Genomic DNA, 72089 nt, shown 5'->3' with positions numbered 1-72089 from the left:
CCTGTGATGAGAGCTCCCCCTCCAGGCTCAAAATACATCCACCACAAGAGCAGCCCATGTGGAACTTTGAAGGCCATCTTCATCAGGGAAAAGCCAGAGACATTGCTTCCTTTAGAAAATAACTGCAAATATTAAATTATCATGTGTGCTAACAACTACTTTATTTTAAGAAGCTGTATTTTCTGCCAAACTAGCCTGTGCGCTGGTTCTAGTGAAGGACTAAGGGCATGTACATTATCACATTTTTACGCCTAAACCATGTGTTTTCATTTCAGCGCCTGCTCTTCAGCAGCTGTCAATTGGCATAGCTCCACTGAAGTCAGCCAAACTTCACTGATTTATACCTGCTCTAGGTACACACACAAAAAGGATTATTTTTGGTTAAAATATGGAACCAAAGTGAATTTTCATTTGACTCTTGCTCTTCAATGATCGCCTTGAAACAGAGTTTTCCCCCCATGCTCCTGAGATTAAATCAGCCAATTTTCTGACCAAAATCTGTTTCTGCTACTACTGCCCTTCAGCGGGACTTGTGCTTCTGCATGAATCCCTTAGATGCTTCAGAAAATCTCCCAGTCCTGAAAACACTTGTCCCCTTGACCTCAGTGGGACTAGACACAAGCAGAATTATTCACTTGCACCTTGGGCCTGATTTTGCTCTCCATCCAGTTTTACCTGCATTGTATCTCCCTTGGCTTCCATGCTATGCTCCTGAACTAAATTGATGTGAGAGGAGAATCAGGATACAGTATTTCAAGTCAGGCATTATGGCTGCAGACACTTCCACCTTTCATCCTGTCCTTAAACTGCTTTGCCTGAGAAGTGGCTTTTATTGCCTGCTTGTTTAAGGTAATTACTACATGTATTTCCTCCCTGCTGGCTCTGGTGAAGCAGAAAATGTTTTGCCGTTTACTCTCTATACATAATAAAGAAAAAAATCTGGAATATAAACACCATTTTTCTATACATTCAAAGGCAGGTTGTAGGATGACAGGTAGAAGAATAAACCCAAGTTGACAATCAAGCTAGTAACTATGAAGTTGATGGGGAAGAGAACTCCGATGGTGTCACTCAGAGCTGAAGTGGGCGTTCAGAGCTCTTTGTTCCCTTGTTGATAAACAACAGTCCTTTATTGAGATACAGTTGTTTCCTTAAAGAAGACACTAAAAAAACCAAAAACCTGTGACTTGCTTTAATTTGAGAGTTTTGTGAATTTTAAGAGAGATTTAATGCTAATTAAATCTGTGCTGACCATGCAAATATGTCAAAAATTTTGGCCCTATGTTTCAAAGGGAAATGAAGGCGATCTGATTAACAAATTAATTAGCATGTTAACATAGGCCTTGGTACCTCAGGAAAAAATATGCATTTGTTTTCATTCCTTATATCATTGAAACTATCCAAAGTGATTTTAATGATAAAGGATAGAATATGGTGAAGAATTTATACATATACATGTTACCTGGAAACCTTAGACTAATCATTTATTTTCAAATATTGTAAAGGAAAACAGTCATCTCAACCAGATGGAAATTCTGCATTTAGAAACTACCTAGCAGTCTAAAGTGTTCTGAGTTGAAACATTTTGCCTTTCTAACTGTTTCCCTCCTCCTAATAAAGCACTGCATCCAATTTGTATGTTATTCTGATGAAATGGTTTTAGCAAGAGAAAATAAGTAGTTTGAAAAAGAAAGGAAAGTTCTCTAGAAGAAATGAAGTGCTATCATTGAAATCTTTATTTATGTGAAAAGAAAGGCCTAAAACATTACCTCAGAATTCAAGATTACAACATCAGTAGGATATAAAGTAAATCCATTCTAGTGGCGAAACATCAGAAACCATAATCCTTTTTCAAAGACCTTTTGTTATTTTAATGTCTGACAAATTATGCTTTTTTTAAAAGAAGAAAGACACTTAGATTTAAGAGGTTTCTTTTACTTCAGTAAAAGTAGTTTCACTGTTTAAAAGTTTTATTTTTCTGTAACCAATAGTATTTACTATGCAGGCTAAGTATTAACACAAGAGTAAGGTTATTTTAGCCTCAATAGGGTTTAGTACAACGTTACCACCAAAGACTTTTGCATCAAGTTGTTATGGCAACTCTGTTTCTAAAAAGTACTTAAGTTTAGCAGAGGGTTGTTTTGTTTTGTTTTGTTGATGTTAATTTGGTAACTTTTCCTGCAGTTTTTAAGTTTCTGAGGATTATAAAAAAATGCTACATTTTCATTGTGTTACCATTTAAATTAAAAGGAACTAAGCACATCTTCAAAGCTTGTTTTTATCAGAAGAAAGTACAGAGTCAGTCATGTAAAAGGCACCAGACTTGTAATGCAAATCACATGAATAGATCACTACACCTGTGTAGGAACCCATTGATGTCAATGGAGCGAGGCACATGCACGGTGGTCTGTCCACACTATTCTGGGTGTAGGACTGGGGACTAAAACATCACAGAGAAAAGGAAATGCAATACTTTAAATTTCCCTCCGGGAGTCCACCACTGTAAAAGAGATACTGGATGGCCAAAGGGATGGGGGCAAGGGTCAAGGAGTCATCCATTTCTAGGGTCCCACTTTAACTCGTGTTTAGGTTGACAAGAGACTGTGGTTGAGATCTTCACCACTGTTCTGGCCCTGTTATACCACGTAAAAGGGCTGGAGAAGCGTAAAGGGGCTCTAAGAGCCCAGTGAACCAACTGCGGGGGATGGGGGACACGATTCTTTTAGTACAGGCATGATAGAAGATAGCTATATGGCTGCCTCTTGAGGACTGCTTCACAAGCTCTGGTGTGGGGGCTGTGTTGGGGGTAGGGCTAGGGACAGGAGGGGGATGTCAAGGCAGGACCACAATACACAGTCCTGCAGAAACTCCAGGCAGTGCTGCAGCCCTAACTTAGACAAGACAAGAAGGCGAGGGATAGCTCAGTGGTTTGAGCTTTGGCCTGCTAAACCCAGGGTTGTGAGTTCAATCCTTGAAGGGGCCATTTAGGGATCTGGGGCAAAAATTGGGGATTGGTCCTGCTTTGAGCAGGGGGTTGGACCAGATGACCTCTTGAGGTCCCTTCCAACCCTGATATTCTGTGATTCTAAGCCCTCAGAACAGCTCAAGAGCAGGAAGTGCAAAGATGGCTTAAAGCTACTATATAGCTCCTTGGGCTGGGCTGTGCCTCTTACAGGCCCAGAACAGACCTCCACGCATAGCATGATTGCCATCCAGACATTCGATGCTGCCAATGAAAGGCATTTGTTGCCTTAGGCCAGTGTGTTAAGGACGGATAGCCACTTCACAAAAAGTCACTGGCATGTTTGAGAACAGTTATGGACAGTCTCAAAATAGTCCAGGAATAGACTGTGCATGGAAACTGAAAGGCCATTTAAATCCCAGAGAGGGCCCTATGCAGCTTACTAATGAGACAGGTCACTGAAGTGGAGCTAGGAACCTGCCTGTGCTGTACTTAAGCAGCCGCTTGCACTCTAGTGGCTTCAGCTAATGTGGAGGATTACAAAATCTCTCTCCTCTTCTGACCTCTCCCCCCTAGTTCAGTCTTGCAACCCCCTAAGCTATTAGTTTATGTCTACAAGGCACGAAGACAAGGACCTTGTCCTAAAGATCTTACAATCTAAGTAGGCAAATGTAATACACAAAAGGGAGGAGACGAGACAGAAAGTATGCTGAATGAGTGATGTTAGGTGTTTAGACGTTATGCTATCTGGTTAATTAATTCCTGAATGAGGGGAGACTTGCGCATTGTAGGCCTTTGGAAGAAGTCCAAAGAAATGACTTGAAGGTCACGGAGGATTACTTCTTCTCATGGATGCCATCCCAAATGTATAACTGAAAGTTTATCTTTCTTTCCTCCTCTTTCACTGTTGGAAACACAACTCTCCTCCAGTGCTTGCAGCTTTGGTATCACTTTTTACATTGTTGTCAGTCTCTCCCATGCTGTCCATCATGTACAGAAGCAAAACCTCATAAAAATCTGCAAAGCCAGCACATTGTCCTCCTTCCAATCTCTGTGACCCGTGCTTATCATGCTGATCATCTTCATGTTACTGTTACTTTGTGCTCCCCGCATCTGTTTGTTGAATCCACCTTTTGACTTATCTTAAACTTAGGCTGTAAGCTTTTAGGGACAAGGACCAAGATGCTCTTTTTGTTTTATGTTTATTCAGTGCCTAGCACAACAGGGCAATATAAATCCTAATAATGAGCTTTGGCCCCTCCTTCACTACACCCCACTCCATTGGCACTAACTGCTGTCATTTCTTCCTACATAATAAACATTTATTCTTTCCTCTCCATTTCTACTGGTAAAACCCTTATCCACACCTTAGTCATCTTTCACCTTGACTACCATGATCTCCTCGGCTCTGGTCTTCCTGCCTCTGTGCCCACAGCACCTCCTCCTGGAATCCTTTCATTGGCTTCCTTCTCTTTTCCCCACATCCAATTTAAAATCCGCCTCCTCATGGTCACAGCCCTACATAAACATGCTCCCATCTACATCTTATGTTGGCTCCTTTTATTCCCACTTTTTCACCCCGCAAATCTCTCCTGTTGCCACCCTTATCTCCTTCCCTCCATCTGCTTTGGATCTTCTACCATGCAACTCCCTACACTGGAAGTAGCATCTCACTGTTTACCACACACTCACTAATCCATAAACCTCCCTTTTCAAGAGTCCTTTCTCCTGGCTTTCCTCTCCAGGAATCTTTCCATACCCACCCTCCCCTGAATGATTGTCCTGCTTCTCATCTCCAATTATCATTTCTGTCTTAGATTGTAAAGTCTTCAGAGCCGAGAACACAGGTTAATCTACGTCCCTGTAAAGCTTCGTGTAAATTTTCAACACTCTGAGTGTGCAAGAGGGGAGGGCAATAGGCAGAAGAAAACAGCCTGCTCTAGGTAGAGGGAACAATGTGATAGAAGGGACAAGGCTGATATGGAGGCAATTAAAAGATTTGGGAAGAGCAGCAGGAGGAGAAGAAATGGGAAATAGCAGCAGAGTGTAAAGGATTTGAACCCTTGCATTTAATGTGGTAAGAGAAGGGACAACAACAGAACAAATGGAAAATTGAATGAAACCTTTCTCAGTGAAAAAATGGCCTTTTTTTCCAAATTTGGACATTTTAATTTTTTTAAAACGTTTCACTTTTTTTAAGTGAAACTTGAAAATAAAAAATGTAGAATTTTTTCCTCTTTTTTCAGTTTCTTTTTTTCCTCGCCAGCCATTTCTCTGCCTTCTTCCCCACCCTCACAAACACACACTTTTTCACTACCAAAATGAAAAAAAAAAAAGGCAGGGGAAAGGGAGGAGAGGGAAAGAGCAGGGGACACCGAACGTTTCAAATAAGAAAAATTAGAAAGTAAACAATGGCAACAACAATTTCTGTGAAAAATGCTGAATATACCAAAAATAATCAGTCTTTTACAACCCCGGTGGAATGAAAACAAACTGACTTTTTTGGCAATTTTTTTCTTTCCAATTTCTGAAAAAAAATCTCAGTTTTAGTAACTTTCTTAAATGGTGCACAGGACAGAACAACCTTCTGGATTCAGTTCCTGAATATGCCATCAACTTCCCCTGTGACCTTGGCCATCATTAATTTTGCTAACCCTCAGTCTTATTTATTTACATCACTCACTCTTTGAAGTGATGACTCTCTCTCATCATGTACAGTGCCTAGTGTAATGGAACCCAGATCTTCGCTGGAGACTCTCAGTGCTACCATAATACAAATTAATAACGATAATCACCAATTTGCTACTTCCAATGCACTGTCTGCAAGAATTGTGCACACCTGTATATTCTAGAAAGTTAAATTCTCTCAAGGGAAATAAATGGATTGGGATTCTCAGACTTCATTGCACCGCGACCTCCTTCTGACAACAAAAATTACCACATGACCCCAAGAGTAGGGACTAAAGCCTGAGCCCTCCCAAGCCCCACCACTGCTGGCAGGGGGCGGGGGGTGGAGGGGAGAAAGCCCTGAGCCCCACTGCCTGAGGTGGTGGGGCTCAGGCTTCGACCCTGGGCCTCAGCAAGTCTAACACCAGCCCTGACGACCCCATTAAAATGCGACCCACTTTGGGGTGCCAACCCATAGTTTGAGAACCACTGGGTTAGAGTAGACCCTTCCTTTTTCACATTCGTGCTCTTTATATTGTATAAGTGCTTTTCAGGAATCACATGTCTGTAACTCTTGTTATCTTTTTCTGCGAAAAAGTGAAAACTTCAACAAATAAAAACAAGGATTCTCTATGGCCTGTCTCTTCCCTCCCATCAGGTATTGCCACTCAGGGAATTGCAGCAAAATGTATCTACTGTAGTTATTTTCACAGCAATTTGTACACATGCCCGCTTCTGGCCATATGCTTAATCTACGAGGAATTATCTATGTTCTGTGCTGTCTGTGAATGTTTGTCTGTTTATGTATTTATGCTTTATTATGGCATATTATAAATCTAGCTAGCTTCACTTTTAGTTAGGATCCAAATCCTCTGTTTTTTTGTAGGCCTTTGTGGAAAAATCCTATAGAAATTAATGGAATGAAACCGATAAGACTCTATAGGAATTACTCTAAAAACCTACAGCATTTTACTGAGAATGATATTCTTCCTATAGAGTTTTTAAAAAATATCCTATAGGATTTTATGACTGAGAGATAATCCTAGGCACTATAACAACACAGGTACCAGACAATAATAATTATAATTCTCTATTAAATTCCATAGGAAGGTCCAAAATTTCTGTCTGCTTAGTTATTTACCTGACTCCCACCACAGTCATAGTTGAGTGTCTCACAAACATTAAAGAATTTATACATTACTCACCACCCTTGTGAGTTAGCAAATTATTATTCACATTTACAATGAAGAAAGGCAGAGAATGATTAAGTGACTTGCCCATAGTCATAGAAGAAATTTGTGGCAGAGCTGAGAATTGAAACCCAGTTGCCCAACTCTCACACCAGAGCCTCAGCCACAAGGCTATAGTTTTTCTGTTGTTGTTGTAGACGTTTCCACATGAATAAAGTCAGATTTTATCATGTACCTCTGCACATACCCCTGTTACAATGATACACACTGCAGGACAGCTAGGCTTTAAATATTTTGGCAGCAGTGAATCCATGCCATGAAAACATTTTAAAATGCATTCTACGTACCAGGCTTGTTTTTCAGAGCAAAGTTACATTTCTCTTGGGGCTGAAGATTGTTTCCTTTGGATTCAACTTAAACATTCCCATGTGGTCAAATGAAGTGGGAGGATCCAGTGAGAGAAGTGCTCTTTTCTCATTTAATTTACTGCCTAATACTCAGCAGCCCAAGATTTATAAGACGCTACAGAACTGTCTACATGTTTTCCCTTGTGGCAGATAGCAGATAAGTGTTAATAGACTTGCTTATAAAGTTTATTTAAAGGGAGAACATTACTGTATTATTTTTCATGGAGGTGTGAACATTGCTTAAGGAGCTTAAGTGTCTGTGTATAAGTATTATCAGATAGGTTCTCAAGGATCCTAATATACATTAATAGGAAACCCAGAAACCAGCTTTCACTGGGATATGTAGATAGGTCCATTTTGTAAACAATGCCCTTTCTGATATAGCTGAGTTCTGGGATTGCTGAATGTATAATTATTTCCAAGTATAAGAATATTAACATGTAATACACACCCTCCCCAGCCTCTTTCCTCCTCTCGTGTAAAATCAACAACAAAGTCACTGTGGTGGAAACCTATCTCCTCTGCAGTTGTATCTGGCTCCTTTATTTCTCTTCAGCCACCCTATATAGAACCATGCCCATGCTGTACAGATGTGAAGATGCTGGAGGGGCTTTCAAAGTAGTCTCATTTTTCACCTGTCAAAATGTTCCCAGACAAATTCAAATCCTGAAATGGTCCAAACTGAAACTGAGGCCCTGATTCTGCTCCCTTTGAAGTCAACGGCAAGGATCTCTGAGCGAAACAGAGATCCGATTGGGCCCTTCAATTGCGCTACATTTCAGTACAAGGCTTTGATCCTACAAGCTCTGAAAACCCCTTTGGCACCCACTCCCTTCAGTGGGAGTTGAAGGTACACAGCACATCACTATGCTGCTCAGCCACTTGAAGGACTGACCCTGAACTGCGCACGTACTGTTAGGTTGGAAATATATTTAAAGGGATACACATTACATTATGCCCAGATACTATAGGGCTTGGGGGAGAAAGGTTATTAAAAAGCCCAATGTCAAGAGAAGTGTTTTAACAAAATAAAGAAATCAGTGTCAACATATTTTTTTCTTTTTTGGTTTAGATTTAAGCATTCATCTAGTGCTTTTCAAACTGGGGTACATGTATCCCTAGGGGTATGCAAACTCTCATCAGGGGGCCCAAGAAAAACCCTGGAATGACAGACAATATCCCTTACAGACCTTCCCCTCCGCCTCCATTTTCATAGGTATATTATGACCCTATCTCAGGTGGGGGTATGCGGTAGACCAGTAGTTCTCAACCAGGGGTACGCATATCCCTGGGGCTATGGAGAGGTCTTCCAGTGGCTACAGCAACTCATCTAGATATTTGCCTAGCTTTACAACAGGCTACAGAAAAAGCACTATTAAAGTCAGTACAAACTAAAATGTCATGCAGACAATGACTTGTTTATACTGCTCTATATGCTATACACTGAAATGTAAGTGCAATATTTATATTCCAACTGATTTATTTTATAATTATATGGTAAAAATAAGAACGCAAGCACATTTTCAGTAATAGTATCCTGTGACACTTTTGTATTTTTATGTCTGATTTTGCAAGCCAGTAGTTTTTAAGTGAGGTGAAACTTGGGAGTACACAAGACAAATCAGACACCTGAAAGGGGTACAGTAGTCCAGAAAGGTTGAGAGCCACTGCGGTTGACTACATCAGTGGTTCTCAAAGCCGGTCCGCCACTTGTTCAGGGAAAGCCCCTGGCGGGCCAGACCAGTGTGTTTACCTGTTGCGTCCGCAGGTTCGGCCGTTGTGGCTCCCACCGGCCACGGTTCGCCGCTCAAGGCCAATGGGGGCTGCGGGAAGGGTGGCCAGCACGTCCCTTGGCCAGCGCCGCTTCCCACAGCCCCCATTGGCCTGGAGCAGTGAACCGTGGCAGGTGGGAACCGCGATCGGCCGAACCTGCAGACGCGGCAGGTAAACAAACTGGTCCGGCCTGCCAGGGGCTTTCCCTGAACAAGCAGTGGACCAGCTTTGAGAACCACTGGACTACATTAGTTGGAAAAGGATACGCAGCCTAAAAAGTTTGAAAACCACTGCTCTAGAGTGTTTACAGCCTAAAACACAGCAGTACTGGGATGGCTAATAGGATCCAGCCAAGGAAGAAAAATGAAATAGACTGTTATAGTTTCACCAGCCAAACTGAAGGGCAGTCAATGGTGAGAAAAATATTAGATGTTAAAAATTATTTCATTTTTAAAAATCTTAGGTGTTGTTAATAACCCAGGTTAAAAAAAACTAATTTCTTTAAAATAGATTTAATCTGAGAGCTCCCCATTAATTAAGGAGCAATTAAGATTTTACTGTGCCTCCACATACAAAGCATTAATAACACAGGAAAGCAGCAAAAGAAATCTGTGTGTGTTTCATGGCAGGGTGCAATAAATGATTTTCTGTTTAAATTCATAGAAAGTAGCTATACAAATATATAATATTGAGCAGAAGTATTATATTCCTTCTCCTTCCCCGCAACAGCATTACATTACTTAGGTAAAAAGTACATGTGAATGTAGGATTTCCTAGCTACCGTGTTGAATATTCACTTCTAAACAAAGACAAACTTGGGAAATTACTCATATCTTAAAATGATAATTAACAGCAATTAAAAGGCCAGTGAATAAGCTTTGATGAATTCCAGTTTGTAGAATATGACAAATTAATTCAGATAGCATGTACGGCTATAACAGAATTACAGTATCCAAACCATACTCAAGTTGGTGGGGCAGAGGTGGTCATGCCATATTTCCTGTTCTCACAGCTGCTGGTCAGAAATAAATGCTGGGGGATGGGGAAAAGTATTGAGAAAACATTTTAATGCGTGCTAGCACTTTTGGGGGCATAGCAATAATTTTAGGGGTGCGGTAGGCCAAAATTTTCATTTCTAATTTCAGTACTGTGATCAAGGCAATTTTTTAAGCAGAGTTTGGGCTTCATATATGTCCGCCCACCCTCATTAAAATCTACTGAACAATTGTGCCACACATCTACGTCAATTTTTTACTATTTTACAATTTTATGACACTTTGTTCCTCTAAAAGAAAAACTTTCAGCTAAGGCTAGGACAGATCAACCTGAATTGTTCCCCTACAAAGGGGTTATAACTTCATAGGTCTGGCCTAAAGCCCTCTCCCCCTTTATCCATCCTTGAAAATATTCCTTTCTAGGCATTATCTTTCTCTCAAGCCCTATCTGCTTGGTCCTGGCAATTCTAAGTGAAGATCCACAGTGTGGATAAGAGAACATTGCCCTGTAGATTTGTTCTGCGGCAGACACTGGAGAACTGGGTGGAATCAGCAATGGAAAATACAGCTTCAGTAATAAAGGATTTGTCCAAATTCCCACAAGTCTACGGCAGAGCTGCAAATAGAACCCAAATATCCTGATGTTTAGCCATGTGCTTTAACAACTAGCAGAACCAGCCTTAATATTTTGCGGCATGTCCCTTGGTATAACATGATCCAAAGACTGGAAATGAGGTATAATTTTTTTAACGGAGAGAGTAATTAACCATTGGAACAATTTATCAATGGTCATAGTAGATTCTCCATCACTGATCGTTTTCAAATCAAGATGGGTGTTTTTTTCTGAAAGATATGCTACATGAATTTCTTCGGGGGAAGTTCTGTGTCGTACAGGAAGTCAGACTAGATGATCACATTGGTCCCTTCTGGCCTTGGAATCTATGAAACATACCATGTGAAGCAGTATTTTTGCAGAAAACCTTTATTCTTAGTTCCTCTAATTTGAAAGGTGGGAAGGATGTAAGCAAGGCAAAAGGATATTTTAGAAAATGGTGCAATTTGTGTATTTCACAGGCCCTGATATTGCTTCTCTGAAGTATTTTTATGAGGCTTAGGAATTATGGGCATTTCTGGTAAGGAAGATTTAGTATTATCCAGAGAGCAGAATTCTAGCAGGGTGGACAAAATCATCCCAAGCCTTCCTTCAGCTTGGGTGAGGAATATTACCAAGGGGCTTCTAGTACCTCCCACCAGATCTACAATTCTAGTTCTTCTCACTTCACCATAATGGGAAAAGGTTCAGCAGGAGAGCTGCTTAGTGTTCTTTCTGTTTTACTTCCTTCTTAAACAGATGAACACCTAGAGTATTGCTTACTCTTAGCTTTAGACACATCTTTGCCTCAGATGCTTTATTCTCTTACATTAAACTATTTAAATGTATATCTTTATGTGCATAAAATAATTTCATTTTCATGCTTATCATGCAGCGTAACTACATAGTGTCAGTAATCTTTTTTAGACAAAGTTGTCTCCCAGGCTCAGAAGGAATAGCTAGAAAAAGCTGTACTTAAAGGATTACACTTTACAACCTTCATCTACTATATAATTATTTGCAGTTTGCATTATGCAGCATACCTAAAATAGTTCTGTTATAGTATGGCATGTTGTAGGTAGTAAAAATATTTGCAGGCATTTATTTCTATCTATTACAGCTGTGGTTTACGAATACTATGTAGTTAATATCTAAAAGCCTCATATCCAAAGTCCACAGAAGTCAGGAGGGACCTTTACATTGAGGTCCATGGGCTTTGGTCCAGGTCCTAGATTTGTCAGTTCCTATTATTGTAAAAACACAAAAAAAGTATAAAACGTCAGGTAAAACCAGCCTTTTCTAATGTCAATCTGTATTCCTAGTATCTTCAGCGAATATCTTCATATCTGGCAGCTTAGTTGCCTCAATGCCAGTGTAAAACTGAAAACCAGAACACAATGTATCTTGGAAATGTGCCTGAAAGGACTAGTGTTTAATAATCTTCCATCTTTTAACCTTACTCCAGTCCTCTTCAGTGATCTCTCCTAAATGACTACATCTCAGAAAAAAGTTCTTTTATTCTCACCCAAATGAGAGAAGCCAATGTTTTTATTCATGTTCCAAATTCAAAATAAAAAAAAAAGTTGGAGATTCGAGACTTATTGTACATTTGTTACCACTGTTAAATCTCTTCCTAAAAAAAGAAAGAATTCAGAGTGTTTAGTGCCCCTCTGTCTTTGCCTTCCCTCATAACAAAGATTGACTCTGTCCTTTTGCCTTTCAGATTCTGCACCGATTTGTCCTTACCATAGACTGTCTCTTAAATTCATGGTATAATCCATCACAAACTGCATCTGCCCTTTTAGCCTTATGCCCTCCTTTGATGTTTACAACATACTAGACTGAGATGAGTAGCAACCCAGCATTTGTGGTGGAAAAAACAGAATTAAGACTACTTACCCGCTAAAAGAATAGAGATGTAGCAAACAGCAGTCAGTTACAAAATGGCCACTTTAGGGCTGTAGCAGTTTGGTTCTGCAAGATTTAAAGGGCCAGCCTCAGAAAGGCATTGTGGGAAAATGTCCCTATAAGAAGGCATCCAAAGGGGGAGATGGATTAGAAAGAACTAGGGTCAGATTTTAAAGCTATTTAGGTAGCTAAATATGCAGAGAGGCACCTGGTAGTGTTTTCAGAAGTACCTAGGTGTCTAACTCCTATTGAAATCAATGGGAGTTAGACACCTAGGATGGGATTCATGGCTGCTGCAATACCTAGTGGAATTCACAACCCTGAGTTAGGTGTCTAGGCTCCCTATGCAATGCATGGGCATGGTTGGAGAACTGAGAACCGGATTCACAAAAGCCAGCTTGCTGAGCAGGGAACTATCTAAGGTAGCCAATCAGAAATGCAGAGAAGAGCTTTGTGGCTTAAGCCCTGCCCTCTAAAAGGAATTATGTGCGTAAGTCTGGGCCAGACAGACATGTTGCTGTCCACTCAGGATTCACAGCCATGAACCCTCTCCTGGAGTTAGTTGCCTAAGTCAGGTCAACCCTTTCTCCAGAAAATCTGAGGTGGCAGCATTCCACCTCATAAAATTTAGCCCAGTGGTTAGAGCATTCACCCAGGCTGTGAGAGACCCAGGTTCAAATCCCCCTTCTACGTGATGTGGAGCAGGGACTGGAGTCTCCCACCTGACAGGGGAATGCCTTAACCCGTTGGCCTAGGAGATATTCTAGGGTGAGGGGTTATCTCAATCTCTCCTATTGAGGCTCTTCCATTGTGTATAACTAATTAAATATTAATTAGCACAGGGGGACCAGAAGCTGAGTCTCCTTTGTCAGGGCCCGAATCCCTGGACTACAGAGTCATTTTCACACTCTCTGCCTCAGTGAATACATAAGTAGTTATACAGGGGAACAGCTTCAACATGAGAGACCTGCCCCAAAATACTCAGAGCCCAGTGGTTAGGGCATTCTCCTGAGAGGCGGGAGACCCAAGTTCCGAACCCTATAGTAGGCAGAGTGGGTAATTAAACTCAAGCCTCCCACATCCTGGGTGAATATTCAAACCACTGGGTTGAAGCCTATACGGAAGTACCATCACCACCATTTGCGTGGGGTTAGGCCTGCTCAGAGCACACCTGCCAGCAAGGTAGGCAGGGGAACACCTAGCTTGTGAATCTTGCTGGAGTTTAGACATGATTTAGGTGCTGAACTGCTGGGCAGCTGTGTGCATGCCCAGTCACTAAAATTTATGGGTGTTTAATGGAGAAAACATAGACACCTGCAGGGTCAGGCAGCAGCTGAGCAATGGTTTTGTGAATGTCAATGGTGCCTAAATGTTGAACTCAGGTGTCTAAAGTGGTAGTTTGGTGTCTAAGTCCCATTTGTGAATCTCATCTCTAAGGGCTTTTGAAAATCCCAATAGGCACTTATCTGCATCTTTAGGTGCCTAGTTACCATTAAAAATCCCACTCTAAGTGCCTTTTCTGTGGTCATACAGGGAATCTGTGACAGAGCTGGGTATGGAATCCTTATCTTCTGAGTCCCAATCCATACCTTAACCACGAGACCTTTCTTTCTCTTAGTATACATAAGAGGTATTTCTTTTTTCTGATTGTTCTTTTTCCTTTTGTGAAGGTGGATTTTATTGTTAACAAGGCTGAATTTCTAGATGAAGAAAATTCTGCTCTTCACAAGTCTTCCTTGATCTTACTGTCACAAACTGTGTATGTAATATGTTCCTTGAGTGCCACTTCTGTGTTCTCCTGCTCTTCGATCAGAGGTAAATGAACCAAATACAGCATGATGCCTGTTATCTAAAAAGATTCAGGTAGAACAAGTATTGTAGCACAATCATGGTACTTGGAAAATTGTATTCCCCAAAAAGGACTTTTTCCTAACCTTCTTGGATCATACACAGAGGAAGTCCATGGTCTAGCGGGAGAAAAATCTCTCAGTAACAGAATGTTTGAACATTCAAACAGGATTAATTACTTTGTTTTATTTTTCTTTAATTGTAAGTGCTTGTATTGATTTTGAAAATGAAGGACTAAAGACTCTGATCTCAGCCAGGCACAGTCCAGGCAAGGGGTGTATAAGTTTCCCCTATCTTTAGGAATTTCAGAGTGTACTACAAAGTGGGCCAAATCCTTTCCCTATGATAAACATGTGCAATTCCACTGAAGTTAACAGACCGCTCATTTCAATGGAGTCACACCAACTTAACCCAGGGGATATTTATGCAGTTAGTCTATTATTAGATGGGTGTTATCATCATAAAGAAGTCTATATGATTTAAGTGTCATGCAGTCACCTATAATCCACATTTTCCTAGCATAAATCAAAGTGGAATTAAATCTTTAAATGATGGGTTACACTGTGGAAATGGAATAGTGCATTTACATTTGCAATGCAAGTATTTTAGATGCTGATGGGAGTTTTCACATGTGATGTACCAGGTAATAGAATGGCTTCTTGTGGGAAGCTCTTTGTCCGATTTAGCACATTGAAGGTCTTCTGAGAGGCCAGCATAGCCTATGGCATATTGCACTAGGAAATCATCATCAATATGGTTAACAATCTTCTGATTATTCAGCAGCTCAATCCAACAGAGGCCACAATGGTAATTATTTAACTTTTTATTTACAGCAATAATTTGTTGGATAAAAATATTCACCCTGGGACAGAGATGAAGCCTGGAAAAGTGGCAACCTTAAAGGTTATGAAAACTGAGGCTTATAATAAAAATTGTTTTTACCTAGTAAAGGTTGCTACCAGGTGCTCAGTATATGAAAACAACAATAGCTAGAACAAAGAAATAGCAGTCAGAAAGTTCTATTCTTGGCTCTGCTAGACACGTCATATGTCACCTTTGGAAAGTCGTTTAACTATTTTGTGTTTTAATGGGGAAGACACTTATCGAATTACTCTAATTCTTGAAGCTTTGAGAAGCTTACGTCCTGAATATGAGATCTTCAGATGAAAGATGCTATAGGAGTGCATTATACTAAAAGGCAACAGGAATGAATTCACGCAGTCCTAGGAACAGACACTTTGGTCATGCTTTTTTGTGTTTGTACTGGCAGAGGGTGTACTATCTACACTAGGGGAGATCAGGCAAGGAGAGTACAGATTTATACTGTAACATTATTTTCCACATTCCATACTAATAGGAGATATTTTCAAGACATTTAGGATTCCAAGAACATTTCCCTACTGGATTATATCAATAAATGAACCAATTAATTTGTATAATCTGAACTTTTTACCTCTCTCTCCAAACCAAACAAAGGTGTATGTGTCCTCCAAGCAGCCCCAAGAGTTGTCCCTTAAATGTCTATCCCTGCTACTTCTCCCAGTCTGCACAACACCCCCTGCCCAAACAGCAACGAAGATGTTATGCCAGGGTCTGGCTCCCACTCTAGGTACCACTGTGGTGATAATGAAAGGGATATGCCAGCTATGATATATTTAAACAAATCAAGGCAGAATATGCCCTGGGAAGTCCATATTTTGCTGTTGCAACATTAGTCATGTTGAATTTACATGGTTCAAGTGCTGAAACATAGACAATGTCTATCTGACATTGGAGGGTATTGTTTAGCACCTCCCTGTATCTAAACAAAGTGTGCAATTAACTTTAAAGATGTGTAAATAATTTTTTGAATTAAAATAAAACTGTTCCAATATATTTACAGAGATTCTGGGACAGATCCTCAGCTGGGGAAAATTCTCATGGCTCCCTTGCCATCAAAGGAGCTATAACAATTTCCACCAGCTAAGCCTCTGCCTCCTTCTGCCTCTGCCTCTCTCCTTCTGGCTTTTTCTGCTCCGGATTCCTTTTCTGAGATTTTTTCCAACTTTTAATATTCTGTTTTCCTCCCACCACGGAAATCAGATCTGCAGCATGGATGCTTTACAATATTCTATTTTAGCTGTGAGTTCAAAACTCCTTACCAAATATCTATACTGGATATACTGGCAGTACGTAAGCCAATATTCCTGGAACGTTTTATGAACTAAGGCCCAGATCCTCAAAGGAATTTAGGCTTCTAACTTTCATTGATTTGCGTGAGTGAAGAATCAGAGGTTTTCAAGAAAATTAGAGAGGCTATAAAGAACTAACACAAGTCTGAATTGTGGTGGTGGAGAAGAGACCTTCATCACTTCACTCATCATATTAAGGATAGTCGAGTTTTGGATTCAGAAGCCAGAAATTTCAGATTTATTAAAACCCCAGGCAATTTCATATATTTCTTGCCTTCTCCACTACTGCTAATTCCCAAGTTATGCTTGCAAACCAAAGTTGTCTTTGTTACATTTAGCCATCTCAGCCCAAACATCTAAGTCATTTAGAGTATGTCTATATTGCACAGTAAACCTGGGCTCTGACTCAGGTTTAAATGCAGCCCTCCACCCCCCTCTACACAAACGCACCGCCCGTCCCCTTTTCTGCTAGCCTGGAACAGAAGTTCTCACCTCCACAGGGGCCTTCATAAGAATAAATAAATAAATTGTTGAGATTTATATTTGATTTTAATTTATTTTGGTATCTTAACCAAAAGAACATAAGAATGGCCTTATTGCATCAGACGAAAGGTCCATCTAGCCCAGTATCCTGTCTTCTGAGAGTGGCCAGTGCCAGGTGCCCCAGAAGGAATGAACAGAACAGGTAATCAAGTGATCTTATCCCCTGTCGCTCATTCCCAAATGTCCTACCATAATGTCTTGCCTTGAAAGATGACTTGCTGAAGCTTCTGAACTAGCCATGAATAAAGTATAAATAAAATAAAAATACGTGATAAAAAGTATCATCCTGTAACCCTGAAGTGACATAGCCCCCGGAAAAGGATAGAAATCTCTTTTTTCCTGATGGTCAGACAATTGTGCTCTTTCATTTTTCTTAGCAGGCCCTCCCACTTCTGCTGGGCACAGACTAGGAAACAGGGGGAGTGGACTGTCAACTAACATGTGAGAATGAAGAGAGTCAGGGACAAAATGATGTGGGATATCAGCCAAGGCTGATGAACAGCTTGATTACCAAGGAGAGATGGAGGAGAGGAGGTCATAGAGGGAGAATGAAACTGCTCAGCATGAGAACAGAATGGTCACACAGTTCCTGGAGCATGACAGGAGGTTGAGGAAGCACAGTGTAGCACAGCAGAAGGAGCTTTTCTCTCACTCTCATGACCACCAGGCTGCAGGCTCCCACTCCACATGCTGAGTCCCCTGCATGCTACCATGTCCTGCAGTCTATGCAGCCATTTGACAAGTCTGAGGTTGACTGTGGAGGTACATGAATAGTTTTCATAAAATTCATGAACTGCATTAGCCTCAGAAATTGCTTGATAAGTGTGGGATAATTTAAGTGCAACATAACTATATTATGTCATTCCTCCACATTCACATCACCCTGCAAATCCATTCTGTGGGTGCACAAGGCATCCCTGATGCCCCAGTAATGTGCTTTTTGGTTGCATGCACCGTTCCTGTAATCCAGTGTTGTCTTGAATCCACTCCTGGTGAAATGGTTCACCTTTTGTCTCGCAGACATTGTGCAGTGCACAATAGTGCATATGGGAAAATGGACAGCATTGGCAATGGGGCATCCAAATGGTTCTGAAGGCAGTGTCATCTGGACTTCAACCTGCCAAATGTGCATTCCACCACCATCCTAGAGCTCCTGAGTGTGTAGCTGAACTTTCTTTTGCCAGGGTCTCTAAAATCAGGGTCCAAGTGTCATGACAGAACAGGGCATGCGGGGTCTCCTAGAATAGCAGTGGGGCCTCCACTTATCACAATAACACATGGAGAGAATAATGCCCCAGCTTGTCCATGAAGGTGAAATCCTGATCTCCAAGAAATCCTGGCATCATGCACCTTGCCAGTGTATCCCATGTTGTTGGCATACATGAACTTGCCTCTGTGGTCAACCAAGACCTGCAGAATGATGGTATTGTATTCTTTGTGATTCATGTGCTCATGTGCTCCTTGTGGAGATCAAATTACGAGCCATTGAGAGCCCTAGTGCAGGTTGGGAACCCCATTCTCTCCAAGACAGCAATGATTTCAGGAACATTGTTTATGCCAACCACCTTTGGGTAATCACAGTCCTGATAGCTTCAAATACCTCCACAACCTCCACAGTTGACTTACCAACACGATACTGGTTTGCCACAGACCTGTAACAGTCTTGGGTAGCCAGCTTCCAGATAGCTATGGCGACCCACTTCTTGGAGTGGCATGGCCTCCCTCATGCATATGTCCTGTCACTGTAGCCAAGCTCCAGGAACATCTGCTTCTTCATGCAAAATTATTTTTGAGTGCACTTTTGGCCCTGCTCCAGAAGTGCCAGTCCGCCTATGGGGAATCTGCAGCGATGGCAACAGGCATGAGCTGCACCAACTGGGTCACAGATGCCAGGGCTGTACCCCCCTCTGAAAGACACCTTCAATATGACAAATACTGACTCCAAAATATCCACCAGTGTCTCACCAGTGCACTACCTGATGCCTGAAACAGCAGTGAAAGTGAGAACAGGTCTTCCACCAGTTGCAGAGAGCAGGTACATCGAAAAAACAGCTCAACTTGATGTGTTGGTATTCTAAGAGCATTGCCAGTCAAGTGCCACAGACAAGTTCTCCCACAATACATCATGAACCAAGCCCTAGAGTGGATACAGCTAGCAAGGATGCTAAGAATCCTGGATTACACACACAGAAATCACAGCATCTGACTCATATCTATGTGCCACAGTATGGACATGCCAACACAGATCTGAGGCTCATGTAGCAATGCAGCATGGATGCTCAAGTGCAAGCTTGGAAAGAACAGATCTGCAGTTGTGGGTCACATGGACCCAGGTTTACTATGCAGTGGAGACATACCTTTAAGCTTTGCAATGCTGAGTAGACCAATCCCAAATACCTTTAAAAATCTGGGCCCTTGTCTCCTGTCTTATTCTTTTAAAGCCAAATTCTGTCATCCTTGGCAATTCCAATGGGACTACTCAGAAGTAAGGAACTACTCAACATGAGTAAGAGCAGAAAAATCTGGCACGAAGTGATTTCACAAAGGCTAGATTATGGCATCACAGTCACTTTCATGGTGATGTATTCAGGCACCTAATGTGTCAGACAAATACGTTTTTTAAAAAAATATTTTTGTGTTTATCCATAATTAGTTACTGATCATTAATGCTGGTAATGTAGGGTAGGATTTTCAAAAGTGTCCAGCATTAGCTTCACCCTGCTCCTAATAAAGTCAGTGGAAGTTGACTTCCATGGGAGCAGAGTCAGACCAACACCGAGCTTTCTTGAAAATCCCACTCATAATACAGGAGAAGAACATAGCAGTATAATGGGATTTAGAAAAACATTTTTTAGCCATATGTGGCTAAATCCTTTATATGGGCTGCCCTTTAAAAAAATCAAACAGTGACCTAAAGCAAAGCTTAATGAAAATTTATCAAAATAAACACACTTAAAAATCATAGTAAAAAAACAAAGAAGCAGAAGTTGTATTTTTTTCCTTAACAAAAAAAGCATTCTGCGATGCCATGTCTATATTTCGGCAAGAAGCATCCCTGGCAGTGCCCTGGTAGGTGCAGAGGACATTTTATGAACATATTTCAGTGAAGAAAACTGAGTATTCACATTGGGAATGCCTGTTTTCCACTTGTGTGCTCCTCCAGTACATAACACAGAGAACACTTGCTAACAAGCTGCTTTTCAACATTCTGTCATTAACTCTGGGAAAAATGAAAGCTCCATGCTAAATTATTTGATGGTAATTAAAAACTGAATAATTCAATATGCCAATATTCCAATTTTCTGTGGATATTCACAGTTGTATATGGCATATTAGACCTACTTATTTCAAGGTTTTCTTGGAAACTTGTACCATTACAGAAAGAGAAGCTTCAGGAGTTGATTGTGATGCTACACCCCATATTCTTCATAAAAATATTATGACATGAATATAGCATAACTAAGATGTGTTTTATGCAAGATGGGTAATGTAAAGCATCATTGGAAAGGTTATGTTTTACTGAATATGATTATCCTATTTGTATACATATATCATTTCTGTATCTGAAGTTAGGAATATTGATTATGTAACAATTACAACCATGATTACACCTGTGAAACGCCACTAGACAGTATGCAATCAGCCTGGATGGGCCAGTAGGAAAGACAATGGGTCTTTGAAGATGCTGATCTCTCATCTTCCTGGAGTTCCTTCCTGTGGACGTTACAAATAAACTTTGTCTCATGGTTTCTTTTACACTGCAAGGTCACGTGATGATGTCACCTGGTACAGAGTACCACGTTGGACACTGCTGGTATTTTTCCACTGGAAACAGAGGATTCCTGCCTTATGTAAATTCTATTTAAGATTGGGAAGTGAGTTAATCTTGGCTCTTCTCCACTGCTTCCCAGCCCAAGAAGGAAGACTGATGAAAACACCTGAAGAAACAAAGGAACTAAGCTGGGGAAAGGCAAGGGCTGAGTCCAGGCTGAGGCAATGGTCTAGCCTGTGAAGAGAAATAACTGGAACTCTGAGCTTCAAAAACTCTGCAACCTGCCTAAAACAACATTTATAGTGTGAAGTTATGATTTGTAACCTTTAGTGTATTAAGCTTTCTTTGTGTGGTTTGTTTTATTTGCTCAGTAGTCTGCTTTGTTCTGTTTGCTATCCCTTATAAACACTTAAAATTTACTTTTTGTAATTGTTAAATTTATTTTTTGTTTATTCCAAAACCCAGTTTGTGCAATTCATAACTTGGGGAGAGGGGACAAAGAGCTGTGCATATTGTCCTCCACATTGAGGGAGGGGGCAATTTTTATGAGCTTATGCTATATAGATCTGTATATGGTGCAAGACAATATAATTCTGGGTTTACATTCTAGAGGGTGTGTGCACATGAATGCTGGGCATTGCCCTAGCTGAGTCCTCCCACAGAGAGCTGATCGCAGACTGTGAGATTCTACAGCTAGGTGTCCCCCTACCTGTGGGCTTGAGAGCATGTCACAGCAGCACAGAGTAAGGGAAACCCAGGCTGGTAGGACAGGCATGCTCAGTGGACCCCAGCACATCTGGTGGCACCCCAAAAGGAAGGGGGGTTCAACCTGTCACACGGATAACTTCTCCTTCTTCCCCTTTTACCAGCTAGGTTGGGTTGGATGACTGGATCAGTCTTTTCTAGGCATGGTGGTACAACTCTTGTTCCATATCCACTCCCCCACTCCATCCTCTCGTTCGCCGTCTATTCATCATTTTCTTGGCTGTACTCTTGTTCTTTGCCTGCAAACTTGAGTCTCAAATGACTCTCTAACAGAATCCCCTTCATCAATCTGTCGAACATGACCATACCATCTTGGACTTCTCTCTTGCAACTTCTCTCTGATACCACAGACCTTGTTCTTACTTTTGATTACATCATTCCACATGTGGTCTAGCAAAGTCATCCCCTCACTACCCTAAACATCTCATTTCAATGGTTTCAACTCTTCTCAATTGCTTCTCTTTGGTTGCCCATGTCTCCCACCTGTACAGAAGTGGTCTTCATATGGTTTTGTATAGTTGTCTCTTAAGTAATCTGGACATCTGTTTACCATAAACCACTGCACCTGCCTTGTGCCAGACTTCCCCCACTCAGCAGCCTTGCTTGCAGTTCTCTGTTGATTTCTCCATTTGCTGCTAACCAGCCCCTAAGGCCCTTAAACATAGAAACCTGGTTTAGGAGCTGGCCCTTGATGTTGATGTTCATCTGTCTTGGCTCCATGCAAGTCACTCACATGACTTCAGTCTTTTCTTTACTTATTTTGAGGCCACAGTTTGTTAGTTCCCTTCTGGAGTTGGTAACACACCTGGAATATCATTGTGAAAAAGGTAATTTAATTAGTTGCATAGGAGGGGAATAAGTGTAACATTCAAGTGAATTCATTGCTCTGGTTACCATAGGAATGTTTTCAGTTCACAAGAGGCATCAGGAATGTTGAGTTAGCAACTGATTATTGGTTCTCCAAAATCTTTCTAAAGTTCAGGTTAGTCTCAATAATCCAACAGGTGACAAAAATCCTAAAACAACTACAAAAATGTTCTCAAGCTCTTAAAATGAAGAACTTTTGTTTGCAATAACCCAAAGCAAAAAAGGGGACAATCTTCAATGGCAGCTGGATCTTCCTTGTTCAGCTGAGTAGTTCAAGTGGAGTCACATGGCTGGGGGTTAGCAGCTAGTATTAGCAGCTAGTCGTTTGCCCTGGCGAGGGTCCACTAACATTTAGGGGCCAAGCATGGCCACACCTCCTCTCTGGGTCAGCAGCTAGTCCCCTAAATGAAAAGCCTGTTAAACTCTAATTGTAAATACCTTCTAGAATTAAAGATATCCCACAACTCCAACCATGGGTAGAGAAGCTGTGTGTACTGAGGTTGTGTCAAATAGACTGCCAAAAAGGAAGAATGAAGATTCCTTATATTTTGCCATCACAGCTTGTTTTAAGAACTGATAAGAATCAAATGAATAAGCTGATTATTCTCACTAATTTTTCTGTCCTTCCACGTTATCCATGCAGTTACAGATAACGTTGGGTTGTAGAAGAGTAGTTCACAATCTAATGCACATACTGCAGCAGTGTAAAAGAACATGGGGTTTCTGGATAGAAGAGAAAAAGGTAATTTCAGTGTACAATCATGTTACATTGGCCGAAGAGCTGGCCATTCTTGTAAGCTAAGCAGTACCAGGCCTAGCCAGGAGACCTCCTAGGGAAATACACTTGCTGAAGAAGCAGATGATGAGTCAATACAGAACTAAACCAACATCCTGGTATCATGTTGCCTTCCTCAAAGAGTCTTCTCACTGTTAAAAGTGTAAAAACATCCCGGAGAAAGGTGACTGGAGAACCTGCATGATGAAGATATATGTAAAACCTGTGCCACTGACAAAGGTGGATTTTTTTATTCATTATTTAGCTGTTTGTTTTTGTTAGTATCTGTTTGACTCAGCAGAACAAACAGCTCGGGGAAACACTGCTAGATGCAGGACTCTGGGAAAGCTCTAGTTCTCTGCAATTCCAAGGAAGCCTCCAGAAAATAGGGAAAATAAAACCTGAAAGTTGAAAAACAAGCTAAAATGTTAACATGTAACAATTTTGACCTTCTCAATGCATCATAAAGGGGCACAGCCGTCTGCCTTGTCTGGAAGGAAACTGGGACTTATGTTTTCTCCTGTCATCCTTGGAACGTTTCTTTTCAATTTCTAAGTTTTTAAGGCATTTTCAGCAAAAACAAAGATTTTCAAAACCAGAGATGGCAATTAGGCTCCTAACTCCCCATGACCTAAGTGCCATTTGTGTCTTTGAAAATCTTTTATCAATGTAATTTCCGAATAAACAGTAGCATAGTCTATCGGTTAGAGTACAGGCCTTGGAGCTTGAAGACATAGGTGCTATTCTATGTGCTCTGTGGCTTGCTTGCTGTTTGACCTTGTGTAAATCACTTAATCTCTGTTTGCCTCTTTTCAGTCTCCCCATCTGTTAAATGAAGACAACCACTTCCTATTTCACAGCGGTGTTTGAGGTTTAATTGTTTGTGAGTGCTTTGAACACCTTGCACATAAAGTCCTATGTAAGTATAAAGTATACTATTATGTAGCGACAGATGCAGAAGTATCTGAAAAACAGTATATTTACCGGTGAGTTATCTGTACATGTGTCATTTCAAGTGAGAATGTATTCTGGTTTTGCTTTGGTCATTCAGGACAGTACACTTCCCATCAAGTTAATAGTTTTGAATTTGAGGAATGCTCTGAGATTAAGCAATACATTATAATTTCCTGATCAAATACCAAAAACGATACGTGAATAGGAAATAGATATCAGTAATTACAGTTCAGACTTCATCTATTTCAAAACCCCTTGCTTCAAAGAACAAGTATTAACTGAACAGACACTCCTTCACAAATTAGAGGTTGCAAAGGCTTATTAGACACCATATATATCTTTGAAATTTATCCAACAGAATCAAACCAAAAAAAGTAGCACTTTCTAATTTGAAAAAAATGTTACAGATTATAGTCGCAGGCAAGAAACTATTAAATCTATTACATCTCTATATGCATTTTTTTTTTAATCTAACTGTCCCTGCAGCCACTAACTGAGTTTAGGAGCACAGGAATGTAGTGTTTTGAAATATTGCTATCTGTAGTAGTATGATGTTTAAGCTGATAAAATGCACCCTCTTTGAAGTCGCACTATTACTGGAATCAGGAAACAAAATTTTGTTCTTAATTATTAGACATCAGAACACAATGGAGATGAGATACATGGGTTTGGACTACTGCCAGGTGTATTTTGTGGGAGAAAATGGGTGGAGGAAGGACAATGATTTCCAAGGGGATGAGAAATTTATAAGGTGAGATGTGATTGAGGAGCCAATTGCAAAATCTCAGTACATTGGGAGTGAAGTAGTTGGAAAGGGGTCACATGTAGAGGGTCACCAGATCCCATCTTTAAGGTTGAGATACCCACAAGAGGTGAATGATTGAGAGGCTTCTTATCCTACAGTGTAAAATCTTTAGAGCAGGGATTAGCTATTGGGTATGTGCTTGCACAGTGATTAGCACAACAGTGCTATGATCCATGACTGGGTGCCCTGAGGCCTTACTGTAACACTAATAATTGTTCTAGTTTATCTGTGGAAGACTATTTCTATTTTCAAAATGATCTTTGCTGTTTATGCTGGACAGCCACACTTGGGAATGCAGCTACACCTTTTCAAATGACTCTCAGGGTATCAAAGAGGGCTTAGAGTCACTGTTGCAACTTAGGGATATGGAGTTTTGGTAGGGAAAAGGGTGCAAAATTGCTTCAGGGACTTGGGTCCTTCAATACTTCTTGGGGTAAGTGGATTAGGGAGGAAGAGTTTGCTTCCTGCATGGTGGCCAGGCTCGAGGTATTTAGCACCAGTTCCTTTGGTTGCCCCTGAAGTATTACCTATACTATTATCTCTTATTGTCTATACAACAAAAATGGCACCAGTTTAATTCAAGATTTGAATATGACCCAATATAGTTAAACTAGTGCAAAAGGCTGTGCAGACACTTCTTTTTCAATTTCAGAGCAGCTTATTACAATTTAGCTCACTGATTAGGAAGAGGTATAAGCCAGATGGAAATAAGAATGTCCAAACAGCTTTGTACACCAATTTAACTAGCAGATTAAAAATTAATGTAAGTAAAACCAGTGGAGCTTTCTTATAGACAAGCCCTTGGAAGCACAGCTTTTCAGAGGTCAGGAACTCTTTGCTTCATGCTGTTTACTACAAGGTCAGTGGCTAAGAAGCTTAACAATCCATGTTTTTCCTAGCTGTTTCCAGATGCCCAGGTAGCAGCCAGCCAGAGCAACAACTACTTCTTTTCATCTGCGTGCACAGATGGTTGGGACCTTTTATTGTTGCTGCAGACCTCAGTACCATTAGCCACACTTTTGTAACCTTGACACTGGAGTCCTGCTATGCTCTGTGAGGGGTTACAGAAGACAACTCAAAAAGTTCAACTAGTGAAGTGTTTTGTGAATCACACATCTAGTGGCACATCATGCAGGAAACATTATACCAGTGCTCCAACCTTTGCACTGATGGCTAGTATGTTTGGGGTAGAATTAAAGGTGTTGGTTAGGATTTATAACTCTTTATATAACTTGGGCTCTGGCTATGACACCAACTCTCTTCCCCATCTGATATCACTACAATAGATAATACCTGAGCTGGTAGTCTCCTAAAGTAACTGAGAAGGAGCTGCTGGTTGGATGCTTTCAGCGAAGGGCCCTCAATTTTGAAATTCACATTGGTTCAACAAGAGCTCATTTGTTCTTCACATGGTATGTTTCATAGATTCCAAGGCCAGAACGGACCAATGTGATTATCTAGTCTGACCTCCTGTACGACACAGAACTACCCCCAAAGAAATTCATGTAGCATATCTTTCAGAAAAAAACACCCATCTTGATTTTAAAACGATCAGTGATGGAGAATCTACTATGACCATTGATAAATTGTTCCAATAATTACTCTCACCGTTAAAAAATTATACCTTATTTCCAGTCTGATTTTGTCTAGCTTCAATTTCCAGTCTTTGGATCATGTTATACCAGGGGTTCCCAAACTTGTTCACTGCTTGTTCAGGGTAAGCCCCTGGAGGGCCATGAGACGCTTTGTTTAAGTGAGCGTCCACAGGCACAGCCGCTCACAGCTCCCAGTGGCCGCAGTTCGCTGTTCCGCAGCTCCTACTAACCGGGGAAGCAGTGGCCTGGCCTGTGCCGCTTCCCGCAGCTCCCATGGGCCAGGAACAGTGAACCATGGCCACTGGGAGCTGCAAGTGGCCATGCCTGTGGACACTCAGGTAAACAAAGCATCTTGTGGCCCGCCAGAGGCTTACCCTGGACAAGCCGCGAACCAAGTTTGGGAACCCTCGTGTTATACCTTTCTCTGCTAGACTGAAGAGACCATTATTAAATATTTGTTCCCTATGTAGGGACTTAAAGACTGTAATCAAGTCACCCCTTAACATTCTCTTTGTTAAGCTAAACAGATTGAGCTCCCTGAGTCCATCACAATAAGGCATTTAATGGTCACCTGTTTTCCCAGGCTTTTGAAAAGGTCAAAGGGCAGATGGATCTGGGATGTTTGGATATTAATAGTACTGGTGGTTTTATTAGGGTGATTGACGAAATAATGGGCAACACACTTTTTTCTACTAATCTAACCTTAAATGAAACACACATTTTTTGTATATACACTTCATTTTAACAAGAGCAGGATTAAGGGTCTACATAAAAATGCTGCTCTACGTGTTTCTTCAGAGTCCTCCTGTTATATTTGCTGCTGTACCCCAGGCTGATAGTGGTTGAAAACAAGACTTCAGAAACGTATAAGCAGTAAAGTGTTGCTCAAAACACAGATTTTGTTTGGGAAAGGGATTAAGAGAAAATGAACAGTGGAGAATGCAGTTTTGCCTGTTTGGCCAAAACACCAAGCTATATTGACAAAAAGACAAGGTGGGTGAAGTAATATCTTTTATTGGACCAGACAAGCTTTCAGGCTTCACAGAAGACTTGAAGAGCTCTGGGTGGCTCAAGAGCTCGCCTCTTCCACCAACAGAAGCTGGCCCAATAAAAGATATTACCTCATATGACTTGTGTGTCTCATATCCTAGGAACAACACTGGGAAAGAAAGTCAGTAATGTAAAATGCCTATGACTCACACCAGACATTTAGGAGGTTTTTTTCCCCCCCATGAAAAAAAAGGTGCAATTCCCCGCTGAAGAGGATAGAGATCTGAATAAATATAATCTTGCGGTATGAAGCTTTTCATATTTTTTCACTGTGTTCATTAAATCTTTAACATCTTTTTGAACAGAGTTTAATTCTGCTAATTTACAGACACTAATAAGCGAAGGCTTTAGGAACACCAAAATACTTAAAATGTGATTTTTAATTCATCACACGAGTAAGTTAAAGGAAATGTTCTGCATACTTCCTAAATAATTAATTACATTATTAATGGTCTAAAATAAAACTAATTAGTTATTTTAAAAGTGAAAAATATTACATGCAGAGAGCACTGTTGAGATGAATATAAAACAGTGATTTCTCAAACACAAAAACCCCCCTTACCTTTTATTTTTTGACTATTATATTTTCAGATCAAATAAGAGTACTGCTCCTTCTGGTGTGATGCACATATATCAACCATTTATTAACTAGATCAGTTACTATTAAGTGGACGTTTACACCATTTCTTTTTCAGACAGAGGTAATTTTATTAAAGTACCAAAAATTGTAACACATTAATCTGTTTTCAGGGCACAGAATAATTAGCATCATTTGGCTTTTTCAGTGTATAGCACATAAAAAGGCCATCTTTTTCCTAACATTTATTTACCATCTGTTTAAAAAAATAAACAAGCTGTCAAGGTTCCTTCCCCTCTGAACTCTAGGGTACAGACGTGGGGACCTGCATGAAAAAACCCCTAAGCTTATTTTTACCAGCTTAGGTTAAAACTTACCCAAGGTACAAACTATTTTACCTTTTGTCCCTGGACTTTATTGCTGCCACCACCAAGCATCTAACAAAATATAACCGGGAAAGAGCCCGAAACGTCTTTCCCCACAAAATCCCCCCAAGCCCTACACCCCCTTTCCTGGGGAAGGCTTGATAAAAATCCTCACCAATTTGCATAGGTAAACACAGACCCAAACCCTTGGATCTTAAGAACAAGGAAAAAGCAATCAGGTTCTTAAAGGAAGAATTTTAATAGAAGAAAAAGTAAAAGAATCACCTCTGTAAAATCAGGATGGTAAATACCTTACAGGGTAATCAGATTCAAAACATAGAGAATCCCTCTAGGCAAAACCTTAAGTTACAAAAAGACACAAAAACAGGAATATACATTCCATTCAGCACAACTTATTTTATCAGCCATTTAAACAAAACAGAATCTAATGCATATCTAACTAGATTGCTTTCCCCCGCTCCAGCTTTGAAAGTATCTTGTCTCCTCATTGGTCATTTTGGTCAGGTGCCAGCGAGGTTATCTTTAGCTTCTTAACCCTTTACAGGAGAAAGGGTTTTCCCTCTGGCCAGGAGGGATTTAAAGGTGGTTAGCCTTCCCATTATATTTATGACACAAGCTATACACAGTAAAAATAATTTCACTTGAATTTTCAGATAGGAATTTTTATAGAATTCTGGTACATTTGAAATTCTTCATATAGTATTTTTCTAGGTTTGCCAAGGAACCACTAAGGCATTTTCCCATTTTCATAAGCCATAGTGTCTTAAATATAATGTTATTCCATGTGCGAAAAATACAGATACATACACAAACTATACATTATGTGTTTGTAAATTTAATGCATATATAAAATAAATAATATGAGGACTACATACCACTTGCTTCCTTTCCCCACGCCAATGGCTCTTCCAAAAAAAGCTACAGGTATTTAAAATACAGTTTGAATTTTATGATGTTCTGTTTCAGAATCCTGTTTACCCACTGGTTTACAGTCTTGGCAGTTGTCTTTAACTCTGTCATCATAACTAATTACAGCTAACTCTATGATTACAATATTGCAAACTCTCATCTTTATGAAAAGTACAATGTTCTGCTAGGGGAAAAAAAGAAAAAAAAAAAAAGATATATCCCACATCCCGAGGGTTACCAACAAACGCCCTATTCCTTAGGTCTTACAATTGGTGCCGTAAACCTTCAAAGTACTACTCTTTGGCAAGTTGTTTTAGCCTGAAGTGCTTAAATAGTAAATCACCATTATGTTAATACCAAACCTTTGGCCTGAAACATATTAATCTTGTTTAACAACAACTGACGTTTACATTCCCAATTCATTTCAGGCATTTTGGTGACTAAACATATAGGCAAAAACTTCAGGGAAAAAAGTTATTGCTAGTCTTGAATGTGTCCTTACTTTTCACTGTGAATGATTTTAGAAAAACATTATTAACAATTCTTGTTACTTACAACATAAGCATTCAAAGCATAATTCTTTTATAAAACATCTGGCACCGAATACAGTTTGCATTTGATATTCAAGTGTAAGCTGATCAACTCCACAACATAACAGATTTTAGATATTTTCAAAATTCATATTTCTACATTTTGTCCCATTGACAAGATAGGGATTTTAAAACTTGAACACATGTGAAGTAAGTGGGGAAGGATAAACTGGAAGGGTCTTCAAGATGCTGGTTCCAGGACATGGGGCATACTAGATCCACCCAATGAATCTAAGCATTGCGCTTCATGGACTCTCAGACTAAAATTTTCTGTTGCGATTCATCTAACCACATAAATAAATAATACAAAGATAAGATTCTTTTAGTAGTATAGAGAATAGCTTAATTTAAAATTATTTTCATACTTAATACTACTAAATAAAAGGAGCATTGGGTAACGTCACAAAAGTCAATATTCTGGTATTCTTCAGGCATTTCATGATATACCTTCAACTCAACCAACTGATCTCTTGTGTCCAAATGATTCAAAGAGCAGCCTCAAAACAATACTGTGATAAGATCTGTACTACTTAGTAGATCAGATGTATAATTGATAAGATACTGATTTTTTTTAAACGAAGAACCTGTCCCTTTACCCACACCCATGTATCACTGACATGAATATTTTATCGTTATAAAAGCCGTGGCCACCTAACAGAACCTTACTGCACTGAAAATTTGGGTCCAGATTTATGGGAATCTTGACCAGGCTCCACAATTCTTCAGAACTGAGATGTGTTATACAGAATTTTGTCCATCTGGAGAATGAGTGGAATGTTAAGTTTCTGTGTGCATTAAAAATAATCACATCTCTATTCTCACTACAATTTTAACAGGAATTTGAAACAAGATATAGAAATCTAAGAGCATTACGGGAAATAAGTAAACAAACAGTTTTTGCTTAGTTTTTTTAAACTACTATTAACCTTGCTTAGTTGTTCAAGATTTAGTTATGCAAGCATAAAAGAGGCAGCACATAACTGTATTAAACCCACAATAATTATATTTTAAACAGCTTTACTTTCAGATGAGATCAAGACAGAACTACATGTATCCCATGTTGCTTTTTGTTTCCCATCTTTTCTTTGCTTCAAATCTGAAATGAAGCACAAAAACATGTTAGGTTCCACTACAGTGATATTTGGGAGTTTTCAAGAGAAAACATTTAACTTCAGTGAAAAAAAAATCAGAATTTGGTTTTTAGTAACCTACTAATTACAAAAAGGCAATATAAACATTAGAATAAGTTATCAGTTGTGGTACCAACTATATATTTAGTCTCATTCACTATTCAGGAAAAAAAAATCAGGTCAAACTAAACAAACAAGGATCAGCACAAGTCTATTTGAAGTAAGGAAACATTTAACTGAGATTCTATTGAATCCATTTAAAGCCAACAAAACCACAAATACTGAATATTGTACTCAAATGACGCACCCCCAGGCAAGCTTCTTTTTCTTTCGAGCTTCTTGGGAAGCCTCCGTATCTTGCTTGGCTTTTACAAAGTTGCGACAAGCAACAGCTTTAGCAATTTTCACGCCGAACTAAGAAGAGGTGAGAAGGAACAGAAAGAAAAGTCAACAGAAGCAAATGGTTTACATCAAACATGAGGCCTATCAATGAGTTATTTAGTTTGATACTCTTTCCTATGGGCTAACATGAGTTACGATATCTTTTGAAAAATCAGATGGACCGATGTACGGATAGGACTGAACAGGACCAGGTTTTCTATGGGAGAGACAGATGATCCATTTTACCCTGTGTGCTTTGGTCCAAAATAACAGCTAGAACTGAAGGAGCAATGATTCTGATCTGTTCCCACCTCCACACCTCATCAGCCAGAAAGATGGCAGTGTTAAGAATGATGGGCAAGAACAGTAGAAGTCCTCAAGGCTCTGAGTAATCCCACCCATCCAACGGATGGTATACCTGTACATTCAAAAAATTAACATTTCCTCACATACAGTACCTTTCACATATGGAATTTAAAGCACTTTAGAACTGGTGCAGGCTAGATTTTAATTGGCTAATCTCAATAACATGAGACAAGTGCAAGAGGAAAGATCTTATGTGTTGGGCATTAGTAGAGCATCAGCTACCCTCTTTGGTCTAGTTTTTTGTCTAATACATCATGTTAAAGAATGAAAATTATTTATATAATCACATGAACTAAGATGACAAGAAAGTTTTACATGTGTAAAGTTTGTAGCCAACCAACCTATACAGTTTTTTTAAAGTAATAAAAACTTGGCATGTTAGCCATTGCTTTGAGTGTTTCAGTATTCAGTGTATATTTCAAACTAAGGGCCAAATTCAGTAGTGATGGAAGTACCAGAAACATGTTAGATATATAAGTTGATCAGGAGAGAATAACTGACAACACTGTAATATGCACAAGTTTGGTATCCTACTATAAATGTGTCCAATTTCCAGTGACTCAATGGGAATTATTTCCACTAATCCTAGGGATGAATTTGGCTCAAGTGGTGTTTAGGATGGTGCAGGTGAAAGAGAAAGAAAGGAGCTGCTTTATTTTACAACTTGAGCTGGTCACAGAATGACAACTGCATTTCATGATAATCTGAGGTTTCAAAATGTGTTGTTTTTTTTACTCACTGGAACAAAATCTTTTGAACATTTTGCAAAATGGAACTGTGTTGAATCATCGGCTTTTGGATCAAGAAAATCAGGTATTTGGTTCATGTGTCTCCCTCTCTTGCCTACTGTGAACCTCAGAAGCCTCACTGTTTAACTTGATAAAACATTTTTTTCATCAAAAAGTGCTGTTTGAAAATGTTCTGACCAACTCTACTTTCATCTTGTTAGTTGCTTTCGTGACATACTCTGAGTCAGTAAAGACAAAAGAAAATTTCTTTCCGTGAACATATTGTGGTGTGCAGATCACGATTTTCAGAACGCATAGTATTATAGAAATCAACTTCAGAAACAGTTAGAGTGTGTAATTTGATCTTCAATAGATTTATCAGAACCAAACAATGTATTCCCATAACCCCTCAAGCTGATCTTCTCAGGTAAGTAGTGTCAGGCCTTACCAATATCAAGTAGAAGACCTCCAGGGAAAACCCAGCATGCTGCAGGAAGTAGTAGTGATATGTCTCAGTAATCCCCTTTTTAGAACATTACTGAACCAGTGCTCCAGCTTGGCTCTAACTCTTGACCATGTGTGGAGATTAAAAACTTCCATAGCACTTTTTGCAGGAAGGGAGGTAGTGAGGATATTACCAGCGTCCTGGCCAAAATATTAATTTAGAAAATTGTATTGTATCTGCCTACAGATCCAATTGTTGAAGTGTTCTTCACTTCCATCCTAAACTATCTAGAGCTACTACACACTGTTAAATGGTTGCCATATTCTACTGAGAAGTTGACTGAAATAATGTATTTAGAGATCATTTGCAATAGGTTAAAATGATCTTCATATTATCAGACTCTAGATTATCATTGTTTAGGTAATAAACATGCATGTTATTCAAATAAGCTTTTGACAGGATGTAAATTGGATGCCATTTTATTTATGTATTTACAAACTTTTTCACCCAAGGGGAACTGAACTGATACCATGGTATATGTCAGAGAAAAGACCAGATGGAACAATGCCACACAACAATTTTGAAATTGCCAATTTCAAAGATTTCCATTACTGAACATTACTAACTTTCTGCTCATTTTAATTGAATTTTGTGATATCTGTGCATGATGTTAAATACTGCCAGCAAAAATATAATGTCTTGAAAGAATTTCTTCTCAAAATTACTCCTATTCTTCCTGACAACCAGAAAACTCATTTGGCCAAGGCTGGTAGAACACGTTAGAACAAGTTGCTGCTTCTTGCAGCAATAACTCACTCAAGGCGTTATTCAAAGCCTGAAGTCAATGAGCATCTTTCCAGTTGAAGACTGCCTTACGCAACCCAGACTGCAAACAAAAGAATCCAAAAAAATACCAAGGTGCAAGGCCGAGGTAACAGAACAAGGGTCTCAGACTACTGAAAACATGACTGGAAATTGCATTCGTCATGGCAACACATATAGAGATCAGGTGAAAGAGAAAGAAAGGAGCTGCTTTATTTTACAACTTGAGCTGGTCAAAGAATGACAACTGCATTTCATGATAATTTGAGGTTTCAAAATTTGTCCCTATGCAGGTAGGGCTGCAATTTACTTCTGTGAAAACTGTACTTCTTAAGGCCATGGATCAAACCCCCAGAGTGCAGCATTTTTAATGTAATCTGAAAAGGAAGGCTGACTGTGGCATACTGATCTTGTTTCACCAGTGAAATACTGGTATCTGTATGTTATAAAGACTTCATACAAAACACTAACAGCTAAGCAGCTGGTGAGTTGAATCTATTGCCTATTACTCAAGACATGTTTCTTTTATTTTTATCTTGTTTCCCACTCTCGCACCCACCCCGTTTCTCTGTTCCAATCACCCACCTGTTGTGTCTTCTCCTTAACCTAAATGGTGAGCTCTTTGAGGCAGGGACAGCCTGGTTATTTGTTTGTACAATGGGGTTCTTGATAATTGATTGAAGCCCTAGGCATTTCTATTATGGTTTTCAAGGTCAGGCTTGACAAAGCCCTGGCTGGGATGATTTAGTTGGGGATCGGTCCTGCTTTGAGCAGGGGGTTGGACTAGATGACCTCCTGAGGTCCCTTCCAACCCTAATATTCTATGATTCTACAAATAATAAATAGCTAAAACGTGAGCATTGATTATTACATTAATTCCTTAAAAAGGCTAAAGCTAAACATTTCTCTAATCTATCTTTTGTACCTTTTATGGGTCACAAATATGTCCTTAAGGAGTCCTCCTGATGCACCAAATCAATCATTTGATCAGCCAATATTTCTAAGTTTTACATCATTAGCCAAATAATGATGTTTTGATTATTAACAAAAATTAACATAATCCAGTAATTCAATAGACTGACATCTAAACTATAAAAACTGAAGTTAGTCACAAAGCATATCACATGAAAACTAAATAAGCAGACCGTCCTGCCTGAGCTCCTGGCCCAGGAGGCTGTCCGCTGTCCCCCTTCCCCTTCCCCCCCACCCCACAGCCATGCCGCCACGTGGCACAACGCTCTGGGCGGCGGGGCTGCAGAGCCCGGCCTGACCCAGTGCTCTGTGCTGCGTGGCACAGCTGCCTGTGCCTGGTGCAGCCGCGCTGCCAGCCACCGGTGCTCCAGGCAGCGCAGTAAGGGAGCAGGAAGCGGGGTGTGTGTGTTTTGGATAGAGGGCAGGGGAGTTCAGGGGGTGATCAGGGTCGTGGATAGGGGTCAGGGAGTTCAGAACACGCGTGGAACGGGGGTTGAATAGGGGCAGGGGTCCTGGGAGGGTGGCAGTCAGGAAGGAGAGGAGGGGTTGGATGGGGCAGCGGGAAGCGGTCAGGGGACAGGGAGTAGGGGGGGTGGATGGGGCAGGGGTCCCGGAGGGGGCTGAATGGAGTGTGGGGGGGGAATTGGGGGCAGTTAGGGGCAAGGGGTCCAGGGGCGGTCAGGGAGAAAGGGTGGTTGGATGGGGCAGGGGTCCCGGGGGGGCAGTCAGGAAGGGGGGGGGGTTGGATGGGGGCGGCGGGGGGCAGTTAGGGGCGGGGGGTCCGGGGACTGAGAGCAGGGGGTGGCGGATGGAGCAGGGGTCCCTGGGGGGTTGGATGGGAGTGGGGGCCCGGTCATTCCTGGCTGTTTGGGGAGGCACAGCCTCCCCTAACTGGCCCTCCATACAATTTCAGAAACCCAATGTGGCCCTCAGGCCAAAAAGTTTGCCCGCTCCTGAACTAAAGTATAACATTCTGTTACTGACATGCAGCCTTTTAATATTTAAGTGTATTTACAAGCATTATATTTTTTGCTATAAAAATTAAATTCCTTAAAATCCCAGCAACATTTAGAAATAATCCAGATTTAACGAATTACAAATTCCTGAAGTTACAGTAAAACTTAAAGGAATACAGTAGATTTTAATGCACTAAATGAGTATTTATGTGACAAAGCACAATAATTTTATTAACTTAATCAATAGAGCAATCAGAGGACTAAGTGGACAATGAATTCACAGCATTCATATGTCATTTTTTGATGGAATTTTACATCCTGGTACAATGGATTAACTAATAGTTATTCCTTAAGTATATATTTGAAATATATTCTCGCAGGCCTATTTAACATCAATATACACACAATCTTACATAACTGATATCTATAAATGTACCGAAAAATATTTTAGTCTGTTTCTGTGAAGGCGGAATGAATACTTCCATCTTTGAAAGTATGGAAATAAAATGGGATAATAAGATCCTCTGTAGTATATGTGGAAAGAAGGGGAAATAAATGTTCTGCAGTATTAATGCTATCACTTTAGGGCTACATAAAACCTAGTCTGCAAAAAAACAAATATGTTGTGTTTAAACATACACAAACATTCTATTCCAACTAAGCATCTTCTGCACCCATCCACACCCAGACATACATCTTCACTTCCCCTTCCAGAAGAAATCCTTAAAAGCTTGGTCAATGGATTTTACATTTAAAGGGGCGGGGGGGGGGGGGGGGAGAGCACATTTCGGGTCATCAGATAACTCAACAAAATACAGTGTTGTAAGAAGTAAGAAAACATGAATAAAAATATATACAACAATTTCTTGTGTAGCCAAAGTATCAGCATTTTCCATATAGAACATCCAATATTTTGCTGCATTTTAATTAAGGTGTCTAAACATTATCACAAAGAACTGCAAATTGGTCAGAGCACGCAGTAAGGAAAATTAAGCTCTAAAGGCTTTTTATCACCATATTTCAGGAACCAAGGGTGTAAAATGTTCTAATTTGGGATATATTAAAAGCCATAAAAGGTCTTTCAAAAAGATTAATGGTACTTTGCTTGGATTTAAGATAAGGGCTTTAGCTGGTTGGAAAAGCAGGGCCCTGGCTAGACCCTTGAGGCATTCATCTTTACAGCCACTTGGAAGATTTGTAAAAGCGTCTGCATAACCTCAAGCAAACGCACTGCGACATTTTTTTTAAATTCCTTTCAATTTTACAGGTTTAAAGTGTGTAAATCATGTTGGGTAGTAAAGCAGCTATAATGGCTCATCCTTGTAACACAGTATAGATTTTTTTGAGACAAACTTTTTAATCAACTCAGTTTCCATGAGGCAAAATCTTTCCATATTAAAGTTCACCGTTAATCATTTCAGATATCTTACTCTGTCAGCTTAATGTAGCATACATGCAAACTTCTTATCTATCATTTTTCATAACATTTTACTCATCTGAAATTGTTACCTTGTAACAAATTTCTAAAGGTTTCAGAGTAGCAGCCGTGTAAGTCTGTATTCGCAAAAAGAACAGGAGAACTTGTGGCACCTTAGAGACTAACAAATTTATTTGAGCATAAGCTTTCATGAGCTACAGCTTTCCCTCTTTTTGAATAGTTTCAAGGCACTTATTTAAAAATACCAATTATCATACTTTAACTTTGTATGGAATAACAGGTTTCTATGAAAAATATTGATGCCATTCTCTTTTGTTCTTTAATTAAATGAAAACAGATGTTTTCTGAAGTAAAGCGGAACCATTACTGGAGTACTTAAAGTGTTAAGGTCTTTAATTTTTATATCAGTTTGGTCTACAATTCCTGATTGTCTTTACTCAAGCTCAACATTAATGTCAAGCAAGTTACCTAGGAGACGAAAGAGATCAAAGAGACAAAAAACCCTCAAATGTCTGATTAATCAAGCCTGCAAACAGCTTATTTCTTTTAGCCTGCATGCAAGTATGAAAATGAGATTCTGGGAGCCGTACATTGTGCAGATTTGTTCATTCTTATCAGAACAAAGCCAGCGGCAGCTTATTTCATGGATCATTGGCACTGTCATCAGTGCTACACAGAACGGGTGACAGCTCCTCATTTTGAGGCTTGAACAAAATTAGCAAAAAGTCGGCACAAATTAGCCTCTCATCTTTTTAGTAATATGACATTATTCATTTACTTTTTACTCAATTTTTAATTTTTTTCCTTGTCAGCTATCCCTTTCTAGTGTTTCTTGCACAGCATCATAAAACACTTTTAAAACAAGCAAAGAAATGGCTGAAGTTGAAATCATATGTAAAGTTCAGGCGGCAAGACAGAAAACATTTTTATTGAGTTGCAACAGACATTTACTGTAATTTACAGAAAACTTTCCAGAAAATCTTGAGATATTTAATTTGGAATATTATTCAGCAGAGACCTTTCATTAAATGAGAAGTCATGTTTAAAATACAAACTCTCTATGATACGAGTAATGAGATAGCAGATTCAAGAACTGCTCCAGAAATGTCATATTTAGGTGTGATCTACAAAATGCTAAACCCACAGAGGCTTTTACAAAACATCTTTATTCAAACAGGTCCTGAAGCATCCTATGGTCATACCAGAGAAGCCAAACAGCCTTTTAATACAGTATTACAGTTTCTCATCAAATATGAATCTAGTTAATTCAGGCTTTGCCTTTAGCAATGATTTTCTCCTTTTATGTTATGGAATGTTATCCATTGCTGACGTATATAAAATATATAAAGCAAACAAGAATATTGAGTGGATTTTGCAGTGAAAATTGTCTCCTTTCAAGGATGTGCTCAACTTTCACTGTAAAATAGTTTGTAATATCTTTGTTGTTTTTTTATGCTGGATATTAATACTTCAAATTATATTTCGATGACACTAATGTAGCAAGGACAGAAAAATGTTCTAATATTTAAGCTCTCTTCTAGATTTAAACATTTATATGCAAGTAACTTCTTCCATTCATGAGAAAACAGCATTAAAAATTAACTATAAGCTGTTAGATGCTTTACACAGTCCCCTTATAAGAAAGGCAGTTAGAAAAAAAAACTGTAGTACTGTTTTCAGCAATTTCTTTATCTCTGTTCTTCTAAGTAAGAAAGCTTATTAACAAGCTTTGAACTTAAAATCACATTTACAATAATGTGCCATCAACAGTTTTATAAGCTAATTAGAAAAAAAAGATTAATTAATGACTGGCTGCTAATAAAATGGCAATCATGAAGAAAGAAACCAAGGGTGCTAAGCTTCAACTACCACCAATTAAGAGCTAATTACAAACAAATTATATATGTGTTTTGCTGTGGGCTTTAATTTACTAAAATGGTTTTAATTAAAAGAGAAAACATGCTGATTAATTGAACTGCAGAAAAAATCTACACTATAAACTCGGCTTTGTCTGTCTCTTTAATTAGACTTGTAACATCTGAAATCTTTTTTTAAGGTTTGTTAAAGAAAAGATATACATAATTAGAGGAGCATAAGAATGTAATTCTAGGTGATAACCCTGTCATATAGCAAAGGTTAAAGGAAAACAATCTTAATGAAGAAAGATATTTGGAAGCACCTCCACTAAACGTTCGGGGAGGGGGGGGGAAACTATCACCAAGACAAAATAAAATCTACTCTTCCTTTTTCCAGTCTTTTAATATAAATGAAGCCTAAGTTAACTGCTGTGCAATTATAGTCTTTAAATTTGTTGCAACCACTTTGGGTATCTACACATATTATAGTAAATTTTGAATAGGGTAGATAAATTTAGAAATACAACTCCATTCATAGTAGTGGTAGTAGAGTAGCCATTTCCCCATGCAATTAATTTACCCTGTGTATATCTAACAGAGGGGACGTTTGTATGACTTGGCAACCACAAGCTATATACTATTTCTTTAAAAATAGGGTCAAATTTTAAAATACAGAGATAGTTTTAGGAACCTAGCTCATATGGTCCCCAATCTAAATTATCAAGCTAGAATTTGCTTCCAAATGAGGACAATTTCATCAACAATTATTAGCAAGTGGTCAAAAAATGATGTAACAGCATCAGAGTCGATAGAAAGCTCAACAGAGTAGCTCTGTTGGGAGATGAGAATGGTATCCCAATGACTGGTTAATTAATTTGATTATAAAGCATATATTTCATTTAAGCTTTATTACAATAATGCAGAGTTTACTTGTAAATTAGAGCTTTTGAAAATTCTCACCAAAATGCCAGAAACCTCTAAGCTAAACACATAGGAATAGTGCTGTCAAAACAGGTTATTTAAAGACTGACAACTGCTTCAGTAATGTAGTACTCTAAATTACATAATATTTTTAAGGTTTCTTTTGACAGGTAAATCTAATGTGGTCAAGATAATTTTATTGTGTTCAAGTTACTGCCCTCAGGCTAACGCACTCTTAGACAATGTGGCACCTATGCAGCAATAATAGCTACACAATAATCACAAGTGAAATGAAAAGTTTGAATTTTAGCCAGAATAATTCTCAGGACTATTAGAGCCATACAGAAATCTGCATTCTGTTTCCAGAGACAGAACAAAACATTCGAGCATGACAGCATTAAAGAAAAATACGGTTCACTCGAAGAACAATGTAAAGTATTTTCAGGGTGAAGTATTGAAAAGATCTCTTTTCAGGTCACGCAAAATCAATTTTAGAACAAGTTTACAAAGAATTAAATAGCCACAGCCTTACATTTATATTCACATCTCAACATATGTAAGCATGTAAAGGAAATGTGAACATCTTTAACAGATTATGTAGTTTACACTGATGTGATATTACTAAGTAATTTGAGTCATAACTCTTACATAGAATGTACATTTACTGTTATGCAGAGTCAATATAGTGTTCTAAGTTCTCAATATTAACTTATTTAAAGGAGTGCCTAAAAAGTCCAACAAGTACAGTAAGTGAACCATTCACACTGCAATTTAAGGTAATAGCCTATGTTACAATGAAGTCTACTTCATTAAAAAAATGTCTATTGATTAGAAGGATTCTCAGTCATATTAGGTACGTGTTCAAAGCTTGCTACCAAAGCAAGCATGGTTAGCATATTGGATATACCACCACCAGACAACACGGTTTACGAAATCCAGGGCATCTCACTACAAACACTGCAAAGCTGACCATGCTAACTTCATTCTTTCAACAATATCCATTCTAAAAAAGATTCAAGGCTCCTTGGATAACTCCTATATAAATATTCAATACTTTTCTTGATAACTCTCAGGTTAAACAAGTTATCATTAAATACATGATGTTGCAACCATGGCCTTAGGTACTCATTTCTACATTCAAGCAGCAGAGCTTTAAAACATGGAGCACTTTGCTAATGCTTAGGGTCTTAGATTAGGATATGATAAAGATAGCACTTGGATTGCAATAAAATACACTTTAACTGTGAATATTTATACTGTGCAAATTGTAAGAAAATTAAAACAATCCATTCTTAACATAGTAATTAAAGTAAATTTCTTGGAAGATGCATGCTTTGAAATGTTTTCCAGTACTATACAGAGTGTTTAAAAACCCTAGATAAACTTTGTGTGCTTTTTTAGATTTAGAAGTATATAACCCACACAGATGAGGTTGAGCCTCTGCAGTAGTATATTCTATGACGTATACTCTCTCAGAATGAAATTAATTCAGTAGTGGAGTACCTGCCCAAGAAGCACTGAACCACTAGAGCGCCATGGTGATCAAAATAATCAGAAAGAGGACTTGCTGAATGCAGGGCCCATGGATTCTACACTTACAGATATCCACTAGCCCCCAAACTCTCAAAGTATGTGCAAAGGAACTGCCATCACTATTCCAGCCTATAAAGTGGCAAAATGACCATAAAGTTAGTGTGTTCATTACTCCAAACCATACAGAGATTCTACAGTTTCTTTGTAGAAATCTTTGTGCTGGGATTGGGTGAATTTCACCAGCCACATATATACTACATTTCTGTTAATAATGAATTTCATCTAGCTGCATCAAGGGAGGTTATACATGTAGTCCACAATCTTACAATCAGATCCATGCATAGTCACTTGTGAGTGAACATCAGTGGGTCTGTCTGTGAGGAGATGCATGTGTTTCTGTGCACACCAACTGCAGAATTGGAGTTAATGTGTTCACTTCCATACTTCTTCCCCACACACTTTAAAAAAATAGTTTATATTATTTTTAATCAATAAGAGTTAGACATACCATTTTTACTTTCTCTTGCTTATTTTCCTAGCACATGCACTAGCGTTCCAATTTCCAAGCTCAGAACACCTTACCTTAGCATGATTCACTCTACAATTGCCACAATACACATGCTAATTTTGATGTAGAAAAATCTTGTCATGCACACTGTAGAACTACAAAAAGCTTACTAAAATAAAATAATTTTTGATATTTTAAACAAGTCTACATTTTAGCACTGAAAATTAGAATGTATAAGGTCCATGCTTGGAAAAGATCTGAATCTGTTTTGACTTACAGTAACAGAGACACCCTGGAGAATTTTTGCCCCATGATGAAAGCAATCAGATTGTATTTGTTCCACATTCATTCAATTGCTAGCCCACAACAATCCAGTAACCAGGCTTAAGAGCACAAAGAAAATTGTGTGCACAGTGCTATGAAAAATCTCTCTTGAAACAGCAATCCATCCCTTGACAGGTGTATTTTCATCAAAGAAATATAGACAAAATACAGCTTCCAAACTTACTCCTTATACTACAACATGACAATGCGTGCCCCCAAATACCCTGAAACAAGTGTTACATGGCAAAAAAAAAAAAAAAAAACACCTTTGGGTTTCAGGGATGTGAATTTCAGTGATCTACCCAGCCAGTCTCCAGATTATGCACATTCTGTAAGTCATCACTCGGATTCTGAGGGAATCAGGTTTCACAAAAATCATCCCTCACTGTGTCATAATGATAGCACATCGACAGCATGATTTTGGCATTCCCTAGCTTTTTTATGGCATGTTTTCATTGCCTATTCCCAGACATCTCTTTATTTTTGGCTTCATTTTTCTAAAAACTGATGCTACCCTATCAGTTTCACAGGCTTATAAATGTTATACATCAAAAATTAGTTTCACTTATTAAAGCAGGAAACAGCTTTAAGAACTCTGGGATCTGTGCCTCAAAGCAAAGGCTTTATCAGCAGGTTCCAGTCACTGCTTCTTGAGAAAGAAAATGGTGGTGATTAAAAATCTGTACACCTGATTTCCAAAAGAACACCCACCCACTGAATACACATTCCACAGGGCTGCAAGGGGGCTGTACCCCAAATAGAATCAGCTTATTTTTGATATCCTCATACAACTCTGCTCAGGAATAATAATTCAGAGAAATAAAATGTAAAATAATGCAGTCTGTATATAAGAAACAGCAACTCAACTTGTTTTTTTGCCCACCTTCATGGGTGCCATCCCGTACACAGTCAATATCTTTCTCCGTGTTTGGCTCAAACCATTTCCTGATGCTTACAACTTTTGAAGGTGAAAAGAAAAGTAACATTAACAGCTTAACTTGTGTAGACTGAAAAAATTGGGTAGTTTTTTAGAATTAATTCACTTTCTACAAAAAAAAAGTAGCATTTCACAAAAACAAGAATTTTTTTTTTTTAAGTTCAGAATGGAATGGGAGAAGATCACATGAATGTTTGCATCAATATTTAAAAATGTGAAAGCAATTTTGTTTTATTAGTCTGTACCTGGTCTATGAGACAATGTTCTGACTCAGCTGCTCCCATAACTGCACCTTTTGTTTGGCTTTTTATGCAATCAGTTACTTACATGAATGATTTCACCAGAACAAAAGATAGGCCTTCCCCTGGCTCCCACAATTATGGAGACCCACCTTAACCTATGCAGATTCTTCTTTTAAGTCACAAAAGAAGAACCAATCTTGCAATGAGTTTTGCATGGGCAATTCCCTGTACCTGTGTAAAGTCCCTCTGAAGTTACTGGGAGACTGCCCACACGAAACGCATTGGAAAATCAGGGCCATGGTCATTTGTGTTTTCCTTCTCTCACAATGTATTATTTTTTCAGACTAACCACCTTAACCAAAATGGAATGAAGGTTGTGAACACTAACATTGTTTCAAACGTATTCTTATTTTTCGAACCTGCTAATACTTCAAAATCAAGAATCTGGAGTTAAGGTTCCACAAATAATATATAACAATAGCACCGGTAATATGCTAGGTGTTGTACAATACCATGTCTACCCAATTCAGAGAATGATCATCTTCTTTCTTGTCATTTCCCAATTTGGGGTCAGCGACTTTCATAGCCTTCTTCCAAAACTCAACATTGTATGCCAGGCTTTTATACAGATTGGTCCTCTCTGAGGTCCACTGATATCTGGCTCATGAATCTTTGGTCTCTTCCTTGGTCATCTTCCATCCACAATCACTGCAAGAGCCATCCTACTGATATAACTCTCAAGTCGCCGCTTGATATGCCCATACCAACATAGCCTAGCCTCTCTCAACTTGAGTTCAATTACACCAACCTGCATTAGGCCCCTTACAACATCATTTCATTTCCTATCATGGAATGTCCTACCATTTGACCACCTCAACATCTTCATTTCTGTGGTGGAGAGCATATTGATTTTCTTTGTTGTGGTTGGCCAAGTCTCTATTCCATACATTAAGATGGGCCCAATTCCAGTTTTACACATTTATCTTTTAACTTTATTGGCATGTTTTGGTCACACAGAACTGGGGTCGGCTCTCACCATTTGCAAGAAGCAGCTTTAGTATGATGCTGGGCATCACTCAGCAGAGCATCATCATCAGCAACATTGACCCTAGGTATTTAAATTCTTTCATACTTCTTAGCTCTCTGCCTTTATGAAGTATCCTCCTCCTTCAGTTAACATAGAGTTGGTCTTGCCAACATTCACTCTAAATCCACCCTGCTCAAAAGTACATTACCACTGTTCAAAACTGTCGTGCAGGGCCTCACAATCTTCCACACATGTCACTAAGGCATCAGCGAACAGCATGTTCCAAGATAGCTCCCTTCATATATTCTCACTTATCATATCCATGACAACCACAAACAAAAATGGGTTCAACTGACACTGATCCTAATGCTAGCCAATATTTACTGGAAATTTTCCACTGCGCCCCATTTAGTTTTGACTCAGTAGTCACTCCATATTCTGGCCTCACATAGCTCCAAACGTCTTCCAGTCATCATTTCTACGTTCAAATTTGCACATCTCAGATTACATACTGACTTCTTTAACTTTAGTGGCCCTTGCCCCATTACAACAGTTATTCAATTCAGATAATAGTATATCATAAATGGTACAAAAACTTGTAACTTTTCATATTAATTTATATTTTAAGTCAAAAAATTTGCCCAGAAATCTCAGCATGTTTTATTGATTGTTGTACTCTAATTTAGAGTAGATGAGGAAATGGTGAATTACAGGTCTGTTCTTGGAAGGAGATATATTAGGAGTGTTTTTATACTGTACTTGAAAGGAGAGGTGAGATGTTGGCATATTTCATTCTGAGCAGGTGGGTGACCTCAAAAAGGGAGATATATGGCCAATAGCAAACATTCTTGGGTTTGTAATTATACTACGTGAAGTGACGGTTTTCCAGTCACTAGTGGAAATGTAGATAGTGTATGGTAGTTACTTACATAGTACTCTCAGTGGCTGAGTAAGGCAGTATCCAGCGAATATGTAGAGGACAGGTACTGAGGCAGAGTAAGAATTTAACTAAGTTATTTATGGGACCTTAAGTACAAATTTCCTAGCCTCCAAAACTCTGCTTTTTAATGAGTAAGTAGAATGGTATACTGTACCATGTTAAATTTAACTGATTAGCAATTGCAGCTTTAATTCTATTTTTAAAAAAGTTTGGCTGGAAATTTTAAAATATTTTAAAAACATTTATGTGAAAATCTGAAGTAGATTGTGGTGTTTTCCTTCTCCATTTTTAAACTTTCAAAAACCCTTTGAATTCTAGTAACTTAGCCAACAGACCTGAAATTTTCAACCAGTGTGTGAATAGGAAGATAAACAGGAGGTAGGAGATATGTTCTAACAGGAAAATGGAAAACCTTCTAATAATAAATAGGAGGAAACATACAAACCATTTCCTCTCTTTATTTAGAGCCACATTTGACTGTTCTCCCTTCCTTGGCTTCTGAGCTGTTCTCCAATATTTTCTTTCTTCACATTTTCACCACCCTCCATCTGCCTTCATGGAAGCTGGAGCCCAGCTGCCTACGCTGGACTCCAGTGATGCACTGCTGATGCCATACACACACTTATTTGTGTGGTTTCTAATTCTAAATCCAAATTCACAAAGGCATCTAACAGGTTAACTACCCGAATTGAAAAGTTATGTCAGCATTTTACAAACCTTTTGAAGGATCAACGTTTCATAAGTTAATTCTACAAATAGCCACCCACTTGCCACAATTACTCAGACACACTAGCTACCACTGCAGATAATGTAATAAAAGATGTGAAGTTTCTGGACCAACCTAATTTTGAGATATGTTCTTAAAAACAGGAATAATTAAAATTATTCCAAAACCAAAAAACCCCTTTTCATTACATAACTATATCTCTGAGCTCTCTCATCCAGTTTGCTCGAGGATAAATTTTGTTGAGGTGGGAAAGAGAGGCAAAGTCTGAGGTACAGAGTATTAATAAAAAAGCTACTTTCCATCTGAAATTTCTTAAGAAACTGATGTGGAAGAAGGTTCAAATTTTAGGATTATTACAGAAAGTTATTTATAGTCATAACTATGAAGTTACTAATGTGGCTCCACAATAACTTGTTTGTCTGAGATCAATTCTTTTGGGGGTTATGTGTTCAGGTCTTCTTGTGATAGATATTACTTGAGCCATTGAAAATACAGATATAATTGTCCAAACAGTCCTAAAGTTACACATGTGGCTATAATAGGTCGTGGCTGAAAGAAGCCTATGTAAGCAGCAGCAAAAGGAAAAGATGCCAGGAACAATCTTTAACAGTATTTGGTTAAATTATAATGATTTATGACTAGATACACAAAGTTAAGAGTTTTAAGAGGTAGTATTTAACTAGGTCAACTTACCTCACGAGTGGCTAATCTATTACTCAGTTCCTCAGCTCTCTCAACATCCCCTTCAGTCAAAGACTTGTCTATGCTGACTTCAAGACCAGACTGGAAAAAAAAAAAAACCGGCAAACATCTTCAGGCCAAAATGAATGATGAAATAGGATTTATAGAGAGAACTCCTCATGTACATTTTAAACATCTGTTTAACAGAATTATATTTATTTCACACATCTGTAATTTCCATGTAAAACAAATCACATTTGTCTAAGCGTTGTAATGGATAGTATCATTAAGTAGTCACTGAAAGGCTGACTGAGCACAAATCATTGTATTAGCCCACCTTATGTGTAGGGTAAATACTGTAGTTAAAAAAAAATATTACATGGACTAGCTTAGACCTGTCACAAGAAAGTTTCATCTCAAGATATGGTTTGGCTTATCTATTCCATCCCTGGAGCTTTCCTAAATAAAATGTGAAGTGTATATGTCAGGTAACATGAAGAATGGCAATCATCACTGTATCTTTGCCGTTCTTAGATCTTATCTTTATCTCAAAACTGAATTCTGGCACCATGCCACTTTGCTGTACTACTAAATCCAAGTCTTCAAATAATCATGGTATGAAAGGGGGAAAAAAAAGTTTTACATTTTTAAAATTTCTGAATACAAGAAAAAAAGTGTCCTAATAACAGAGGCAAATTCTAACTTGTCTAAAGTTAATGTCTTCAAATTAAGGATGACTAATGAAAGTTTTATAAAAATACATATGTGCTCTTTAAAAAATTGTAGGTTTGTATTTGCTGAAGATTCCAATTGTAATATTTCTGAAGGAATATATGAGTGGAACTGAGGTTGTGCCAGAGTGGGAATTTTCCGTAATATTTTGTATGACTAGTGTGTGTGCCTCAGTTTCCCCTATATGCTGTATTGTTAACTAGGTGGCAGGAGAAGGTTGCTTATTCTATGCAGAGACCCAGAGATACAGGTGTGACTGACACCTAGCTGTCTAGGGCAAGGGCCGCTGGTATATGGGGAGTCCAAGATGACAATGGCCACTCCAGTTGCCAGGACATTTGGTACCTAGCAACTAACAACCACGGACTGCCCACCCCTCTACAGAACGCCAGCCATGTTTGCCAAAGGAACAAGAAAAAAGGACTGAGGAGTGGCCGGGGCTGGGTGGGGGGGCCTAAGGGGATGGAGAGGGGAGAACCTGGCCCAGTGAAAGGGGTCCTCCCAAGGACGGTTCCAGAGCATCAGATCTGTGGATCCGTGACAGATATCCACAAGCAGATTTTGTTCAAAAATTTCACCAAAAACCCCTTTTTTTTAAATCAAAAAGGAGACTTCCATTTTTTGACTGGATTTAAATATTGTTAAAGTACAATATGTCACAGCTGGTCAACTAACCTACTTTGTTTTAAAGATGTAATGGTAAATGAAAATATAACATCTGCTACTACTGAGAAATACTGTTAAGAGGATTTTTCTTTTCATTTTCATACATTGAAGATGTAAGTCAGAGAAGAACAAAAATTTAATAAAATTATAATTCAAAGTTGTGATGGCAGTCAATTCTGTTTGATGCCTTATGAAATTAATAGATATAATTAACAGTTTGCCAGCACTAACAAAAGCAATTCATCTAATCATCTCAGCTGGAGAGATTCCACATTTTACTGGCCGAGGCTCCTCCATTACCCAGGTCTAACCTGAGGAATTCAGTGCAAGCCTGTGGTTTCAGTTAGGGAGAATTATGAGCAGATGTTTGCCTAGAATTAGGACTCAGAAAACAGTGGTCAAAGTTACTTTGCTTGGGATATGTAACCTAGAAAATGTGATGTGGTTTCATAAAAATTTCTTGAATGTTGGCTAGAAACATCACTGACCAAATAATGCCATAAAGCAGTGGTTCTCAACCAGGGGTACATGTAGAGGGGTATATGCAGGTCTTCAACTCATCTAGATATTTGCCTAGTTTTACAACAGGCTACATAAAAATACAAAAGTGTCACAGCATGCTATTACTGAAAAATTACTTTCTTTATACGGTAAAAATGAGAATTATAAAATAAATCAACTGGAATATAAGTATTGTGCTTTTTCAGTGTATGGTATATAGAGAAGTATAAAGTAATTGAGTGTATGAAATTTTAGTTTGTACTGACTTCGTTAGTGCTTTTTAGGTCGGATTTTGTAGGCAAGAAAGTTTTTAAGTGAGGTGAAACTTGGGAGTACGCAAGACAAATCAGTCTCCTGAGGGGTACAACAGTCTGGAAAGATTGAGAGCCACTGCTATAAAGAACATAATTTACAAAGATAAATGAGCTTTGAAAATGAGACTACTGATGATAATCAATAATAATTAGTGCCAGAAATTGCTAAGAGAATTATTGGCCATGTTAATACATTTTAATAAGGATAAACGTCTTAATAATCCAAAAGACTACTTCAAATGAAGTATCACTTTTAGATAACTAACCCCTATACCTCCAAGACAATTCCACTGTTTTCAGTTAAAAGTATCAGCTGAAGTATTTTAAAATTAAAAGAAATTCACCGTAGCCAAATCAGATGTGTATTTCTCCCTATGTATATCAGAGAGAAGGAAAAAAAAAAAAGAGAGAGAGAGAGAGAAATGGAAGGCAATACCCAGGGTATTGTAGCAACAGAAAGTGTAGCAATTCTTCAATATAATATCTATAAATTGCATGTGATATCTAACTAGTAGATCATATTAAAAGTATTACATAGAATTCTCTCTCTAATAGAAGTATATGATTATTTACTCACCTTCAACCAACTTTCTGGCTTATTTTTATTTCAGTTATAGCTGGATTTTAGTTTTGTCATAATATATCATTGTCATCATACTTCTAAGAAACTATGAATAGCAATCACCTTTTGGGCAGCCCTGTTGCTCACAAGAGATTCAAACCTATCATTAATTCCGAAGTATTGCGTGAGTTCCTTCCATTGATCTTCATTTGAAGATTGCTGACTGAAAAACAGACAAACACAACTTTGTACTAAGCACACTCAGAATAAATTAAACTGACTATTCAATTAAAATATGAATAGCAGTTAACATTATCAGCTATGTATTTTTAAACTCTCCATTGTTTGTAATAACCTTTTATATGCCAGAAGAAAAAAAAAAAGAATGTTTTGTTCTCCCATTTGGAAAAAGTTACCCCCTACTCAACTTTCTAATGGCAACAAAATTAACAGTTCCTTTTGTTTACTTCACAATACCTGTACTTGAATCGAGTAAGGCCCCAATCCTGCAGTTACATGCAAAGTTAACTACACATACAAGTAGTGCAATTGAGGGCAAGCCGACATAGCTATGGGTTAAGTAATAATAAGTTAGGTCCCTCCTCTCCTATTTTAATTTCGACCCAAGTCAGTATTTGCTAAATCAAGAAATTTCCCCATCAAATAATTTTAGGAGTCAAATACAGCTGTTGACTGCCCGAGACTCTGACTGACTTGGAAACTGCTTACAGATATCCAAAGATAGTATGTGGCCCTAAGGTTAGTCAAATTTTGTACTCATTCTTTCTGACAATGTCCATTTACAAACACACTTCAGATAATTATATTCATTTTTTTATACCTTTCAATCACTTCTTTTTTGCTCTTTTTCAGTTTTTCTGAAAAGAAAAAATAAAGAAAGCAACTATATTTTAAAGACATTCACAAACTTCTGGTACAAATCATTAAAAGAGACTAGTTCAAGATTAATGTATATGGTATTACTGAGTAATCTTTAAGGCCTGAGGTGCCAAGAGATCCTCCCACACAGAGCTCCAATAAGTCAATGGAACCCCATTTAGGCAGACCCCGTTAGCAGGATTGATCCCATAGTGCTTACTTTCTAAAATGTTTTTAAAGCGATAGGATTATGCTCAGTAGTAAGGGTTTTCATAATAAGAACTTTATACAGTATCTGTAATAGAGAATTGTATTTAGAAAGCTAAAGCAAGAGTGAGTCATTGGATTACTAAAATATATTTTAGCTAACTGGTAATCCTGATAAATCAACATTAATTGAAGAACGTTTACAAGTTGCATTTCCTTGCAAGTACCACAAATATAAATCTATACTGTTTCCATAACATAGTCACACAACAAAAGTCTCTGGTTCACAGGCACAAAACGCTGGCATCAATGGTGCTCTCCAGCCCAGTCTTTCACTGTATTTCTTGAAAAAATACAGTTTTTTCCAACCCACTTTAGTAAATCCAAATGCATTTGGTATTAATTCTATAATTAAATGAAATACCTTTTCTGTAACGTTTTCTCTTTTTCCCCCTGTTTCCCTGATTTGTTTGGACTTTCATTTCACAGTTTTTCTTCTGAAGCTCCTGAAATTTCTACAAGAGAAGGAAAAAGCAAACTCAGAATTTTTTTAAGTCAAAAAGTGTACTGAAAACATTACCCAAAATTCTAATTCTTACTATACGAAGGTTCTTATATAGTGCAAGTTCAATTCTACTGGTAATAAGTTGCAAAAGTTACACACAACAGACTCTGATCTTCATACCACATAATATTATCTCTGATTTTCTGCCCCTACCCCTTCTTTTAGTCCCCATGATTCTTCAGAACTGCATCCCAATCTTCATTATAAGGTACGCAACTAACATGAAGCACATTAAGGGCACAACAGTGAGCATGTTCATAAAGTCCTCTGAGGTCAATTTAGATGATGGGTGAATGTTCAAGGAAGACTGGAAGCAGACCTCTTACATAACTGGCTATCTAGGCTATGGAGAAAGATGAGAGACTAGTTTTTTGCAATCCTTATTCAGAATTAGAGGCCCACTGTGAAATATCAGTGTAGACTGGTCAACTCATAAGTGTGAATTCTCCAATCTTTTCTTTCCCCATATGAAACATGTACAGATCAAAGAAAATGAATACGGTCTTGTAACCCAACTTGATACTGAATGGCAGGGTTTACAGGAAACTGAAGGACACATTTTTTGTTGACTACATCTTAAATATTCAATTGATTGGATAATATGCTAAATTACAAATCTTTAACCATTCAGAAGCCAGTTGCAAAGAAGTTCAGGTGCTCAGGCCCTGAAGTGAACAGAAAACTTCATAAGAAGGAGTGGTTGTGCTATATTATTTTTCTCCCCTGGGCTTTACCAGTCTTGAAAGAAAGCAAAAGTAAAATTTACATTAACAAAAAATCCCTCTTAGCAGCTTGTTAGGTTAACATTGGTTCCAATGGGTCATGGCAGACTACATTTTATTCAAATTGCTTTATTTTATCCTACACATCGTATGCCCCTTCACTTAAATAAAGATTAGCCATACAACATTGAACATGTATGTTAAAATTTTGTACTGGTCATTTGCAGACAAACTAATAATACCCACATTCCATATTTTTAAAGAAACTCCAGAAGGGCATTCTTGATATTCGTTTTCTCCATCTGCCACTGCTATAGGAATGGATTTACTTTCAGTGATACTCTCAGGTCTATTTGTCTGAAAATCAGAAACCTGAACTCCTTTGACATCCTCATCTACTTTATCTTCTGCGGAGCAAGATATAGGACCATCCACTGGGTCTCCATCATCAGAACTCAAGTCAACATCACTGTCATTCACACCAGGAGGCAACAGCCCACTCCACATCTTCCAGTCTAAAAAATAGAGCAAAACAGCAAAAAATCTTTGTGAAGACACACACTTCATATGAATTTACCCAGATTCTATTTTCTCTGTGGATGCAGAGAATTAGAAATAATGAAATACAGCATTACAAATATTTTAAATGCTCTTGACAAGAGGAAAAAGCAAAAAATAATCTTACTTCCATTAGATGTTTTAAGTGGTTTAGACAAGCTTATCAGAATTAATGCAGAACGTCTTAACGCTTGTAGAGAGGGCAGTTTACACAATAGTCCTTTTGCTCTCCTATAATTTTAAAACTCAGTTTTTAATATAAAGTATAGAAAAATTGTAACTCAAGATTTTTTTTAAATGCAGTAAGTCATACTGCCTGAATCTAGAGAACAATTATCAAAGGGTTGTGAAAGTGCATGAATGAGTATTTAAAAAAAACACTTGGGAGACACACATTAGGGGCTAGATGCTTTTGAAGTGTGTACAGTCAGATTTGTGTGTACCCTGGAACTGTAAGTCAAGTGTCTCCAAAAGTGCTTGTTTGGTTTTGCACACACCCTTTCGAAAATTTGGTCCTAAGTGTTTTACTGAATCATGCAACACAAAAACATAAATCACGAGTGGTACAAGACCAGATTCTATTTTGCTGCACAATTGTAAAACTTGACTATAATAGAGTTATTTTAGATTTACACTAGTATAACTTAGAGCAAAATCTGCATCAGACAATTTCAAATTTATCTTAAAACTAATTAAGTGACTTCCTCCCAACGGAGAGACTTAGTCTGAAAAAAAAATAAATAAAAGTAAAGGGGGGGAAAAAATTGTGCTTGACCATGACAGACAGGAGAAAGAAAGAAGTCACTGTTTTAGCCACCTGCTATATGATCAGAAATGGACAATTCTGACAAATGTCCACAAGGGATCAAAACCCAAAGGCAGCAAGTGCACAGGCAATCCTAGGCAGATGTTACCTACTTCTAAGATACCTATGGGTGTGGTTGACGTATTTGCTTTTTAACACAGTTTGGCAACGTTTGTACAGCTTATGTCAGCATTGAATCGGACTGAAAATATAACATTGTGCTGTTTTCTTTTGAATCTAACAATCGTATGACTTAGTAACTTTTTTACAAAGCCAAACCCCGACTTAAATAGATATTTATAGGTACAAGTTAACATGATTCCCAGCAGGAGAGTGGGGTGGGAGGAGGTATTGTTTCATGGTCTCTGTGTATATAATGTCTTCTGCAGTTTCCACAGTATGCATCCGATGAAGTGAGCTGTAGCTCACGAAAGCTTATGCTCAAATAAATTGGTTAGTCTCTAAGGTGCCACAAGTACTCCTTTTCTTTTTGCGAATACAGACTAACACGGCTGCTACTCTGAAACCAATGGTTCCCCTAGTGTCTCTCAATGAAGAGTATGATAAGCTTATTATTCTCAGCCTCACTACTTTCCATCTCCTCCTGCAACTGCTACCTGGGACAGCACCACCCAGGCCCCACTCTCAAAAGTTGTTTGGATTTGATTTACAGTCCAAATCAGGCTCACTTTGGAGGAGGTAAGTAGGAAAAGAGGGAAGACAGAGGCCTCCTTTTTTCTGGATTCATTTCAGGCAGGTTCCCCCTCCAGAAGCGAAAGAGGGCTCATGCTAGGTGGGGTTTTGGGAGAAGCATACAGGTTCAACCAGAACCTCTTGACATTTACCACGTGTCCCAGTACTTTGAGATGCAACCATGAACCTCACATCCAGGACCCGCATGAAACCCGAGCCCTGCCTTCCCCTAACCTCCTACCTAACCCGCTGTGCCCACCCAAAGACAAAGTCACCTCCACCCTTCTCCTGTCCCTTCCCCCTCCACGGCCCATTATCCCTCCTCCCCGCACTTCTTAAAACCTCCACCCTGCCGGAGAGCACAAACACCCCTTGCCCCTCCCCCCAACGATCAGCCCAGCCCCCTCTGACCGCTCCCGCCGCGCCGCCCCTCACCCAGCGGCCCCCACCCCAGCTGCCACCGCGCTGCACCTCCTGACTCCCTCCTCCGCCAGGTGCCGCCCGTGTGCAATGAACGGACGCTCCCTCCCGCCGCGAACCACCCCCCCGCGCCGGCTCCCTGCGGCCCCTCAGGCCCCGGCAGCCAGCGCGGGAGCCACTCACCGGCCGTGTTTACCTAGCCGCCATCTTGACGCTTCATTAACATCGTTCCCTGCTATTGGGCACTTTTCCCCCATCCAATCAGCGGCCGCTTTGCTGCTGGCCTGCCCCCTCCTCCCTCCGCGGTCTCCATGCCAACCGGCGGGGGCCTGGTTTGGGCTGAGCTGCAGAGCGAGCCGCGAGAGGCCGGCCCCGTCGGCGGGGAGAGGGAGGGGAGAGATTCCACCCTCGTGGGGACGGACGAGGGAACAGTCCCCTGTTGGAGGAGCAGGGTGGTGTGTGAGAGACCCCCACAGGGGAAGGGGAGACGGGCCAGGGGGCCGGGGGGTGTCTCTGCACCATTGCCAGGAAGGGTTGGGGCTGAGACACGCCTTTATTGGGGGGCGCCTTGGAGGAGAGAGGCTCCCATTTGGGGGGAAGACACCCCCCCCCGTGGCTGGTGTCAGGGGGCGTAGGGGATGAGAGGCTGCCCACTTGGGAAGTTCGTATTTTAGGGAGAGGAGAGGAGTGACACCCTCACTTTAGGGTGAGGCGCCCTCATTTTGGGGATCCCTTGTGATCTACCGCAGCATGGCATGGGAAGATTTGGAGAGAAGGGCAGTTGACAGGCAAGGATGGCAAATATGGGTAGCGCAGTGTGCAGCAAAGCATGGGATGGACTAAGGTCTAAGGCAGGGGTGGGCAAACTTTTTGGCCCAAGGGCCACATCGGGGTACAAAACTATATGGAGGGCCGGGTAGGGAAGGCTGTGCCTCCCCAAACAGCCTGGCCCCTGCCCACTATCCGACCCCTCCCACTTCCCACCCCTTGTCTGCCCCCCTCAGAACTCCTGACCCATTCAACCCCCCTGCTCCTTGTCCCCTGACCGCCCCTTCCCAGGGATCGCACCCCCTATCCAACCCTCCCTGTCCCCGGACTGCCCCGACCCCTACCCACACCCCCGCTCCTAACTGCCCCCCGGGGACCCCATCTCCTATCCAACCCCCCCTACTCCCTGTCTCCTGACTGCCCTGACCTCTATCCACACCCCTGCCCCCTGAGAGGCCCCCCAAGACTCCCCCGCCTATCCAACCTCCCCCCCGTTCCCCGTCCCCTGATTGCGCCCCCCGAACCTCTGCCCCATCCAACTTCTCCATGTTACCTGACTGCCCCCCGGGACCTCCTGCCCCTTATCCAACCCCCCACCCCCACACTTCCTGCCCCCTTACCATGCTGCTCAGAGTGGCAGGACTGGCTTATTGGAAAGCCTGGGAGGTGGGCAGGCGCAAGCCGTGCTGCCTGTGCGGCAGCATGGCTGCAGGGGAGGAGGGACAGCAGGAGAGGGGCCAGAGGCTAGCGTCTCCGGCCGGGAGCTCAAGGGCCAGGCAGGATGGGCCCGCGGGCCGCAGTTTGCCCACCTCTGGTCTAAGGTGTGATTAAAGACTCCCTTCGGATGATGAGTGTCCAGCATGCACAAAATTGCCCCCCATAAGGTCCCTCCTACACAGCACCCTAATTGGGACACACTTCTCTGCTCCAAGGAAGTAATAGGGAGGTGTGTTACCAGTGAGAACAGTGGGTATGGGGAGATTTGCCTTGTGAAGTTATCAGCATCACTGCCTGCATCACTCCTGGAGAGGTTTCAGGATGTTTTATGCCAAGGGTCAGCAACCTTTTAGAAGTGGTGTGCCGAGTGTTAATTTATTCACTTTCATTTAAGGTTTCGCTTGCCAATACTACATTTTAACGCTTTTTACAAGAAGAAAAGGAGTACTTGTGGCACCTTAGAGACTAACCAATTTATTTGAGCACGAAAGCTTATGCTCAAATTAATTGGTTAGTCTCTAAGGTGCCACAAGTACTCCTTTTCTTTTTGCCAATACAGACTAACACGGCTGTTACTCTGAAACCCGTTTTTTACAAGGTCTCTCTCTATAAGTCTATATATTATGTAACTAAACTATTGTTGTATGTAAACAAGGTTTTCAAAATGTTTAAGAAGCTTCATTTAAAATTAAATTAAAATGCTGATCTTACACCGCGGGCCCACTCAGCCCGCTGCCAGCCTGGGGTTTCGTCCACCTAGGCCGGCAGCAGGCTGAGCGAGTTCTGCGGCCGGGACCCTGGCTGGCAAGGGGCCGGCAGCCAGAACCCTGGACTGGCAGCCAGAACCCCAGACCAGCAGCGGGCTGAGCTCAGCTCACTGCCGGCCTGGGGTTCCGTCCGCCGGCTCCGGACAGCCAGGTACCGGCTGCCGGCCCTGCTCAGCCCGCTGCCGGTCTGGGGTCCTGGCCCTGTCCACATAGAGTGGGTACCTGCTTTCTCCCTGGTTCTGGCCCATTCTCTTCCTCTCTCTGCACTGAGATGAGGGTGGGAGTGCACTGAGAACAGGGCTGGGGGTGAAGGAGCAGGCTGGGGTGCAAGGTCTGGCCAGGAGCTAGAATGAGGGAGGGGGCTCAGGGTTGGGGCAGGAGGTTTGGGTGTGGAGCGCTTACCTGGGCAGCTCCCATTTGGTGGGAGGGGTGCAGGTGGGAATGTGGGTGTGTGTGCAGGAGCTCCTGTTTGGTGCTCAGGGTGAGGGTGGGGATGTGGATGTAGGGGGTGCAAGAGTCAGGGCATGGGGTGTTGGGGGGGGGCTGGGTATGTGTCAGGGGTGCAGGAGTCAGGGCTGGGGGCGTGTGAGGAGGGTGCAGAAGTCAGGGCAGGGGGCTGGGGAGGGCTGGGTATATGTGGGGGTGCCGGAGTCAGAGCTGGGGTTGTGGGGGGGTGCAGGGGTCAGGGCATGGGGCTGGGGTGGGGGGGTCCAGGGGTGAGGGCGGAGGCTGGGGGTGTGTGTGAGGGAGGTGCAGGGGTCGGGGCAGAGGGCTGGGGGGTGGGGGGGGGTGCTCCCAGCCCCCTCCCTGAGCAGCTCACGGCAGGGGGCTGGAGGGGATATGCCGATTCCACCCCCTTCCCCAAGGTCCCCGGAGCAGAGCTCGCTGCCGCTCCACTTTTTCCTCTCCCCCTCCATAGCAAGGGCTGTCAGCAGACCAGCCGCAGGGAGGGAGAGAAGGAGGGGCAGGAACCCTGCATGCTGGGGGAAGAGGCGGGGGGAGGGGGAAGCTTGCCTGCCCTGCAAGGAGAGAGAGGTGCGCAGGGGTGGAGAAGAGTGGGCCGGGCCGGGCAGAATTTTTAATTGCACGCTGCTGTCCCCAGCAGACAGCAGCGTGCCATTAAAAATTGGCTCGCGTGCGGTCTTTGGCACATGTGCCATAGGTTGCCGACCCCTGTTTTATGCCTTGTAGGATGGACTCCGTCAGAGTCATGACTGTCCCTCCAGGCAAAAACATCCCAGGATCTTGGTTACTGTAGACAAACATTAAATAAGCATCCATCCCAAACTCTAGGTGTCTTTCCATTAATTAAAATTGCACAATATTAAAATATTCAAATATTTCCATGAAGAAATATTTGCCTAATCATCTCAAAGGAATTGTACTTTACTTCTCAAGGCTGGAAAAAAAAATCCTTTTAAAACATAAAGAAGCAGCCACCATCAACAAATCATGCAGAAAGAGGAAATCTCAAAGAATTTAGGCCCTAATCCTGCAATATGTTCTGCATGGAACAAGCTGCAGATCAGAGCCTCAGTTTTCCCTAGCTAGCTCCAAAAAGTCTGTAGACGTGACCTTTTCTGAGGAGCAAATCTAGAATTCTGATCCAGGAAACTGAATCTGCCAGATGTTTGAAAGGTAAACGATAAAAGATACATGACGCACATTGTATTCACTAAGGTACATACTCGCTTGGAAAGTTTTGTTACACTTTATTTTAACTTTTTCTTACTCTTTAGTTTTTGTGGGTGACAGCAGGAGTGGGTGTTTAGGAGGAATTTGAATATGGCTTGGTGAAGAGGTTCAGGCAAGGTATTTCCTGAGAAGGGAGCAGCATGGGAGAAGGCAAAGAGGGAGGAAGAGATAAAAGGGATATTAAGGCTGGCATCACTGTTAGAACAATATGATTAAAAGATGGAACCGGAATGTGGTTGAAGTGACATAAGATTTGGCAGCAACATTTTCTACAGATTGGATGGTTGCACACTTGATCTCAAATTGACTTATGAGGTGGGAATCACTATAGTGAGGGCAGATCCAAAAAGGTATTTAGGTTCCTAACATCCTGTGAAATTCACATTTCAATGGATGTTAGGAGCCCAAATACCATTTTTTAAAAATCTTCACCGAGATATTCACAAACAATTTAGTTATTGGGACAGTGTGACCCAAGGACCTCTTGATGCCAACTGGCAGAGGGTACAGGGGTGCATAAGGGTTACAGTGATTCCTGGGGTGTGATATTTATATTCTAGCTCACCAAAGAGTGTCATGTTAGGTTTCTGTTGAAAGCCTGTATCACACTGATCATCATAATCTTTGTGAAATATATATGCATATAATATGTAAGGAGATATGTTTATATAGGAAATTATGTTCCTAAGGCCTTGTAGTTAAAAGTAGCTCAACCAAAGGTAGCATGCCTTAAGTCAGGTTCCACCAGACAGAAGATCAGAGATGCTTATCTCTGTGGTTGACTATTCTGTATTGTGTCTTACAATGAGAGTATATTTGAATACTGAGTCAAATGCTAATAAGACATTGGGGGTGTCAAAAGCAAAATTAACAGGAAGAGATAAATGGGTGGGAGACTCTGTGTTAGAGGTGAAGAACAAAGGACAGGACTGGTATATCCGGGTGTGCGGAAAGATGCCTTCACATCCTTCACTGGGGGAGGCAAGCTGCCAGCATGCTTGGCCTTAGAAAGAAGGGTCTCACCCATCCTGGTTCAAAAACATTGTGAGAAGGACTTGGGGTAAGCAGTACTTTGTTAGACAAGAGGGCATCTTGTTAGTTGACTTTAAGCTCTAGATTGTGTTATATACCTTTATTTGATATGTAACCCTTAGTTTCCAGTATTTCTGTTTGCTATCATATGAATCTCTGTTTATTAAATAAACTTATACTTGCATTCGCTATAAACAAATATACGTATTGTGTGTTAAGCGGTACTGTGTTCTAAGGTGTACTTAGTAAGCGGCAGTGCATGGGTCTGGTAATTCTGTGAGTGTCCAGTGGATAAAAGACTGGACACTGCAGGGGTATGCTCTGAGAACTTGGGGGTTGGAGTGTGCCTATCACTAATCTGCACAAGGTAGAGTGGAGCCCGTGTAGGCTGAGAGGGGAGTGCTTGTGTTGCCTGTGGCTGAAAGAGTCAGGGCAGGTTCTTCAAGAAGACAAGGCTTCTTCACACTAAGGGTAGGTGGTCTAAGGGTGAGGTGTCTCACAACCATGGGTAATCCTGGGAAGCACCAGAGACAGAAAAGGAGGAGCAGATTTTTTTAAAATATTGTGTGGGGGAAAAAAGAATAGTGCAACGTAAATGCTAATAAGAACCTGATATTGCAAACCCTGACATGTGAGTAGTCGTTACCTCATTGACTTAATGGGGCTACTCGTTTTTGCAAGGATTACTTATGTGAGTCAGGGTTTGCAGGACCAGGCCCTTATCTGAAGGGCATACCAACATGCTCTATATAGAGATATAAAACAAATATTCATGTTTCTTATTTTCCTTTGTGCCCTCACTTTGCACCTCAGATACAAAGTATTTAACTGTGTAAACAATCACTTTTTCATGAACTACATGTAAATTTCACACTCATTTTGTGAATACCTTTTTTCTCTCATCTGGGAAAATCATTTTTAAGAGTTATATTTCATTTACATTTACTAATTGAATCTAATTGTTTATACAGGTAAACAGTTATAACTGAATTTATTGATATTGCCTATTCATTGCCTTTTATTCTTGACAGATGTGGTAGGCCACCATCCTATATTCTTTCCTAATACCCTCTAATGTGAGAAAACTTCTAAGAGCTACACACGTGACACAGTTATAGCCTGCTAGATTCATATGGTTGACAGTTTAGGGGTAAGTTTTCAGAGGGATAGCCTCTCGTTTCTCAGCACAATTTGTATCTGCAGAATTAGTGTCCCCACTTTTGTACCCACAATTCAGTTTCAGGTACAAGTCTGAATAGTTGCACTAATTGCAGGCATCTGCAATTCATTTTGTGGTTGCAAATTAATTCTATCTACAAATAAGGTAGCCAACATTCAGGCCAGCTCTAAATACACCTTCACCTCACTGGAACAAATTAAGGCCACCTTTTACACATACTTGAGAGGGAAAAGCCATAGCTAGGCAGATTGCAACTACTGCACCTTATTCCAGCTTTTACCCATCCTTTACCCTCTCCAAACCTGCAGAATTTATGTTCCACAGGTCATTGACTGTTAGAGCTACAAGAGGATTATTGCGGAAAGCTTCCCTTCTTGGCTTCCTCATGTGTCCTGCAAGTTATTTCTGCCCTTCTTCTGATATGGGAAGAAAGGCCAGGGAGCACAACCATGCCACATTAATACTGCTATTGTATGCCTGTTTATGCCTATCTGTACTTTAAAATCAAAGTGGGCTGGTGTTTTCTCCAAAACTTGCTTCAGATTCCAATTCCTCTGGAATTTTCTCTCCTACCAGTTTTCTAGTCCCTATCAACCAAATGTTCAAGTCATCTGATTTATTTCCTTTTAGTCAACTGATCTAACTTTCTTTGTCACTTAAATTCCTGTCCTGGAGACCTGCCAAACAATGCCTTTTATGAATGCCTGTGAGATTCCCATGGAACATAAAACTACTAAAACACCAGTAATTAAACTCTAGTCTAAACAATGTTTTGATGCTATTGTTTCAAAAATTAATCTAATGAACTGCAGAAGGGAGGTCTAGAGCAATTGCAATGTGCTGCATAATGCATAATTTCAGGCCCCTCATTTAAATTTGCAGGTGTCACGGCAACTTCTCTTTATCTTTGTTCCCTTTGTTTTCCTTACCTGCTGGTGGTAATATTTTCAGATGCAATGTTAGTCTTAGAACCAGTTGTGATTGTTTAATAATGTCATAAAAAAGGGATTATTCTTTCCATCGAAGAAAATACTACTATGTAATAACATTAATATGTGATTCATCATATAAGAGACTATACTGATAAATACAAAAAACATGTACAGGAGACAGGATCATTGGTTTTATTTTATAAAGTCAGACTAGTATATGACAGCAGCCTGAGCAGTCCATCTTTCCTGTTGGACAGTCTTTATTGGATTATTCAGCTATATATTCTAGTGTATTATAAAATATTTGTAATTTGGTGCTACCGTACATTAGTCCACACTATGATTTTGATGGCTTAAAATGGTCTCACAACTTCTATTTGATTGCTTGAGAAGAGGATCTGACTGCTGTTGCTACATTGCATACTCTGCTTTTGGATGTAAATGTTTAACCGCTTAACAGATAAGTACATTCTTATCGGTTTTGGTTAATGATTAAACTCCTCTGCCCCCCACACGTGGGGTCCCAGCAGCTGGGACCCCGGGGGCGGGGCTGGCAGCCAGAGTCCCGGCTGTTGGGCCGGTGGCAGCGGAGTGCTGGTCCCCGGGCTAGCATGCCGGCAGCGGGGACCCCAGGCATGGGGCGGTAGTGGAGTCCTGGGGCTGGTGGCCAGAATACCAGGCCCAGGGAGGCAGCAGAGCCCAGCGGCCCGGACCCCAGGTGCGGAGAGGCAGCAGAGCCCCCGATACACCACCCCTAGTTCCCGGCCTATGTGAACTCCTTAATGGTTAACCATTTAACCAATAGAATTGTAATCAGTTAAAAGGTTTCCATTTAAAAACCCTACTTACATCCCTACACCCTACCAGGATGGATTATCCATATAGATGTCCAGTTTGTAGTTCAAAATGCCCTTTGCATTGCTTCAGATATAACATAGGTGGAATGGCATACCAGCTCTGTGGCCCGCACTGCTTCCTGCAGCTCCCATTGGCTGGGAACAGTGAACCGCGGCCACTGGGAGCTGCGGGCTGCCGTGCCTGTGGACAGTCAATGTAAACGCTGTCTCGTGGATTACCCTGACAGGCCACGTGCAGCTCATGGGCCACAGGTTGCCCACCACTGCCCCAGAAGGTGGTACCTCTCTGACAGTGTTTACAACCTGAGTGATTCACCTTAATCACCGCCCCCAGCACTGTTCTTAGTTCCTGGAGGAGCTGGGGCAACCCTTCCTGCAGTAGCTGCACACAGTGTGTGGCCCGCAGTGACCTACAAACCCAATATATTATGGTCCCCAAAGATACTGCATGGGACAGCAGTAGCTGTCACACTCTTTTCTTAAACATTTGCTCAAAACAGTAGTTACATGATAAGAGGGTTTATTAGCATTGGGGCAATATCATTTTTATAAATTATTTGCAAAATGCATAAAGAGTCCATTTGCAAGGAAATATTTTTATGGTCACAAATATATAGCCAGGTGGTTTTGATTGTTCTACAAAAGGTACGTAGAGTTATATGGAAGTAAATGTTCCTGATTGATCCCATATACACTTATTTCCACAAAAGATGTCTAATTATATATACAAAAAAGGTGTATGTGTAATATAAATTACATATTACTAGCTGTTGTTGCTGACAATAGGAAATGGGGAATGGACCTAAGAAACTTTTCACAAATATGGAAACAGTACATTTTCTCTTGTAGACAGTATTTTGGAAATAAGTTGAAATAATCAAGAACTGAATTTTTGTTCAAACATATTGGGAAGAGACCCTATTGTATTAGTAGATTACAGTCATTGTGAGAATATAGTATTTACCTTGTTTTCATTTTTGTTGACCTAATGGGAAATTTTCTAACATGATTATGTTTTAATACAATAAAATACTGTGAAAAGGAATAGTAGTTTGATTTTAAAGAAAGATACAAAGTCAGTTAAATGACTTCTAATTTTTTTCTGCACTTTTTCTACATACAGCTTTTAAAAAAACTTTTTATTAATTCTTTAAAATAATTACATTCAAATAGGCATTTAAAAGCAGTGAAAAGGGATTACAGGTTTTTTCACATACAGAGCAATATAAGAAACAAAATTCATTTCTTGCTAAACAAAGACCCTAGGAACCATTATAGGGACAATAAATGGAAATCTCACAAGAACATTATCTAGGGCAGCACATGAAAGTAAATATTGAATAATATATTTTCTAATAGTAATGATGTCTTGTAATGTGAGTCCTCTCTACAGCACTGATAGTAAGGCTTTGATCCTGCAAGCCCTTGCATGGGTCCTGGTCCAAAGCCTATAGAAGTCAATGGAAAGACTCCCATGGTTTTCAGTGAGTTTTGGATTAGGCCCATAGTGTGCGGTAGTGAACACAAGGTTGTTGCCCTCCAGCACAAGTGTGCGCCAAGATTACATGTGGTTGTAATTAAATTATGCACTAGACACTGTCTTTTGCACTGAACAAAAGCAAGTCAGTCTAAATCCCCTTGCATGCCTGCTTCCATCTTCTCAGAGACTTAGGGCGAAAAAGGGGTGATATAACAGAGAACAGACATTCTGAGAAAACATGCGCTTAAATATAATCCTCAGCATGAGATGCTTTGCTATTTGCCTTTAGCCCTTAAGGAGCATGGATCAGCATTCATGTCGTGCTCCCCATCAGCACCCGGCCTTGGCCAGAGAAGCGAATGATCCAACCAGGGTTGCTAACTTTCTAATCGCACAAAACCGAATGCCCTTGTCTCGCCCCTTCCCCGAGGCCCTGCCCCCTGCTCTACACTCCCCCTCCCTTGGTGGCTTGCTCTCCCCCACCCTCAACTCACTTTCACTGGGCTGGGGCAGGGGGTTGGGGTGTGGAAGGGGGTGAGGGCTCCAGCTGTGGGGTGGGTCTGGGGATGAGGGGTTTGGGGTGAAGGAGGGGGCTCCAGGCTGGTTGGTGAGGCTGAGGGATTCGGAGTGTGGGAGGGGGCTGCAGGTTGAGACAGGTGGTTGGGGTGCAGGAGGAGGTATGGGCTCTGGGTTGGGGGTGCAGGCTCTGGGGTGGGGCCAAGGATGAGGGGTTCAGGGTGTGGGAGGGGTCTCTGGGCTGGGGCAGGGGGTTGGGGCCCGGGCTTACTTCGGGCAGCTCCCAGTCAGTGGTGCAGCAGGGCTAAGGCAGGCTCCCTGCCTGTCCTGGCTCCGTGGTGCCCTCCGGAAGTGGCCAGCAGGTCCAGCTCCTATGCGAGGGGGTCAGGAGGCTCGGCGCGCTGCAATCGCATGCGGGCACTGTCCCCCCCAGCTCCCATTGGTTCCCAGCCAATAGGAGTGCGGAGCTGGTGCTTGGGGCGGTGGTAGCATGTGGAGCTCCGTGGCCCCCTACCTAGGAGCTGGACCTGCTGGCCACTTCTGGGATGCAGCGTGGTGCCAGGACAGGTAAGGACTAGCCTGCCTTAGTCCTGTAGCACCGCTGACCAGACTTTTAACACCCTGGTCGGCGGTGTTGACTGGAGCTGCCAGGGTCCCTTTCTGACCGGGCGTTCCGGTTGAAATCTGGACACCTGGAACTCTAACCAGTGGACCAAATTCGGTGATAAATTCTGGTCATGTGCCACCTGAGGCACGTTGCACATACACTAAGAAGAAGCACTTACTCTCTCTACTAGGCAAGAGTAACTTTGTGACCTCTTAGTAGGGGTCTGTATAATTCAGGATCAGGTTTGCTTATGCACTCTGTTCTGCTAATCACTTTGTAACTTGTGCTTATTCTCAGAGCACTCTGCAACTGAGCTGTTCAGAATCAAGCCTTAAATCTTTGCGGAGAAGATTATCTAAATCTTCATTTAATGTCTACTAGTTCCTCAGAAACTTGTATTTTATTGTTCATTCTTTCCCTATCATCTGTATTTTTAAGAAGTGGCACTTGAGTAAGATTGTTTTATCCAGTCCTGAATAGGCAGGCCTCTCAAAAGTATTAGCACACCATTGACACCCAGAAAGGAAGAATGATTTTGTGGTTAAACACTGGACCGGGACATCTAGATTCAATTATCATTAAGGAGACGATTTGGTCATAGAGGTCACGGATTCCATAATTCCAACAGATCTCTGTGACTTCTTCGGCTTCAACTTCAGCCCCTCTCGGCCTTCAGCTTCAGCCCCAGGTGGTAGGGCTCAGGCAGCCAGCCCTAGTTGGCGGGGCTCCACCATGACCATACTCTCATTTTGTACATTTTTACCATGATTGTTCTGTGAATTTTGCTGACAAAATCATATCCATAATTATCATCTTTGCCACAGACTTCCTGTGTGACCTGAACAAGTTACTTAATCTCTTTGTACCTTAGTTCCCTATCTGTAAAATTAGTTTAGTAATTCTTTCGCCTGTTTGGAGTGCAAGCTGTTTGGGGCAGGAGTTGTCTCTGACCATGTATTAATAAAGCACCTAAACAATGACACTGTCAAGGTTCCTTCCCCACTCTGAACTCTAGGGTACAGATATGGGGAGCTGCATGAAAAACCCCCAAAGCTTATTTTTACCAGCTTAGGTTAAAACTTACCCAAGGTATAAACTATTTTACCGTTGGTCCCTGGACTTTATTGCTGCCACCACCAAGCGTCTAACAGGGAAAGAGCCCTCTTGGAAACTTCTTTCCCCCCAAAATCCTCCCAAACCATACACCCCCTTTCCTGGGGAAGGCTTGATAAAAATCCTTACGAATTTGCATAGGTGAACACAGACCCAAAGCCTTGGATCTTAAGAACAAGGAAAAAGCAATCAGGTTCTTAAAAGGAGAATTTTAATTGAAGTAAAAGAATCACCTCTGTAAAATCAGGATGCTAAATACCTTAGAGGGTAATTAGATTCAAAACAGAGAATCCCTCTAGGCAAAACCTTAAGTTACAAAAAGACACAAAAACCGGAATATACATTCCATTCAGCACAACTTATTTTATCAGCCATTTAAACAAAACAGAATCTAATGCATATCTAACTAGATTGCTTATTAGCCCTTTACAGGAGTTCTGACCTGCATTCCTGCTCTGGTCCCGGCAAAAGCAACACACAGACAGAGAGAACCTTTGTTTCTTCCCCCCTCCAGCTTTGAAAGTATCTTGTCTCCTCATTGGTCATTTTGGTCAGGTGCCAGTGAGGTTATCCTAGCTTCTTAACCCTTTCCTCTGACCAGGAGGGATTTAAAGGTGTTTACCCTTCCCTTTATATTTATGACACACTGTAATTGCAATTGGAGCCTTAGGTGCACTTGTAATACAAATAATGAATAACAATAATATAATTAGGTTAGTTAATCTTTCAGGGCTGTAGGGGCTAGCTTTTCAAATATATTTAGGAGTCTCAAGTTGCAGATAGGCATCTAGGTGGCTTTTCAAAAGGATCTAAGTAGGTTAGTCATGTAACTCCTATGACTTTCAATGGAAAGTAGGTGCCTGACTTATTTAGGCCCTTTTGTAAATCCCATTTGGCATCTACTGGCATCTTCGGGCATCTAAATACCTGTGGAAAACTGGCCCCATGACACTAAATGTGAGAATGTTCAGCTATTGTAAGACAAACGATAACGTTTCAAATACTGTGTTAAAAATCTTAAGTGTCGATCCATCAATTGATATGTTGGTTGTTAGAGCCATGAGTCCATGGACCCTATTTGGGTCTGGGAGCGCACTTTGTCCACTCTTGCAGTAGAAGGTAAGCTGACTTCTACCGGTAGCCAACTCTATCACTATGTGAAATAATCATAACCTTAGATTGTTTTTACAGAGGAAGAGGCAGAGAGTAGTTTTCTTAATCTTTAATAGAAGAGTTTTTCCTTGTATATTAATCAGCATCGTTTAGAGGAGTAAATAGAGGGACTGGCAACCAAGAATTCCTGGATCTGAGACTGATGATGTGGGGGTTGGGCAAGTCACTTAACCTCTCTCTATTTCAAATTGTGAAACAAATAATATTATTTTACCTACCTTCCAAAGGTGTTATGTGAAATTAATTAGTGTTTGTATTGCACTTTGAAAATATAAGGAGCTGTATAAGTGGAAACATTATTACTAGAAGCTTGATCTTGTTAGCATTATTTTTGTGCTACATTCAGTTTTCTGGGCCAAGTTTGATATCTTGTAAAGTATCTCAAAATGTGCTGCCATGATTTCACTTGTACAAATAGCAGTGGATTTTTCAAGATATTGTAATGAACCTATTTAGTCTCTGTGTGTACCAGTGCCTCTGCTGGTTGGGATCACAGTTGCCCAACTGAGATCCTGTACTGCTAACTAGATTCTCCTTTAGTAGGGAAGACTAGTAGTAGTAGATTATTGTCCTTTAGGATCAGGATCAGGAGTTCGATCCCCACTCTCACTATGAAGTTCCCAGTAGCCGTGCTATAAGCAACCTGACATCCAGATGTGGCCATGGAATGTTACAACGTGGTAATATATCTGTTTTGTTTGTTGCCCTTCTGTGTGTGGTGTTTGTTTTAAGTGTCCAGGAGTGTTGGTCCATAGATATTTGCCTTCAGAGAAGGGATACTTAACTGTAAGTCCTTCAATGCAATACAATGTATAGGTGTTCAGTCAATCCAGCCTCCTCTTCTTTAGGAGCTTGTTTGCTCTAACTGCTTGGTTTAGGGCCTACCTCAAAAAGGAATGAGCAGTTATGTGACAGGGTGTGGTATAAATAACCTTGGAGGCACACTAATGAAGTGCCTGAAAGAAAAAGTCTCAACTATCAAGCTATGAATCCACTCTCCTTGTGCCACAAACCAGAGGTCATGTAACTTAGGAATGTGTAGCCAAAGATAATACTACCTTCAGAGAACTCTACTTACAGGTAAGTAACTCTCCTTTAAAAGAGGTATCTTTGTGTGGCAGACTGTTTATGGGAGCAATTTGAATTGAACTTTAAATGAAAAAGGCATATCTCTGTAAGTGGTAATAATTTTAGTCATCTTGCTGTGGCTAGGGGTTGTGGAATTCATTAGCACAGATTAACATATAAAGTGGGTGAGATATCTAATAGCAAACGTAGAGGTTTAGGGACCTTAATTCATCACTGAATGAACAGCGTGTACAGTATTAGGGACTATGAAATTTTTAATTTACACAAAGTGTCCAAGAATATAGGGAATAAATTTAAACCCAAAACAGATAATGGAGCTGTGCCCTGCCTAGCTGGCAAGTTGAATTGTTTTTACACTGAGTGAAGAAAGCTAATTATCCCAAGCACAAGGAGACTGCTAAAAATAATAAGATTATAAAGAATAATTTGCTGATATAATTACAACAAAATTGGGTACACACAATCGTCAGATACATGTATTGCTTGACCTGGGCGAGAAAGTGAAATAAATCCTTCCTCTATAGCCTTCGTAAATTTGTTTTTATCATCTCCAAGTGGTGTTTGCACAGGCAGCACAATTTGCATGTGTAATGTGGCTGTACAAATTGACAACAAGTAAATTATTCAAGGAAATAGGCTGGTCGTGGGTCTGAACTATCTCGCAAAGCCTATTCATTTTGAAGAATCACTGAGACGTGAAGCTCATACATCAGCCATTTTCTGACAATCCTCAGACTTATTGTCTCCTAAAATGTCATTATGGCTATTATTTATGAAGCTAATTCATTTATTAATATATATTTAACTCTGACTTGTCATGCACCTTAGCAGGCATTCTGTGCACTGCATATTTTTGAATAGATGAAAGAGTTTTGCAACCTTTAATGATTACTGTAAGCTGCTATAGATTTATAGAATGCAGCTTTATTATCTACTTGCGTTAATACCTTTTTATAACTTTTTTTCCTTAAGGCCATCAAATATAAATGGCAAATGACATATCCCAAAGATTGTATAAAAAGAGATTTTCTCGGAGTTTGTTGAATTTTAGAACAAAATGGGTTAGCTAACTGTTAAGGCCTAATTGTTATATACTCTTAAAATGAATTACATTGGATTTTTGTGTATTTTGCTTAAAAATTATAGAATACAAAGTATCCACGTAGACATGTATTAAACTCTTCCCCTGTGGACGGGTGGTTGTCTTTTGATTATGCCCACAGAGGGAGTGCAGTTTAATAGGGGGCAGAGTCAGATGGAAAATAAATCTATCTTGTTACAAACTACAGTAGAGTGTGTGTAATTTCCCTAAGACCATAAAAATAACCATACTGGGTCAGACCAGTGGTCCGTATAGTCCAGTATCCTGTCTTCCAATAGTGGCCAATTTCAAATGCTTCAAAAGGAATGAACAGAACAAGGCAATCATCAAGTGATCCATCCCCTTTTTCTGGTCCCAGTATCTGGCTGTTCCTCAGGGCAGTGGCCTCTAAAGTGTCATGCACTATGATGGTCTTATAGCAATAATAAATTGATATTCACATTTACCCCATGAAAGGAGTAAATATGATCCTTGCTCTTCTTTATCTTGGTTTATACAGAAACAAAATGGCCCAGGTTTATACACCAGAAAAGTGTGCAGTTTCCAGATGCAATGGCTATGTATTATTACAGTGTGTATTGGGAATTAAACATTCAAAATATGGACTGTGCACCAGTTCCTGTGTGGAGTTTAGCTAAATCCACTCTTGAGAGTACATTTTAAAATTGTTCAGAGGGATATTACTTTTTAATTGTAAGAGAAAAGCACATATGTACCGAATGATTATTCATTGTTGTTTGAAAAATGGTACTAAGAATGGATAGTTGCCATATGTTATAAGAAACGGTATTACTCAAAGGGAAACACTAAGGTGGGAACAGTCTTTATTCTTTGTATGGATTACACATCCAGAGAAAACGAGATGAAGATTGTAGCTCTTCTCTTCGGCTAAAATTTTGAAACTTCGGTGCCTAAAGTTAGAGGGAGTTTTCAAAGGCACAGTGAGCAGATAGCTTCCCTGACTCCTAGTGAAAGTTAATAGCAGTTAGGTACCCGACTCCCATGTATGTCTTTAAAAAAAAACAAACAAACAAACAAAAAAACCCCTCTTTAATCCATTAAAATAGTTTGAGTAACTGAGATCAATAGGTGCTCGCTTAGCACTTCTGAAAATCAGGAAACTTATTTAGCTGTCCAATATGGATTTAGGTACCTAACTTTAGACACTCCAGTTTTAAAATGTTGGCCTTATTTCTTGTGACATTGCAGGAGGATGTAAGATATGAAATACTTAATCAGTATGAATTGAATATGGACATAAAAGAATCATTCTGTTCCTAACTTGAGAGACCATTTAAAGCAGCAATGCTGTTATAGAAGGGGAAAAAAGCTTTATTTCTGTATAAGGAATATATTTGGATTATTTCACTTTTTTTAGAATAAGCACATTCCTGAAGAGACAGTGAATATCAAGAATCCATGTATGTAATTAAAACCTTGGTCTACATCATGTAAATTAAAAGGAAGAAATGTAACTCCTTGATCTTGGAAAGAAGCTATGAACTTTTGCAGTAATAATTACAGAGTAAAAAGAAAAAAATACACATTTTTTTACAGTTCTGTATAAATGCATTCTAACATATGTCATGTTAGCTTATGGATGAGACTCTTCAGGTAGTCATAGTAAGTGTGTAAATACTACAGTCTGCTCTATATACTGATCTGGAAGTACATAAATACATCCTGATTGTCACCACCAATATTCTGTATATAGTAATGGGGGAATAATTTCATTTTATATTTTAGGCAAATCAAATTACACCTTCTGTCTATTATATCCACCCATTCTCATTCTGCTACTTGAGGTCTGGAACAACTAGAGAGGGTAAAACTGTATTGTAGAGCTAGACAAACCTGGGGAAATATTTCTAGAGAAATTTTCCATGTGGCTGTGCTGTACAGATTCAGAATGTTCAGAAAGGGAAGTGCCCCGTCAGAGGCTGCCTCCACAGCTTTTGCTGCTGCTCTTGGTGACACTAATCCATATTCCACTTCAAAGTTGGCTGCTTCAACATCTTTTACTGCTGATCCTGCTTTACATTTTTGGAACAAGCCAGGAACTCTCATTTGCTCTTCTATAACCAGGCGGAGTAGACACAATTTCTAGTTTCATAAAACAAAAATGCTGAAGCATGGGACTACATACTACAACCTCCAGCTGTACAATCTTGTGTTGTGTTTACATAAGGGGCGCAAGCCTGAGTCCTGCTCTGGCATCTTTGTGATGCTCCAGTTGTTCAAAGGGGCAATATGGAGGGCTTAAATAGCTAACCGGAGATTTCCGTAGTACAGGGAAATCACTGAGTAGCATAGCCAGCCCTGCACCAACTCCTTTTTAGCCCCCAGCCCAGGGATCATGCCAAGGAGTGTAGGAGGCATGGCTAGAGCGCCATCCCCAGCTG

At 40.3% G+C, this 72089-nt stretch overlaps 1 protein-coding gene across 3 annotated transcripts; it reads right to left on the bottom strand.

Annotated features, from left to right (window-relative positions):
* Window positions 1–28432: 28432 nt before the first annotated feature.
* On the bottom strand, window positions 28433–54913 carry FAM204A (family with sequence similarity 204 member A). 3 transcript variants are annotated; one of them, XM_074959263.1, is made up of 8 exons: window positions 54856–54893; window positions 52430–52698; window positions 51321–51411; window positions 50652–50688; window positions 49934–50033; window positions 47048–47137; window positions 31539–31645; window positions 28433–31197 (listed from the first exon to the last, which is right to left on the bottom strand). In XM_074959263.1, exons 2-8 carry the CDS (start codon window positions 52688–52690, stop codon window positions 31146–31148), a joined length of 738 nt encoding a protein of 245 aa, XP_074815364.1. In that variant the 5' UTR covers window positions 52691–52698; window positions 54856–54893; the 3' UTR covers window positions 28433–31145. The 3 variants fall into 3 exon arrangements, with proteins under 3 accessions (XP_074815364.1, XP_074815362.1, XP_074815363.1); XM_074959261.1 differs by having other exon boundaries at window positions 28434–31197; window positions 54843–54913; XM_074959262.1 differs by lacking the exon at window positions 54856–54893 and adding an exon at window positions 54711–54844 and having other exon boundaries at window positions 28434–31197.
* Between the last annotated feature and the right edge of the window lie 17176 nt (window positions 54914–72089).

The sequence above is a fragment of the Natator depressus genome, chromosome 7, assembly GCF_965152275.1.
Source record: "Natator depressus isolate rNatDep1 chromosome 7, rNatDep2.hap1, whole genome shotgun sequence".
NCBI lineage: Eukaryota > Metazoa > Chordata > Testudines > Cheloniidae > Natator > Natator depressus.
This window is presented reverse-complemented; position numbering and strand designations above follow the sequence as displayed.

Coding starts and splice junctions, on each gene's coding strand:
- FAM204A (XM_074959261.1), bottom strand. CDS start 52,690: ATGTGGAGTGGGCTGTTGCCTCCTGGTGTGAATGACAGTGATGTTGAC. Junction 50,689..51,320: donor GAGAAAACGTTACAGAAAAG/GTATTTCATTTA, acceptor TTTTCTTTTCAG/AAAAACTGAAAAAGAGCAAA. Junction 47,138..49,933: donor GCAACAGGGCTGCCCAAAAG/GTGATTGCTATT, acceptor TTTTTTTTCCAG/TCTGGTCTTGAAGTCAGCAT.